The following is a 72,089-nucleotide window of genomic DNA, read 5'->3' on the forward strand; positions in this document are numbered from 1 at the left end:
TGGTTTTTTTTCTAATAGCATACACAGCAATTGGGCATCAAGGGAAATAACTCTGTACTTCTCCTTGCATAGCACACAGCTTTCTAGTAGGGGGTATCAATGACCTTTTTGGGGAATCAATTTTCACATTATTTCTTTTCCTGCCTAGAGATTAGGCAGATTATTTCTTTTCCTGCTTGTTTACGGGGGTGGGGATGGAGAAACATTGTGTAATGTTACACACAAGTGGGTGCATATGCTATATATTGACTCTGGTTCAAGTTATGGGGAGTAGAATAAAGTTTGTTTCACATGTTACAGCAGGGATACGGATTTTGGTCAACACCTTCCCTCATCACTGACTATTGGTCATGGTGGCTGGAGCTGATGGGAGTTGGAGTATTATGTTTTTATATATTGCAGAGGGAACCACCCTGTGGTTGCTATGTAATGAAGGATGGTCTATGAAATTGATTCATATACACCAGGAGGGTCACAGGTTCCCCACCTGTGTGCAAGAGAAAAAGGACCTCATATGTCGTCTTCTATGGTGGCTGATGCCCATTGGGACTGGAAGAGCAGCAAGCAGAGAAGGGCAACAGGAGGTGGAGCCAGAGCCAATGACAAGCAGAGCTGGTACCAATGGTACCAACTCAATAAACAGCGACAATTTGTCGTTGGCAAAGGACAGCTGGACCTCATTACCTTCAGTAGAGTAGGGCCTCATCAAACCTAAATCTGGCCCTGAGGGGAACTGGAGAATCCAGAATTTGAAGCAATATACATTCAGTAACTCTCTGAATATACTCCCCCCCCCCCAAGTCTTTATTTCTCCTAAGCAGATTCTGCAAGGAAAGAGAGCCAAAGATTATGTGAATATTCAGATGAAAAATCCAGGTCCTGGGTGAAATGACTATATTTGGCAGAGCCAGGCACACCATGAGCCGAGCAGGGGAACAGATAAGGAAGCGCCATAGCCCTTGGATGCTTTGCATCAAAATGGTCATAGGTTCAATACCTTATGTCTCCTGGTTGATCTTCGTGAAAATTTCTGCCCAGTATCCAATGGACGTGGATAAAGAAAGCAACTGACATCTGAATTGTGCAGCTCAGACAGTACAGCATGAGACGCTTAATCTCAGGCTGTGGGTTCAAGCCCCACATTGAACAAAAAGATTCCTAGATGACCCCCCCATGGTACATTCCAACCCTTTGATTCTATGAGCGAGGCTTTTTAAAGGGTTGGTCCTTGCAGAGGTGCGGGTGCCATTTGGGTTCTGAATTGGGCTGCAAAACGTCTTCGGATACACTGATATATGGTTGAATTAATAAGACTTGTGAAATGTTACTTTTTTTGCCTCAGAACTAAAGGTGTCAAGGTGGCCACACATCTGGATCCAGACTCAAGTGCTGTGAATATAAAAGTCTCTTAGAGATCATGGCACCACAAAAGCCCTCTTCAGATGTTAGGAACTGTATGCTGTTTGAGGTGTGGGGTCATGCACATCAAACAGGGTTCCTAACTGAGGAGAGGTTTGTAAGTGCGTTCAGACAAACATGCTTTAAAGGCACCCCTCAGACCTCACCACTTAATGTGGCAATGGTGTGGCTGAGGCTCCCCCCCCCCACAACACCATGTTTCTAGAGCATTTACACATTTATAATGCCTGGAGAAAGTAACAGATGCAACAAATAACGGGTGTCTTTTTAAAAAAAGCATTTCAGGTAGGGATTACGGCTGAAAGGGCACACAGAGTCCAGTTATTTGCAACAGAGTTTGAAAAAGTAATAGACTCATGCATAATGGGAAGCAGTAATCAGGAAATGTACAAATTCTGCTTCACCCTATTATAGTGGCAAGTGACTCAGAAGTGATTGCACCCTTGAATTAAATTTCCAATCTCAATTATTTCTATAATTCAGCAATATTGGGCTAGAAAAATCCAATCTGTGACTCAGCGAAGGGCTGCTCATTAGAAAATCAGCTCCACAATTAATGCACGACTCCTTGTTTGAAAATATTAGAATATATTAGATATAGCATCACCCACAAATGGAGCAGAGAATTGGAGGAATAAAAAAGGTTTGAATATATTGAGGACGTGTGTGTGTGTGTGTGTGTGTGTGTGTGTGTTGTGGGAAGGGAAGTTACTGATATTCTCATCTGATAAAGTTTATTTTGGAACTGAACATTGATGCTCCTTTGTTTGCCTTACATAGCTTGCCTCAAGCTATGAGCCAGTGTGGTGTAGTGGTTAAGAGCGGTAGACTCGTAATCTGGGGAACCGGGTTCGCGTCTCCGCTCCTCCACATGCAGCTGCTGGGTGACCTTGGGCTAGTCACACTTCTTTGAAGTCTCTCAGCCCCACTCACCTCACAGAGTGTTTGTTGTGGGGGAGGAAGGGAAAGGAAAATGTTAGCTGCTTTGAGACTCCTTAGGGGAGTGATAAAGCAGGATATCAAATCCAAACGCTTCTTCTTCTTCTTCAATAGGAAGAATAAGATTCAGTGGGCTTGATCCCATGTACAATTTTCACTGAATGGGTTGGGTTCATATTAAGGCCCAACAACTGGTTGCCACTTTGTTATCAGTAAAATACCTTCTGTCCATCCCTACTAGCCAATTTGGTTAAGTCCTTTGGAGTGGATTGGAACTGTTCTGTAAATCCTCTTGGTGTGTTTCTTTCCTACTTTTCAGTTGCAACTGGAATCGGGAATAAAGAGGTGAGACACAAGTGATGCATTGAACTATGGCCACATTTCGTTAAGAACACTTGCAAGAAAATGAGAAGTCTGGGAAGCTAACTTAAACCTCAGCACTGTGAGAGCTGAACCCTGCCTGTTGCAATGAGCATGACAAAGCATAGCCCCAAAGCCTGGGTCCCACCTTGTGGTGAGTACGGAGACATGCCTATCCCATAACTCTTGAGCCGGTGAAGCTGCAGAGCCTCAAGAACATTTTATAGTCAAGTTAAAGGGCCCACAGCCCAGAGCAACTGGAAACCGGCTTCACCTTCAGATGTGCCTAAGGGGGTGCTCACCTGTACCCTTATGCAACATTTTTTTCTTAACATTCCTGCCAAACAATGTGATTTAACAGCACTCATCCCTATACCCCTATTGCCCCCTAGTACAGTGTAGGTAAAACAACAACCATAGGAGCCAACTCCTCGGGGCTGAGGTCCCTTTGCCCCCTAATAAAATATTTGTTGGGGCTGCCCCACAAAGTTGAAAGGCATTGCCATTCAAATGGTGTGCATGCTCTGCTTCTTCTAATTGCCCCCCCATACATTATTCAAGTTGGCACTCCTGACAACAACGAATGTCCAGCTTAGCTACTTTGTGGGCAGGCAAAAATGTACTACTTAGTTCTGAGGAGGAGGGTCGGCTGGACAGGTGTAAAACAATGGTCAAAGAGGCCTCTAGGGGCACTGCCAAGGCTTGTTTGGGGTATGTTAATATATTGAGGCCGTTTTTCAGCCTTTTAATTAGAGGCACGGAGTTCTACTTAACAGTTTCTGGGTGTATCCATGATGACAGTAAATTTTGGGGGAAGAAAAGCACCATTCAGAACATATTAGGGAAGAATAATTGTGGTGATATGATACAGCAGTAAATAAAGGAATTCTGCTGGTTTTCAATATTTTTGCCAACTCTCTTTTGGTAAGGGTACTTTAGATATTATTTTGTTCAAAACCGAGATGAGTCACCCCTGCTGTCCACAAGTTGGCATTCAGATGAAGAAACCTAATGCGAGAGGCAGGAGGCCGTGGGTCACTGCACACACCAACTTCTGAGATCTTAGAGACACATTTTCCAGAGTCTGAGATCAGAGATGTTGCTGCAGGCCAATAACTATAAATGCCTGCCTTGTGCATTACCTTTGTTCATTTAAGCAGACAGTCAAGGGCTACTGGACAATTCATGTGAATAAAATACATAACATGTGAACTGCCTCTAAGGAGAAAAATATCACGTAGAAAGGGGCAAGGGGAATCAAAATGAAACCAATGAGCCTTTCAGTTTTGTGCATAGCACATGACTGACCTCCAGTGGTGAAGATGTTGTACTGATATTTATACTCCACAGAGCTGGTGAAGACAATGCGGGTAAAAAAATCACTTGAGGAGATAATGGTTTGGTTTAAGACAAGTACTCAAACCTGGCAACTCGGCCAAAAGAAAATCAAAGGCTAACAACACATCAAATATGTAGTATATATATATACATACAATGCAGATATGTAGTAACAGACATAGCTACTCTGTAAAATCACCTGTACAACTTTGGGGCTTTGTACCACAATCCTGTGCCTTGGCTTACTTTTTACTGCATCTGACAAGTGAACCTGTGGGGTAAAGCTGATCACCACTGCCCCACAACTGATGCAGCCCCTGTCCTTTCCCCACCTCTCAGTTACAACTACATACACTCCAACATTTACCTGATGAAAACAGGGACATCCTATTCCATACCCTCCAATATTTCTCTGATTAAAATAGGGGATGTCCTATGGAAAAGCAGGACATTCCAGGATCAAATCAGAAACTGGGATGGCTTCTGTAAATCCGAGACTGTCCCTGGAAAATAAGGATAATTGGAGGGCCTGCAGTTGGTGCAAGTTTATGTGGGCCTCCCATACACTTGTGGGTCAAAATGGCTCATAGCATACTGTGCAGGCAGGAGGGGACAGGTAGTTAAACAGGAGAACAAGCTGGTTTCTCAAGTCCTTCCAGCTAGATTCATTGTCAAGGTTTCATACAGGCAAGGATTATGTGTTCATGGAAGGAAGAATCTTGCTACTTGGGCAGTGAATAGGCCTGGCAACTATTGTACCATGTCATAAAACCATAACAAGGTCAGACTGGAAGATGCAATTGTCTTAAGGTGCCCCCCCATGTTGTTGAACTACAGCGTCCATCCTCCATTGCTATTTGCAGTGTTGACTGGGCTGATGAGAGAGTTCACCTGCACCTAGAGGCAAAAGAAACAACGCAGCAGCCGTGTAATTTAAAAGAATGAAGGGTCTGAGAGCTCATTCATAACAATAAAAATGGAAGGGTAGAACAGCAGCTACAGTATGAACTTGAAATGGATGGCATTTATCTTCTGAAATTCTTGACTTTCAGGAATGCTCAGAAGGAGGGGAAAGCAGGTTAAAAAGAAAACAGAAAGAAAGACTATTGATTGAGAGAGCATGATGCAGACATGCAAGTGGAGCTGAATTGCTTTTCTTTTTTGCCAAAGCAACTTAACATAGGCCAAGGCCCTCATTTTCTATTGACTGGAATAGTGTTTTACAAGTGCCCCTTCTGTCTGGGAGAGATATGAAATTTATCTGTAATTAACCTAATTTGGAGTTCAGCATGGGGAGAGATAATGAGCTGGAAATAACAAAAGGATACAAAGGAGGGGAGTTGCTAAGAAACGGATCCACTTGCCACAGCCGGGACAATCAGAGGAAGCAGTCTCCTTCCAAGCTAAATGGCTGAGTGACAGGACTCACATTGTAGTTGACCAGCATGGAAATGGCCTGGACCTGCCAGAGATGATTAGCTCTGATTGGTAAAGGAGAGAGGAGTAGGAAGAGAGGGAGGGGAGGGGAGGGGGAGGAGGGACGCTATGGAGAAGTCAAGGCAAAAATGGACAAGTCTACTTCCAAAAAAGGAATAGCTGAAATGGGAGAATACAGCTGATAGCTATGGAGGCTTAAGGAACCTGAAACCTCCAGATGGACTCCAACTCCCATCAACCCTAGCCAACATGGCTAATGTTCAAGGATGATGTGACCCTGGTAGAGACACATACCCGAATGGCATGTTCTCTCCCTCCTGGTTGATCGTTCGGGAGCTTCAAAAGCTTTCTTCAGCCTGAACGTCACAGAGACCAATGCCAACAGACACCTGCACACTTAGGGATTTGCAGAGTCTTCACAGCTTGCGTAACAGACCTCAGCAACTCAGCATTTGGGCTAATCTACTTTATTTACATATAAACACACACAGAGCACTGCAACATGGCTCCCCCCCTCTCTCTAGCATCAGACAGCAAAGAGAACAAAGGACAATAGTCCCACTTCATGGAACACAGTAACACAAACAGCCTGTGTCCGTCACTTTCCACTCTGTGGAATCAAAACATACACCATCATGTGATAGACAACAATCCCATGACTGCAATCATGGAGCAGGAATTCTAACGTCGACAACCATTCCTGTGAATTGAAGAAAGACTGTCCCACCCACTTGCCACACATTTGCAAGTGTAGATGGAGTCTTCCTGAGTCAATCCTCCCTCAAGCCACATGACTCTGGGTGAGTGAGTCATGGCAGCCCAAAAAGAGTTGCACATTCCTGAGTCCCACAGCTCTGAGTGACAAGCCTTGGGACACCCCCCCATGCCCTTAAAGGTGCTTCAGAGTGTACCTGTCTCTTTGTGTTACTTTTCCCACATAGCCCTTTCATTGTGACCGATTGACATGCTAAAAATGATTTAACACCCACTCCACAAAGCACTAAATGCTATGCCCCACCAGATGAACAGCGTAGAGCTTGATAATAAAACAAAACAAATTTTCTCATCTTGAGCTAATTTGATTAAAAGGAAGAAATCCTACTCAGCCCATATGGGACCAGCTAATCCTGCATCATAACCTTAGGCTGGGTGACTGAGGGAGTGGCGAAAGCTAGAGGCAGATTGGACTTAAATAGTCTGCCTTGGCTCTCTAAAAAGGTAAAGGTAAAGGACCCCTAGATGGTTGAGTCCAGTCCAAGGTGACTATGGGGTTACGGCACTCATCTCGCTTCAGGCCAAGTGAGCCGGCCTTTGTCCACATACAGCTTTCTGGGTCATGTGGCCAGCATGACTAAACCGCTTCTGGTGCAACAGAACACCGTGACAGAAACCAGAGCGCACGGAAGCACCGTTTACCTTCCCACTGCAGTGGTACCTGTTTATCTACTTGCGCTGGCGTGCTTTCAAACTGCTAGGTTGGAAGGAGCTGGGACAGAGCAACAGGAGCTCACTCCATCATGGGGATTCAAACCACTGACCTTCTGATCGGCAAGCCCAAGAGGCTCAGTAGTTTCGACCACAGCGCCACCTGCACGGCTCTCTACCTTCAGGCAGCATTGGGGTGCAGGATGCAATTCACACATTACTCCTGACATGTGCCTCATCCCCATCTAGGCTGGCTGCTGTTCAACCCTGGCGTAAACCTATTGGGGCTGGGGGGAAGGAGTGGGTTTGGACTGACTTTCAGATGATGCCTGCACAGGGCTGTGACTACTACCTCGTCTGCAACAAGCCTGCTACTGACTGCTTGTCTAGCGGACCACAGAAGACTGTTTTCATATGTACACACTATGTCTTTAAAGCACATTGTTTCCCTCTGAGAATTTTGGGGACTGCAGTTTACACTTCACAGATTTCAATTACCAGCAATGCTTAACATACTACAGTGCCCACCATTTTTTGAGGGAAAGAATGTGCTTTGAATGCGCTTTGAAAGTACGCTGTGTACACAGCCTTGCCAATGCCATGGCAGGAGAAGCGGTACCTCAGCTTTCCCACTGGTTGCTTCTTAGGGGTTCAGTTCTGCTGCAAGAGCATCTGCTGCACAACATTGCAATGGAATATAAATGCAGACTAGCCAGCTGCCCCCATTGGATGGGCTATAAGAACCCAAGTGAAAACTTTGTATCTGTCTCATTTGCAATATTCTTTGCATAGGAAGCTCCAGCTGGAGGTGATTCTTTCATGCATTTATCAGTGAGCAGCTTTCCTTTTCACCCTGAAAAACAGTACACAAATGATCCAAGGAACTTACAAAACCTGTTTAAAATAAAATGAGTCAACAGTCATGAAAATTTAAGCAAATACATAAGTGATGATTATCACTGAGTTGTGTGAATTGTTGAAACTGCCTAGCAAACAGTGGCATGGCACTTTCCCTACCAGTCAGACCTCTTTAAAGGGGACTTGAGTATTTTTCCCTGCTATTTCTTGCTGATACAATGGAAAAGGTTATCCAGGTAATTGAAAACGGGACTTGAATACAAATGAAGTTTCTCTTATCGTTTGCCAAACCTAGTTGCTTGAAGTTGAAGGCAAGAGAGTAAAGTATTGTGAGGCTTGGACAGAATCCCCTATATTTTATGCCATTCATCAGATGCAGGAATAAACCTGAGAAAATCAAACAGACTTAAGGATAGACATTTTAAAGCTGTGGTCCCCAACATGGTACCCGTGGGCAATACCCTTGTTGCCCACCAGAGGCCCACCACTCTTTCCAGTTGTTATTTTTAAGTGAGGGTTGCTGGGGGTGGTGGTTATTGGCTGTGAGGGATTGCCTGTTTTGGGGTGGGGATGTTTCTTACATTTTTGTGTTTTATTTGTTATTTGGGGCTGTAGGGGTTTGGGGGTGGGGCACTGAGCATTGGCAATTTTTCTTCTGTGAAATGGTTATTATATGATGCTCCAAACATTTTATTAGATTTCCGAATGTGCCCCTGGGCCTCAAAACAGTGGCACAGCATGGGGGGGGGGCTGGAGGGGCCATGCCCCCAGGCACATTTTTGGGAGGGGGCTTAACCAGGTGCTCCCACAACAGGCTCCCATTGGAGCCTGGTTGCGTGGCTATTCCCTCCCCCCCCCACAGGTGAAATAAATGAAGACAACGGACACAGAGTTTTAGGTTAATGGGCGTAAATGGCCACAACTTTATTGATTACAGGAAAGAAGTGTATTGGCTTTAGGCATTGGCCCCTAACCGACTATCCGGACTAACCGGGAAGGGTTAAACACCAACAGGGGGAGCCACCCGAGATGCATATCCCTAGGCGCTCCCCGAGGGGTTACCGCTCGGGGGCGCGCTTTAGGCCCTAGCCTCCGTAGGTTTCGGACGAGGCGTCGCCCCTCGGAGTCCTTTAACGAACTACCCTTCAAGCATTGGGGGAGGTGATGGCGTTCCTCCCCCCCAACCTCATCTGCATGAAAATACCCCTGCCAATGCCTACCGCCAAAACCGAGGGAGTTGTGACAATTTGCTACGAGGTAGGCGAAAAAACCAAGTGGCTCACAAAACCAGCCAATTAGCCAAATGGAAAAACTCCTACCAGGCACCTTGCGGCGACCAGCTGAAGCCCATAGCAAGGTCAGTGGCAAAACCTAAAGGGCGGGTGGGTGGGAAACCGCGTCGTCTCTAAAGGTAAAAGGGGCGAGCCGAGGGCTGCCCCGACCTTAAGTGGCCTTACGAAGGCCCGCCCCTGCCGCCAGACGATTGGCTGGCGCCACAGGGGATGCTAAATAGGGGAATCCCTGCCTCCCGCGAGGCTGGCGCCAGCCTCGCGGGAGCGAGAGTGGGCGGGGTCGTGATCCCGCAACCCCCCCTCCTCCTGACGATCGGAAGGGGCATTGCGTGGCTATTCCCTCCCCCCCCACAGGTGAAATAAATGAAGACAACGGACACAGAGTTTTAGGCTAATGGGCGTAAATGGCCACAACTTTATTGATTACAGGAAAGAAGGGTATTGGCTTTAGGCATTGGCCCCTAACCGACTATCCGGACTAACCGGGAAGGGTTAAACACCAACAGGGGGAGCCACCCGAGATGCATATCCCTAGGCGCTCCCCGAGGGGTTACCGCTCGGGGGCGCGCTTTAGGCCCTAGCCTCCGTAGGTTTCGGACGAGGCGTCGCCCCTCGGAGTCCTTTAACAAACTACCCTTCAAGCAATGGGGGAGGTGATGGCGTTCCTCCCCCCCAACCTCATCTGCATGACAATACCCCTGCCAATGCCTACCGCCACCGAGCCGCAAGCCGGCTCGCCGCCAATACCCTCAGACCTGTAACCAATCCCTAATGCCTTGAAAAATATCTGCCAACCAAATATCATTGCCAGCATCAGATAGATGCACGCCATCCCAGCGATAAAGGATTTCCTTGTCAAACCGTATGCATGGGTGCTGAATGACGTGACCGCCCAATGCGGCCACTCTACGTGCCACTGTGCGCTCCACAATCCTCCTAGCTTTATTCACCGCCGCGGGTTTCTCTGCGTCCCGCCAACATCGCCTTTCCAGCAAAGATGACCAAATTATTGTAATGTTCTCATGGGATGCCCGCAACAATTCCAAGTCATTGATAATGTTCCACATCAAGTCCACCCCTTTCCTATAAGCCAAGTCGTTCTCGCCCAGCTGAATGACCAGGGCACTGGGTGGGCCCTCGGCATCGATTTTTTTGGATACAGCTGGGAAAAACTCTTCCCAACGCATGCCCCTCCTAGTGATCCAAGACAATTTGACCCTGCTAGGTAGCAGTAGCTCTTTATCCCAGCCCCTTTGTTCTGCGCGCCGTTTTGCCCAATATACGATGCTGTGGCCGATAATCCACAGTCGAACCACATCAGTACCTGAAATGAGAGAATCGGAGAACCAGATCAGAAGGAGTGCCCAGGGGGAAAGCAAAGGGGAATTTAGAAGGGCTTCCGGATGTAACCCCGGTATGCATTAGACTTCCAGCGCCCCATGTCCATAATTCTTTCTGCCGGTAAACCCATATGCGCGGCGGTGGTCGCCGCCCCAATGCGAAAGGAGTGCGTGGCGTACTCTTCTTGGGGAAGCCCGATGGCGGCTATTGCTTTGCGCATGACCCTCGTGAACTGCTGCTTTGAAAGGGGGGAACCATCGGAATGTAAGAAAAAGGGGCCATTAGATTCTGGTCTTACACACAGGTATTTTCTAGCATCCTTTACAGGGCAGGGGCCCGCCTTTTGAGTCGCCTGCAGGCGAACCAAGGCTCCCTTGCCCAGCTGATCAGTCTTCGAACTACGGATTTTTAACATCACAAGCGCACTGCCCACCGTTACGTCCTCAAACAATAGCCCCCTAGAGGCTGCGCGGTCCTCACAGACCACTTCGCCTATGCGTAGGGCGCCAAAGAATGCGAAAGAAAACGCTGCTGAAAATAATCTGGCTTCATATCTTGACCAACACAGGGCCCTCAGCTTCCTACGGATTTGGGTGAGTGTATCTAAAGTTATTGGCCTTCTCCTGTCCCGGCCGTGAGGCCTGGACCTGCGCCAGCCCTCAAGCATCTTCCGCACCACAAAATGCGAACAGGGATCCACAGAAAATAAAGTTTTAGAAAAGAAGGATATTGCTGCTGAATGAATATTGAGGGTTTTGGGGGCCCGGCCAAGATCTCTAAGGTGGACCAAATACTCTATGACTTCAGACTTGGACGGTGGCCTGCCTGGCTTGAACCGCTCCTTTTTGATGCGGAAGGATGTGAAGTCTAGCCATGCCTTATTATACGATCTCAGGGTAGAAGGCGCTAGCGCAGACAATACTCCCTTTATTGCTTCTCGTTGCCAATATTCCAGAGGTGCTCCGGGAATGGTTGCGGCTGCTGCTGCGCATCCGGCGCCAATGAGCGAAAGCGTTCCATCTGGAAACGAGATAGAGCATCCGCGATGTTATTATCAATACCAGGGACAAACTTGGCTGAAGCGTGAAGGTTCAACCGCAGGCAGGAAAGGACAAAGTACCGTAAAAGGGACGCTACCCTGGGCGAACGTGACGATTGTTTATTCAACACTGACACAACCGCTAGATTGTCCGTCCAGAAACAGACCCTATGGTTTTTGAACTGGTCTTCCCATAAGTGGATTGCAACTACGATGGGAAAAAATTCTAAGAATGTCAAGTCACGTAGTATTGGTTTACCTTGCCAGGAGGGAGGCCAGTGCTGGGCACACCACTGGCCCCCGAAATAGACCCCAAAACCTAAGGACCCAGCCGCGTCCGAATGTACTTGGAAATCAGACTGCAGCGCCAAACTATCCTGCCACAGCGATATGCCGTTGAAACCATCCAGGAATTGCAACCAAACAAGGAGGTCCGCCTTTACTGCCTTGGAAAGGCGTGCCCTATGATGGGGTGACCGTAAGCCCGTGGACAGCTTTGCTAGGCGGCCGCAGAAGGGACGGCCGGGGGAAACCACACGGCAGGCGAAATTGAGGTGCCCCAGGAGGGATTGAATTTGCCTCAAGGTGACCTTCTTTAAAGGCAGCATTTGGCCGATCAGCTCCCTTAGGGCAACTGATTTGTCGGCTGGTAAGCGCGAGGTTTGGGCTACGGTGTCCAGTTTAATACCCAGGTAGGTCATAGTAGTGACCGGACCCTCAGTCTTCTCGCTTGCCAGAGGGACCCCCAGATCCCTAGCTAAGGACTCGAAAGCCCGGAGGAGGGACCTGCACTCCCCAGCGTCACTTGCCACCAAAATAAAATCATCGAGATAATGACCCACCCCTAGAGTGCCAGTTCTAAACTTTAGGGCCCATTCCAAGAATGTGCTGAAGGTCTCGAACGCAGCACAGGCAATGGAACAACCCATGGGCATTGCTTTGTCAATGAAGTAAGCTCCCTGGAATTTGAAACCCAACCAGCGGTAGTCTTCCGGATGAACCGGGAGTAGGCGAAATGCTGACTCAATGTCGCATTTTGCCATAAAGGCGCCCCTGCCAAAGCTTCGCACCAACCGCACAGCTTGATCAAAAGATGAATACTTCACCGTGCACATCTCTTGGGGAATGGCATCATTAACCGAGGTTCCCTTAGGATAGGACAGGTTGTGTATCATTCTAAATTCACCGGGGGCCTTCTTTGGGACAATACCGAGCGGGGAGATATGAAGCCCTTCGATAGGTGGAGTTGCAAATGGGCCGGCCACCCTGCCGGCTGTAACCTCCTTCTGTATTTTCTTAAACGCGATGTCGGGCCTTTCTAAGACTGATTTCTGGTTAGGGGGGCAAGTGGAATTGGGTGTGAAGGCTACCGGAATTCTAAAACCCTCAGAAAACCCCTCATCCAGTAGGTGGGCTGCACGCCTATTTGGATAGAACTTTAACAGTGCTCTCAAGGGTTCCAATTTTATCGGAGAGCACGCGAGGCTTAGGGAGATGTTAGTAACGAGCCCCAGGTGGCCCTTGGGCGGGGGCTGCAGGTCCCGCGGGGCCACCCCTGTTTCCCCGGGAGAGGTGGCCCCTGCCTCCACGAAAGGGCTGCTGCCTACCTTTGAAGCAGTTGATTGCCGGGTGGCTGCCTAAGCACCTATCGCATTCGTGCAGGTACTTACAAGTTACGCGCTGACAGGTACCCTTGTTGAAGTCCCAGCACTGTCTACGGCGTTGGGTCTCCACCTTACCAGATTTTGGCTGTTGAGCGGTTTTCTTCTCGATATTGGGCCCCACATGGTCAAACCAGCAATTGTTGTCCTTTTGGTCCCAGCGCGTTGAAGACAGCAGCGAGGCATTCCTCCGAAAGTCTTCATCATACGCCAAAGCAGCTTCATCTCCTGCCTGCTCCCGTGCCCTCCTGACGTGTGCCCGGTAGGACACGAGGTGCGCGCCCCTCTTGGGATAGCAACTTGACACTACTGCCATAAAGACTTGATAGCCATTAAGCCAATTCTCAAACGTTCGCTCTACCCGGGGTGCCCTGTACCTCCTTTTCCCATAGTACTTCGTTTTTTCCCCTTTCCCTTTGACCTGCGCTGGGGGCAGCAAGGAGAACATATCTACATAATTGCCATTCAATATCTTGTTCCTTTTCCTCTTAGAGAGGTGGTTCCCCAGAATAAAATCAGTGGCAGCGTTGGTTGAGACTTTTACGTCTGGAACCAGAGCCCCATCCTTCCAATCAAGCGTGCCATTAAATGTCTTCCTGTGTGAGTTGGCCCTCCGCTCATGTACCCACTGGGGTGCTCCTGTGTCCTCCCCCTCCCCCCAATATGTCTCCATTGGGGCGTCACTATCCCCATCTGATGAAGAGGTACCTGTTTCATCCTCGGAGTCCGAAGTGTCTCTCTTCTTGCTTTTCTGGGACCGGTGCTTCTTCTTCGCCTTCCGTTTTCCGCCCCGTGACGCGTCGTCACTGGGGGCCAGGTCGCTGGCTGCGGCCACCTGCTGAGGGGGCAGCTCCTCCTCGGAAGATGACTCCTCCGAGGTGCTTGGTTGCCTAGGGTTGTCCTGGAAAACACTGGGAACATCAATCACCCCTTGGCGCGGGGCTGATGTAGCGGCCACCGCCGGCCTGGCCTTCTGCGCACTCGCCCTAGGTTTTTTAGCTGGTGCCTTGCCTTTCAGCGGACCTGACTTAGATTTCTGAGTTCGAGGAGCTTGTGAGCGTGTCCGTGGCCTGCTGGGGGCCTGCTCAACCACATTAGCTGCACTAGTGGAGGGACCATCCTGACCCTGCTGACTGGGGGGGGGTGTCTGGTATGCAATCTTGTGGAACCTCGACGATGTTCGGAGAGGGAGTGATAGGTGTCCTGCACTGCGCGTAGAATGATTGCAGCGCGGAAAAGAGCTGGGCCAGGGCCTGAGGGTTACATGGGCCTGTTGGTATCAGGGCGTTACCACACTGAGATTGTTGGGGATTGCTGTTGCTCTCCATGTCCCAGCCGAAAGCAGCGTTTCGGGGAGGGGGACGCAAGTCAAGTTTTTTTTATTATTTATTTATGCAAATCTAGTCTTTATTTTATTTATTGTTTATGTATTGTTACTTATTTCTATCTATCTTCTATTAATTTTTTTTAAATTTATTTATTTATTTATTTATTTATTTATTTATAATTACTTGTTTATATGTATTTATGCGACTGGGGCTATATCACTATCTATCTATACTGCTATAGTTGCCTGGAGACCTGGGAAAGACTCAAGTAAAATTAAGCTGGCAGAAAAGCCATTAAGTATGCCTGTGGGAAACAATAGCCCTAATTACTGGTCGTTAGCCTTAAGTTGTCCTGCTGGTCGGCAAGATAATAGGGTTTCTATGGCAACAAACGAGCCAGCCAGCAGCAATAGCTAACCTTTAATGCCACAACACAGGCGTTCCTATGGCAACGCTAAATGAATCTCCAGGCAGAGCTGGCCTGGGGAAGCAACGAGACACACTGGAATTGCAGTCACAGGGGGCCAGCTAGCCCTTGCCAACCAAGCAAGATATTCTTTATTTATATATTAGCAACCAGTAAAATTGACAACCCCTTTGGGAATAGCCTTATAAACCACCAACTGTCCTGTAAATGCCCCGTGTAAGGCTAGCAAATTTTAAATCAGTTCAAATTAATTTAGCGCCAAACAACCACGTAATTATAAAATGCAGGGAAAGCGGACGGAAAACCGGCTAGGTTATAGCCTGTTAAACCTAAAATATAATTCAGTACCAGCTAGATCAATATGACTGCAAATGCTTTCCCCAAACCAGGCTAGGTATCAGATCTAGTTTAATATGGAACTCTGCGGGCCAAAGGCAAAACCCCCCCTTTTTGCGCGCCTAAGTTGCTGCTGCTGCTGCTATGCTGCTGTGTTGCCGCGAGGCCGCTTGCTCGGCCTTGTGTATAGAGAAGCCGGACAGGCTAGCCTGCCTATGGCAAAATGGCGGCCGTCACTAGGCCACGTGGGCGAAGGCAAATTAAATTAAATTAAAGAGGGACTTCTCAGCCAGGTAAGAAGGGAAGCGCTAAGCCTCTATGCGCTCCCAACTAGTGATGCCTCTACTAAAATGGCCGCCGCTAACGCCACGTGGTTCAATCAAAATGGCGACCGTTGACTAGGCAACCAGGACGCAGTAATCTGCAACAGTCGCTGCAAATGCCCCCTGTGTACCTCACAGGTACCGAATGCCACTGTAGCTAATCTCCACGGGGGAGCACCAAAACAAGCAGCCGACAAAAACGGGGGGGGGGGGGGCTAAACAATCCCAACCACCCGCGAAAGGACACGCCGGCCCTGAGGCTTCGCGGCCGCTACCCCTCGCCGCGCCCCCCCACTAGCCTCCCGCTCCCCCTTGTAACCTTCAGTGAGCGCTGCAGCTGCTCACTATGGCGATCCGACCCGGAAGGGACGCGCAAGGCGACGCGGCACCAACGATGTGCCGATGGCTCGTGGGGGAGAAGCGTCGGTGGCGCGGCTTGTAATCCTTGAGCGCGGCGGCTGCTCGCGCTCGGGAGACCGGCAGGGAGGAGATGCAGGCAGTGGCGCATCGGCGGCGCGGCTCGTAATCCTCGAGCGGCTTGGGATGAGGCGCAGAGGAGAGCGACCGAACCAAACCGCGTCGTCTCTAAAGGTAAAAGGGGCGAGCCGAGGGCTGCCCCGACCTTAAGTGGCCTTACGAAGGCCCGCCCCTGCCGCCAGCCGATTGGCTGGCGCCACAGGGGATGCTAAATAGGGGAATCCCTGCCTCCCGTGAGGCTGGCACCAGCCTCGCGGGAGCGAGAGTGGGCGGGGTCGTGATCCCGCAACCCCCCCTCCTCCTGACGATCGGAAGGGGCACTCCAGCGTTCAAGGCAGCTTTCTCGCACCCAGTCACAGCTTGTCTCCTGGGTCAGGTCTGACTCAAGGGAGCAGTGGAGGAGAGTTGGTAGCTGCTTTGCCACCTACACGAGTGAATTACCTCCTAATTCCTGCACGCTAGCACCCCACACTCCATCTTTCCTTTTAGTCCAGTCCACTTTGGATAGCCCAGTTTCATGAGCTCCTGAAGTAAGGACTTGTTCACACAAAGGGTAGCCAGATGTTTCTCTTGGCCCTTTAGGTGAAGGGTTATCACAGGACAATCATGTATTGGGAGTCCTCTGTTGGCTGCCTGGTCCAAATCCTAAGAAGACACCTAAGAAGAGAAAGCAAGGGGGCCTTGAGGTTGCCCATCAACTGTGATAACCTGGACAACGCACACAGGTCATCTGGTAATAGCCTTCCCTACTGTGAGAAGATCATTTCTAACACTTTTCACCATTGGTAGAAAGTTAACTTCAAGTAATTGTGTCCATGATTTTGTGATGTTGATTCCCAAATATTTATTATATTGTGGACAGTGTTTGTATTTTTGCTTGTACTTCTGAGGGGACATTCAGAAGTTGTCTGGATTTTGTTTTATTGATGGTCAACCCAGCTATTTTCCCACATGGTGGCTTCCGACCGCAACGTCTCCAGATCCGAGACCATCAGGGCAATGTCATCAGCTAAGAGGTTCAATGGTATTCTTTGTCCATTTCTTAATATTCCTTTTATTTTCTGATTAGGCTGAACAGCATTACCCAATGGTTCCATTGATAGTACAAATAACGATGATAAGATGTGATCCTTGTTTGATGCCTCTTTGTATGTTCATATATTCTAAGTCTTGTCCATTCACCCAGACCACTTTGCTATTGATATACACACACACACACACACACACACACACACAGTCATACCTCGGGTTACAGCCACTTCAGGTTGCGTTTTTTCGGGTTACAGGCTGCCGAAACACGGAAGTACCAGAACAGGTTACTTCTGGATTTCAGCGGTCGTGCATGCACAGAAGCCCTAAATCATGCTTTGCGTATGCACAGAAGCGCCGAATCGCAACCTGTGCGTGCGCAGACGCATGTTGCAAACGCTGCGGGTTGTGAACGTGCATCCCGCATGGATCACGTTTGCAATCTGAGCATCCACTGTATATTTAAAAAATAGTATAAAGTCATTTCCAAAGTTCATTTTAGATAATAATTGGAATAAATATTCCCGGTTGTCTTTCCTGGAGCAGGAGCACATACGTACATTTTCCCATTCTCTGTTATAAAGAATGGCAGCATGTTGAGACACAGCCTACGGCCTTTCAGCATTATGTCTGCGGCTCTGGAAATTTCCATGGTACATGTAAGCTTACTGGAAAGTGAGTCACTGATATTAGAAGGGCCATTAACTTTTTGCTCTGATTTAGCTCACCAAATTCTCCAAAGAGATTTTGCCTTCCACTTTAACCTGCTTAAGGGAAAGCCAGAGTGCAATTGCTACCTACTGTAAGTGATTGCACAGTTCGTGGCTGTGAAGCTACTCACCGCTCTGTTCAAAGAAAGTTTCATTCCAGTGCTGTAGACAGAATCCTTTTGGTCACCACAGGGATCCATAGTGGAGAACAGTACAGGTTTGCTTTTGGGTTTGTTTTTTTTTAAAAAAAACTTTACAACAATGGATCTCGTTAAAGGTCAATGCAGTAGTATACCACATCATAGGAAATCTGCCTTAAGAGTGTCACACCCAAAATTCTGTCTTAAATAGGAGCACTAACTAATGCAAAACACAGACACACAACACACAACTTTAGAATGTTAAGCCCGTCTCCCTATTTATGAACCCAAGACAATATTTGATTGGTTGGTTGTTTACTTAATTTCTATACTGCTCAATATATTGAAAATATTTCTAAGCAGTGTACTGAAAACTGAAGCAACAACAGACAACTTAAACAAAATATTGCAAAAACACAGTTGCATATAAAAATCTTACAATACAAAGCTACTAATATATATAAACCAATATCAATTCATTTTCCTTCTGACACATCCTCCCATTCAGCCTATGGGTTCTCACCTAAGAGTCCAGACAAGGACTGCCACTAGTTTTACTCTGTAAGTTAGGTAAGTAAGTCATGGGCATGTTTGATGTCCAGCCTGGTGCACTTCTGTGAGGTTGGAATTCCACAATTCAAGGATTGCCATTCCTTGCACTTCTGAGGGTAGTGGAACTACCAAGAGAGTCCCCACTGCAGATTTTAGCACCTAAGGTTGGTAGAGATAGAGGTTATCTTTCAGCTATTTGGGGCCTAAGAATATCAGGAACATATTGGGATGCGTTCATACATCTGGTTTCCATTGACTTTCCAATGAAAAAAATCACATGAGAGTTTTGGATATAGGCAGTGCTTTTTTTCTTTAAAAAAATGTTTAGGGGTACTCTCATTTTGACTCAAGAAAATCACCATTTTATAGTTCAGATTGGGGGAAATAAATATAGTAAATGGACAAAAATACAAAGATTCACAAAATGTTTAGGGGTATGCGTGCCCCCAGAAAAAAAATACTGGATGTAGGAAAGCAGAAATATTACTCCAGAACAGCCAGAGTCAGCATCTTCAGCCTCAAGCATCTAGACTCTCCCAGTCATGGCATGACTGTGCCATTTTGCCCAAGCAGTCGAGGTTCAGAGAGGCCATCCCAGCTGGCTGAAGTAACCTGGTAGCCATTCCTCCCCTAGAGAAAAAAAGACAGACCTCTGGATCTATCATTTCCTCTGGTGGTGAGGCAAAAAAGGCAGAGAAGCAGTCGGTTGCATTAAGAAATCCAAGCAGTGAGAAATGGGTACCAATTGGAATCAGCAGAGTAGCCAGCTGCAGCTTACCAGTTTTCCCTCCTGATTATAATAGTAGAATTCACAGCTTGCACAATTTGAGCTTTCTTTCTTTCTTTCTTTCTTTCTTTCTTTCTTTCTTTCTTTCTTCTTTTTTTGGCAAATACCCTCAGCTGATCTAGGATGAATGTGATGATCAGAATTGTCATAGGTGACATACCAAAATTGTGTTATATTTTTAAATTGAGCCATTCTGGATGGGCAGTTTTGAAAATTACAGATGGTATGTGTTTCCGAAGCATTTTTCAAATAGGACGGTGAGCAGAGAAGCAAGGAAGCCACTTACTGAGAGGTACAAGGGAGCTTGTTTGGTAAAGGGAAAATAGCTTTTGACAAATTCAGTGAGTAATCTCGTTGCTAGTTCTGTAGGATATTATCTTGAATTCCTTATGGCTCAAAACATGCCAAATTTAAGAAGAATGGGCTAAAGAATTGCCTTTAACATTACCATAAAGCAGGAGCTGCTCCATGTTATTGGTGAATCTCTTTTATCCTTAGTTTCAGTAATATGGATTTTTATCCTTGCAGCTTTTATTGTTTGTGAGCTGCTTTGGATGGGTTTCATGTGGGAAAATGGCAAATCATTGGTCACTCGCAAAGTCGAGTGTCTGTAGAAATCCAAACTTTTGTTGATCTGAAAAGATTCCACCAAACCTGATACAAAGAGTGTGTTTCACAAAGAGTATGGCTGGGTTTACAAAGAAACAATGTGTTCAGGCAGTTGATTTCAGTCTCAGAAAGACACCATTTTCCTTTCTCCATCTTTGATTACTCTAGGGCCAAGCTAGACATGACATTAATGATCTGAGCATGGGGAACTGAGAAACATCTGGACCGGGGTATGTGGGGAAATGAACCTCCCTCCCTTCACTGTGGCCCCAACCAAAACTGTCCCCCTGAAGCTGCTATTTACATTGATAGGGAAACCTCTGTTGCCCTGTTTATACCAATAGCAGCTGGAGAAGGCAGTTCTGTTTGTTGCACTGAAACCAATGAATTTTTGTGGCATTTTGCTAAGTTCTGAATAATGTAGACATTTTGGCTGCATACACATGCACCATTCTAACTCAGGGTAGATGCAGGCAAAAGATCATAAGCAGGCGATAGCAGCAGCAAGTGGTGGGCAGAGGCATACTGGCAGCCCCTAGCAGGCAGCAGCAGGAGCAGGAAGATAGATACCAGCAGGTGCCAGGAGCATGCAAATAGGTGGGCAGCATAGGCAGAATGCTGCCAGTAGCAGTAATTGATGTGCACAAACTTTCTTAAATCTTTTGACACAAGGCCCTGCGATATTGTGGGAAGCATGGTGCCAGAAGCAGCAATACTTGGGTTGTGGTGGGGTGGGTACTTTTGACTCTAGGCCCCATCAGATGGGGGCAGTGTCATTTTGGCCAGATGCACAGAATGTACTCAGAAGTACATCCCATTGAGTTTAGCAGGAAAGTATTCAGTGGTGGTGCTTGTCCACATACTTTAAAAGTACTTAATTTATGTTGTTCTGCCAGAGAAACCATTGCCTCCCTACTGCTTAGTATGGCTTTGATATGCTTTGACGAGCAAGCAGCTGGTGTTTCAAATAATTAGAAGTCCATTAGTTGTAACAAAGGAAATACAACAGGAATTCGGAAGACGGGTAAGGTTGTCAAAACAAATAAATTTATTACATACCAATATAATTTACAATCAGATGTTAATGATATGTTTACATGGAAAACTCACACTATTATTTATGTATGCTAGTTATTTTGTATGTTTAATCAAAGTATGCAACATAGGGTGAAACTTTTTGGGATTTTTTTTTTTTAATCAGTTACTTCTATTTCTTTGGTCCCCACCCACAAGACATTCAGTTTAGAGATGACAAATAAAGTTGGATGGAAGAATTGCAGCAAGCAGCAGGGATGGCAAAGGAGTGAGTCATTGGCAGTGGAGCTACATTATGGGAATGGCACATAATAACATAATAGTAATGTTTCAGAAAGTAGACCGGGGGTATCCTTTATTTTTCAATTAAGTGGTAAATAAGCTGAGAACCTGTCTATTCTGTTTACTGTACCTGATGTCCACACATTAAGCTGAGCACATAAGAGCTTCAGAGATCCTACTGTTCTGACCTAGACATCATGCTTATCTTACAGCAGGGCTCTTCTGGCTTTCCTACTGATTCCGCTGACTCTTGATGTCACTCAACTCTAATGGTGAAGGCACACATCTAATCATATTTGCAACCACATTTGTTTTGCCGCTGCTTTTCTCCACTAATTTATTGTAGTACAGAGAGTGTGGGGGAGAAAGAGGATGTCAAGGGATATATACACAGTATTTTTTTCTGAGGGGGATTTTTTTTCTTTTTCTTGTTTATTTGCTTTCCATTCCATTTTATGCATCAAGGCTGCCTTGCAAATTTGCCACTTTTTTGAAATGGCAAGACCAACAGTACTGCAAAACTCTGCCCTTTATAAGGTACCAGCACCAAGAAAACGATGGGAAATGAGTGCTCTTGAAAGTCTCCCTTTATTTTTTTACTAAATTTCTATCCTGCCTTTCATCCCAAAGGAGCCCATGGCAGCAATCAACAAGCGATAAAACAACTAAAACATCTTTAAAAGAATTTCAACACAGATGCAGACTGGGAAATATATCTTTAAAAAAAAGGCTTGTTGAAGAAGGTATTCAGTACCTGTTCTGCTGGGAGCCGTCCAGAGTGGCTGGGGTATTATTATTATTATTATTATTATTAATAATAATAATAATAGGTACCCAAAAGATTACAGAGACAGCCCCAGTATAATATTTAATGTGAAGGAAGTCCAAATAAGAGGTGCCACAACCTGGATCCAACCCATTGTGTATGGAAAAGACAAACTGTATTGTTTATAACTCTTGGTGCACTGATTTCATATTCTGAGCCTGATTTTGTGCATTTCGTTTTCCCCTTTTTCTTTTTAAGAAAAAGTCTTCATGGCAGATTCTTGTGACCACTTGAGTTTTATATATATATTATTGTTGACAAAGAATTGCTCCTGAACATTGCACCTTTTATCTAAAATTTCAAGAGCTGAACTGAAATGGCTTCGAAGAGATTTTTCTGAGAAAACTATTAGGGAGCCCAGCAATTGCACCACACTGATCTCCCCACTCTCTTGCCCCTCTTCCTCTCAATAACAGGCAGCAATGCACACCGTTGGGAAGCCAGATTAGCAGTGCAGCCCCCCACCTGTGCTACCCTGCCGGCTGCTACTGAGTCCCCTAAGCTAGTTTTTGAGCTTGGCTCAGGAGAAATCCATCAGCTCCTCTATGCTGAATCACTTTCTTCCACTATGACACTATAGAGCCAAGCCATTCTCTTTCTTTCCCAGTAGAGCATTCCCAACCATGGTGTGCCTAGGTTCGCCAGAGGTTTGCTATGAAAGGTGCTGTCAGATCAAATAGAGACTGAACTGTCAAGGGGGCTGCTAGGGGCGCATTGGAAGATGGCCGACAATACCATCTCTCCGTCTCACACGAGGTAATTAAGAGGCTAATATGGGAGTATGTAGCCTCCCTTGTTTCCCCAGGGAATGGGGGAAACACTGCCTTCGCCTGCGGTTGCCATAAATCACCCCTGAGTTTGAAAGAAGAAGGGGGTGAAAGCACTAGGCGCACAGCACTCGTGTGGGATGGCTCTCCCGACGCCGTCTCTGATCGCGCAACCTGGTTGCAGGAGCTCAAAATAACAGTTAGAGAGAGCAGCAAGAAGAGTGAAGAACGGGAGTTAAGACTGCTAATTGAAGTGACCTCTGTGAAGTTGAGCAGGATTGACGATCAAGAGGGGGAGGAGGCCTCGGCTTTGTTATTATATCGGACTCTTGGCAGAACGCCCTGAGAAGATCGAGAAGGGAGTGACAGGCCTGCGAAGATTAATGAGCAGACGTTAAGATTGTTTTTATGGAAATGGTGAAATGTGTCTGCTGTTTGAATATGACTCTTGGATGAATGGAAAAATCCACACAGGATTATAAAAATGCATGTTTTCAACTCGCTTGTGGAGACTATCAGAGGTCACAAAGTAAAGAAAGGAAAAATATACGAAAATAACAAGAAGAGATGAGGAAAACAACAAAGAAGGAATGGATAGAATTGTGAACATTATTTGGACAGAATTGTGAACATCAAAGCAGCAGCAATAAGATGACTGGATCCCTTTTGGAGCTCGAAACATGGGTGCCCCCAACAAAAATTTAAAATTTGGCTGTGTAATTTGGAATTAATGTGATTTGATTGGCTTGTTATTTTTTTTATTTTTTTTTAAGAGACTGAACTGTCAAACTGCTATAGGTTTCCTGACATTTCCACCTACCCGTTGTTTTCATGCTCCTGTGCAGGCCAGACAGTTCAAAAACCACAGTGGCTTATGATCAATCACACAGAAAAAAAAGCAGCATTTTACATTGTTGAACTCTGGCAGGAGAGGGAGGGGGAAATATTTTAGGCACTGAAAGATCTGTGATGCTGTCAACTCCTGAAAGCAGCTGACTTTTGATGAAACACTAAGGTGGGGTCTGATGCCTGGATGGGTGCCATTTCGTTTGCCAGCTGGCTTCTTTGCCTGCCATGGACTACTACACTGAGTAATCTCCAAAAGAAGGAGCCTATCAGAACTATGCTCAGAGGTCTATCACAGATGTCTCGGGTTCCCATTGCAGACTGTGTTGTTCTGAAGCAGTTGGCTGGTTCAGACTTTGAGCCCAGTTGATGCTACTGGCTGTGTGAATTGTGTGTCACTTTCAAACCGGTGGGTGGGTTCCACGATTGCATTCTGTGGGGCTCTGCAACTTGTTGTGTACTCCTGCCATCCCTCAGATTTCTTTGCTATGAATCTGTCAGTTTCACTCCTCTCTGTTTCTCATTTTTCCGAACTTAGCTTCAATTCTCCACATTTCTTTAGGGATTCGCATTAAAAAAAAAAAACTCCAGGAAAATTAGGCAGAATTTTAAAACATTCCCATTCACCAAGGCATTTGGTGGGTGAAAAACATTGTTTCGGGCAATTTTGAAATTAATAGTTGAGAGGATACTTGGTTTCTTATTTATTTATTTATTTGAAAATAAAATTATATTTTAAAACAATCTTCTTGTGGCTTGTTGTTCTTGGCTTCTTTGGAAGGGAGGGATAAAAATTATAGGGGAGATGGAAAATAGAACTGGGGCACCTAACCCTGCTCCCTCCTTTTTAATCCTGTGGTGTTAACCTTTAGAATGTACTTTGTATAGTTAAGCATTTAGCTCTATCCTCAGTACATTGTATGTTATTTTATTGCTATGGCTAGTGACTGATGCAAATAAAGATTCTATCTATCCTGTGATCCTAGCATAGCTAAAGCACCAGTGGGTATCCATTGTGATGAAGGCTGGACTGCTGTTTGGTGAAATTTTATGCATGCAATCAGTCATACATTATTTTTAAATATTCCACTAGATATGTACCAAAGAGCTGTAGAAGTTTGGAACTCATAGCAACTGCTCTTCTCCTGCTACTGAGAAAATAATGAGCATCATTTTTTTCCAGTGAAACCCAAAGCGTAGCCCTTAGTGGTAAACTGTATCCATTTGACTGCTTAGGATGGAAGGGTCCATTCATGAGTTATCATTCAAAATGTTGCCAGTGCTCCCAGTCACTGGGATAGTGTAATTTTAAGAAGCCTTGGTGTCTGCAACTCCAAATCACCTATCAGATTGCGAGTTAGCAAAATATGTAAAGGTATAAAAAGGTCACATAGTAATTCGCAATGAAATTGTGGTTTTAAAAAAGAGAATGTTAATGATTAAAGGAAGGAATAGGTTAAAATGGATATAAATGTAAATAACTGAACTTATATGTTTCTCCACTTGGGGGTAGTAAAGGATTTGCCAGTGTCTGCAGGGAGAAGTAAAGTGTCCAGTGATTATTAGGATCCATGTTTATCTCAAGAGGTATTTTAATAGTGCACTGTTATTTTGTGTGAATTGGAAGTAGAGTGTCACATTTGTTTGAACTTGTGGCAGTTTAGCTGAACTGGTGAAGCATCATTTCTGAATACATAAGTTTAATCTTTTCTCTGATAAACACTGAGCTATGTATTAGTAAGATAGATGCCTATGTGTAGATACTATGGAAATCTCAACATTCAGATATATGTATATGTATGGGTTAATATGTGGCAATTTGACCATTTCAAGAGTATACTTCAATTCCATTTGATTTTCCTTGTGAAACTCAGAATAACCTAGAAATTATGGGATGCATATGATAGAGGGATCACTGTAATTTGAACAAGATGTGCTTCCTTCTCTGAGCAGTAGAGAAGAAAGAGAAGGAACACAACCTCTGAGCTTTGTTTTGATGCATCCAATTTATCTACATGTACCAGGACTCTGTTCAGTGAGAAAAACACCTTACACATGACTAGTGAGAAGATCTTCCATTCCTTACCACATGTTGGAGTTTGACACGTCACAGATTTGCCTGTTTATCTGTACATTGCATACATAAAGGCCACACTTGTATCTGGACTGGTACTATGCTATCCGAACCACAAGAACGAACAATACCAAAGCACTAATTATGCTCATTCCACAACAGATAAAATAGGTGAATATACAATACCAGAATTTGTAGAGCCAGTGATAGTCTCATCTCTCTATTGACACGGTAGACCCAAATCTAAAAGTGTGCAAACTTGTTATGTACCTTGGAGAAAATCCCAATGACTACAGTGGGAAAACATGCTTCATATTGCATTGTAAGTCTGGGAATCTGTGCTCTGTATTCACATGACTTCTCTCTGCTCTGCCTGACTGAAAAAATTAGTATTAATGGGAATGCATTTGACTGTAGAAAATATGCAAATCAGAACAAATTATTTCTGTCCATCTAATGCTTCTTTTTCCATGGGTAGTTGTAGCATGTTGTTTATTCATTTAGGCAAACTAAACCTGAGTTTTAACTAATCCAGATACCTGAAGGAGCACCCCTTCCCACCTCAGTCTGAATTTGCCTTTAGATCTTCAGCTGAGGCTCTTCCCCAGGCACCTCCTATACTGCATATACTATCCTACTCCAAAGGAGAGAGGGCTCTTTTAGCTCTGGTGTCTCAGTTATGGAGATTTCTAAAGAGCTTTATTAAAGAGATTTTTTCCAGTCAGGGGCTTAGGAAGGTGGTGGTGGTTCGCCCCGGGTGCCATCCGTGAGAGGGGTGACAAAAAGGCACACTGTGGGGGGCTTGCCCCACCGCCCCCGTGCTCTGCGGATCACTCTGCTGCCAATTGCCCTGTGTGGTAGATCGCCCCACCCAGCGGATCGTGGTGGATTGCCCTGCCCGACCAATCACCCTGCTGCCACTGCCGACCGCCCCATGAATCACCCTGTGTGGCAGATCCCCCCTCCCCCGCAGCTCGCCCCACCCCCGGGTGCACGGCATGGCCACTGTTCTGGGCACCCATGCAGCTAACTCTGCCACTGTTACCAGTATCTACCCTGCAATCTTTTAGGCATCAGACAGAATTTTTTTTATTTACTTATCATAAATTTTAATTGATCACGTGACCTTATCAGTTGCTTTATTATTGTTAGTTGTATTGGAACATGTTGTATCCCAACCTTGGTTTCCTGAAAGGATGGTGGACAGTTTAGGAATGTTTTAAATTTTTTTTAAAAAAAGAAGGGATAGATTTGAATCACAATAATTACTGAATATGGATAAGGGAATGAGACAGTCATTGTAGTGTAATGAATAAAGTTTCATACAGTGCTCAAAAATGTCCTCTGATCTCTTGAAATTTATATTTTCTTCCATGAAAGAAGCTTCTGTCATTCTGTCCCATTTCAAGGTGCTTTAGAAGGTCTTTAGTTTTTATTTATAACACTGGTGAATGCAGGACTGAGCTTACCTTACTGTTGCAAGCTGGCTGAAGGTGCTGTGCATATATATCTATTTCTATTCAATAGGGACATGGGTAGCACTGTGGTCTACTCTGTGGTCTACCACTGTGGTTGGCGTTTCAAATCCCCGTGACAGGGTAAGCTCCCGTTGCTCTTTTCCAGCTCCTGCCAACCTAGCAGTCTGAAAGCATGCCAGTGCAAGTAGATAAATAGGTACTGCTGCGGCAGGGAGGTAATCAGCGTTTCCGTGCACTCTGGTTTCCGTCACAGTGTCTCATTGCGCCAGTAGCGGTTTAGTCATGCTGGCCACATGACCCAGAAAGCTGTATGTGGACAAACGCCGGCTCCCTTGGCCTGAAGGCGAGATGAGTGCCGCAACCCCATATTTGCCTTTGACTGGACTTAAAAGTCCAGGGGGTCTTTTACCTTTTTTCTATTCAATCTTTCTTCCAGCAGTCTCTAACTTCTCTGGATGCTGGTGCTACTTGATCTTAATAGCTCCATGGCATGAGTTACCTCATGATGCCTTTCCCCTGGGAATTAACTGAAGCACCAGAAGTTGCAGAAGCTGGCTACCGGGTGTCTGAGACTGGTGCTCTTGCTGGTTTTGTTTTTAAAGGAACAGCTTCCTTTTATTTATTCATTCCTTTCTTAAAAAACACACTCACTTTCCGCACTGATTTGTTAAAAGGAAAATAACAGTGAACAACTGTCAAAGACATGGTAGGTGCCTCCTCTAGCTTCTTACACTTACAGGAAAGCCCAGATGAGGCCGTAAGAGGACTTTCTGGAAGTATAGATACCCGGGAAGGCTGTAGAATGAACACCAACAGAAAGACAATTTGTAGGGTGAAAGGGTGCTCCCCAAAGCCCCCGTCTCCTCAAAAGGAAGTGTAATTTCTATTTCTCCTCACATCTCTCATGTGGGCCTCATCCTTCAGCATCCAACAAGGTGCCCTTATGCACGAGCATCTCCTGCACAGCTGGGAAACCATGTGGCTGGGGCCTGATTGTGTAGCCTCTCCCACGGAACGAGCCCTGCTCCTCCTGGTACCGTGCCAATTTCAAAGGAAATAAACATACGCTTGGGTCATTCTTATGATCTTTCAGCTGTGCAAGAGCTGGTCATGGATAAGTAGCTCCCGTGCGGCTGGGAGGACATCCAAAGGTCACATTAGTCACAGACCGCCAGACAGGTGAGAGCTGCAGACAGACGACCTCTGCGGATATGGATGGCTTCTTTCTTCTGCAGACCCTGCAACATTGAGTTCCCCAAGCATGAAGATGCTCCGCTGGGATGGGAGGCGACTGGTAGTGTGTCTGGGGTGCCAGTGTTTGCACTGAGGAAAGATGACACTCAGGAAAGCCATCCTAAAACGCCTGGACAGCAAATTGTAGATTATAGGGTTAACAGCAGAACTCAGATAGAAGAAAATGCCTAGGAGAGGGGAAACAGCAGAAAGAAACAGGGAGACAACTTGTGAGCTATAGTTCCTCTGCTCAGCTTAACTGGCTGACAGGAACAAGGCTAGTCTTATCAGGTGGTGCATTTACAGCCCCTGTTTCTGCCTAATTAAAGGCAATGTTTTTTAGATATATTAGCTGCACTTGTTCTCCAAGACAAAAATTATTGCAGTGCTGTCAAAGAGATTACAGTGCTCCAGTCTGAATACAAAGCAGTTAAGGGAAAGGAGCTGTTATGTTCAAAGCTTGTAAGAAAATGATCTGCTACACCTTGGGACCAACCTAAATTACCACATGACAGCTGATAGCAAACCTGTGTCTTTCAAAGACAGGTCTGCCTAATTATATATAAATTAAGGAGTGTGTGTGTGTGATTTAAAGCTGGAGTGGGGAAACTTCGAGAGCCGCATTTCCTTCTGAGCAACCTCCCCCCCCCCCCCTTCTCATATACCAGCAATGACTGGGGCCAGAGGCAAAAGTGCAAGGAGCAATGAATGCTTTGTTACACACAGCACTCTATCCTCCATTCAGACAAGCAAGAAGCACAAACAGGGTTCATCTGTCATAGTTGTGGTGTATCCGGTATTCAGCCATCATAACGGACTTCCACTAAATACTAGAGTTGCTCGGCTGGTGGTTATTGCACCCTATGTATCTGCATTGTGTCTGCAGCAGTAATATAATTAGGTGCTTATAAACCCTTGGACCTACAACAAGAATTTCTATCATCTATCTATCTTGTATCTATCATCTATCTATCATCTATCTATCTATCTATCTATCTATCTATCATCTATCTGTCTATCTGTCTATCTATTTCTTCCTTGTACTTTCTAATGAGATTCCTTGCTTGGCTGAGAAATCAGCAAAGAGAACGTTTTGTTTATTATCCCATCTATATTAGAGATAGTCTAGTAGAAGAAGAAAAAGAAGAGTTTGGATTTGATATCCCCCTTTATCACTACCCGAAAGAGTCTCAAAGCGGCTAACATTCTCCTTTCTCTTCCTTCCCCACAACAAACACTCTGTGAGGTGAGTGAGGCTGAGAGACTTCAAAGAAATGTGACTAGCCCAAGGTCACCCAGCAGCTGCATGTGGAGGAGCGGAGACGCGAACCCGGTTCACCAGATTACGAGTCTACCGCTCTTAACTGCTACACCACACTGGCTCCTAGTAGCAATAATAATGGGTTTTGCTTATTTTTATGAGTAAAAATGCTGAGTGTGGGTCACGATGGCCTTAAGAAGTCATGCTTTTCTTAAAGATACAGGTCCAAGCAACTAGCATTGTGGCACCTTTGCACCTTCTCTGTTTTCTGAACCTTAGCACAGAATTATATTATGGGTCTTTAAGTCACATCTAAGCTATCAAGGATGGAGGGAGAGGGAGAGTATTTGCATTGATTTGCAATATAATGCTTCCCCCACCTACAGGAGCACAGGAGCACAGACTTTGGAGGAAGAAAGGCTGGAACCTTCATCCAGTAGTGGACAGTGGAGTGGTGGCAATCATCGGACCTTCAGCAGAGGTGGGTTTAGGGCAGCATGACCAGTTCTGCAGCACTGAGCATGGAGCCTGAGCAATGGATAGAGCAAAATGGAAGACAAGAGATGGGGCAAGCACAGGGCGCTGCTGAAATTTGAAAGACCAAAGTCTGCCCTGACTTCAGTCACCTGCATCACTGCTGCATACCAGGATAGCCCATTGTAAATGTACCAGAGGAGCCAATTCTGTGCTCCTGTTAGTGCATTTGCACTGCACCAACCCTGCCACCACACCACCTCTCTGCCCTGGTATGCAGCAGCAACACGGGTGACCAGAGGTCAGGTGAGCACCCCACTTCACCCCACTGTCTGCTACTGCCTTTTGCCTGACCCATGGCCCTTTGTAGTGTGGAAGAGAAGAAGAAAACACATTTTCATTCAGCAGTTGCTGTTCACTGGAGAACATTCTTTCCAAGTCTCAGTTTATTGAATTATAGTTTTCATTGGTTTATCAGAGGGTCATTTTATGTCATTCTGACTGAACATAACCATCAGAGTTTTCTTTTAGGAAGCTTTGCTTGTGCTGAACAAACTGTGAGACAAAGAGAAAGTTACCTGACACCACATGGATTAAGTTGAACATATTGGCAAGAGGTTCTGTCCAGTTTACGACAAAGCTGTAGAAGAGTCGGTCTGTGTGGAACGGAGCCCAGCATATGCCGAAAACGATTACTAGGACAACTGTCAGAGAGAGAAGAATGAGGGAAGAGCAAGACATATAGGCTGCTATTTTACTGCATCAAACCAGGTGATTCAAGAAAGCGAATACTTCAGAAAGCTTCCCACTTTAATCAAACAGAAATATATTTTTTTCCATTTGTAACATTCTGTTTTGCTCATACAAGATGAAATTAGCTTACAATAAAAGTTTGATTCTACACTGATAACAGGCTTCGGTATGTCATTGATATATATTTTAAATCAGTGTGTTATTTTACAAGTGGAAATAAATACTTGACTGGTTCTTATTTAACATTCTACTTAGAATAAGTGAACTCTAGACAAGCCATTGCCAGTGCAAATTTGGATGGGGCTGTATAAACTGAAGGTCTGGCACTGCTTCTCATGGGACATTTTATTATTCCATCAGAGGAATGGGCAAATGTGTCAATTTTGGTCTCTCACCGTTCTTTTTCTTCTCTTTTTGGTAATATTAAGTTCAGTTATCCACATCAGCTTGTGATTTAAAAAGAATTCATCATGAAAATTCATCAGCATGTTAGGCAAATTTATCTTAGTATGAACATTTTCCCTAACATAATGCACTTTGGATATTGTTTTCACAAATATATGCCTTTTATGCACACTTTACCATGCTGCGTGCTTTTATGTACATATTACTTAGCCGCAGGATGACAGCATATTGTTTTGGGAAGTGTGAATCACATTTACTGGTAAGTGGAAACTGATTTAAGATTCTTCCCCATCCCTATTTTAGCATCTGCCACATAATGTAACTACGAGATGCAAGACTCTCTCAGGACTCCTGTATCTGTTGGTGAGCTTAGCCTACATGAAGATTTGAAAAAAATCAGTTGTGTGCCTGCATAGACACCAGATCTATCTCACCCACAGGTGCAAGAGTCCTAAAGGAGTCTTGCACCTAATGGTATCAAGACAGACACATGCATAATGCTTTCCAGATGTATTCATTGGTTGTAAGTCACTTTGGGTTGCCTTGGGCAAGATATAGTGACACTATTGTTGCTGTTGCTAAACTAATAATTATTCATGTATGAAAGAGGTTAAAATTGCTTTGTACAGTTCTTTGCTTGGAAGCTTCCAAGTTCTTTTTCAAAATTAATCACAAGCAGAAGTGGAAAGTCCTGGTTCACGGCAACCCAATGTACAACTACTAAGCCAGGGACTGTCAACCTGGTCCCTACTGCCCACTAGTGGGCGTTTCAGGATTCCAGGTGGGCGGTAGGAGGTTCTACGGCACAAGCTGAATCTTCCTTCCATCGAGCACTGGTGGGCGGTAAGGAAATTTTACTATCAAGAAAGATATATTAGTTGGTGGTAGGTATAAAAAGGTTGACTACCCTTGTACTAAACAATGAACCTCATTGAATTTGATGGGACTTACTCCCTGGTTAGTAGTACAGGGTTGCGGGCTTGGTTCCTGAAATACACTGTACATACATACTCTGCATCTCTGATTAAAAGTGCAGGGACGCAGTGCGAATAGGGATTGCCACGTTTGACTGCCATCTGGGAAATGTCCCCGGGAAATAGGGACGTCTGGTAACCTTATCCTAAAATACATTATCATACATTGGCCTGCCTCACATTCATTCATAATGCAAAGCACAAATTTGTTACTTACATAACATCTTAGTGACAGACTTTCTGGATGGTCTTTTAACATTAATTCCCATTTCATCTACTTCCAAAGAACAGTCTCCTCTCAGCTGGTAATTGGAGGAGAAAAAGTCAGGAAACATTGCTGTAGGAATGGATCTAACAACATCAGTGAAAATCAGTCTGTCCTGGAAAAACTGGTGGAAAGTATTGTTAAAGATAAAACAACATATAGAAAAACAAGCATGACCACATTTGGAATACTGTGTAGTGTACAGTTAAGATCGCCTGTAGTGTACAATTAAGGATATTGCAGAGATAATCAGACATTGTTGGACTTCAGTTTCCATTATTCCTGACTATTGGTCATGCTAGCAGGGGCTGATTGAACTTGCAGCAACATCTGGAGGCACTAAGTTAGCAACTCCTAGAAATGTAGAGTTGGAAGGGACCCTAAGCGTCATCTTCTAGCCCAACCCTCTGCAATGCAGGCATCTCAGCTAAATAATGCATGACAGATGGCCATTCAACCTCTGCTTAAAAACCTTCATGGAAGGAGAGTCCACCACATCTCATGGGAGTCTGTTCCACTGTTGAACAGCTCTTACTGTCAGAAAGTTCTTCCGATGGAATCTTGTCCAGTCCACAACAGGCACAAATGTCCAGTTCTGCAACATGTACAGCCAAGAAAATAGGGGTGTTCCGCCCATAGAGGTAAGCAGAGAAAGCAAGCATGCTGAAGGCTCATGGCAACATTAAATTTGAACTCCTTTGCTTGCCAGAACCACTGGTGTTATATATATGGAGTTTAGTTTATTTCTTTGTTTTTAATCCATGGACATCAGCTTGGCACCAGAAATGGGGAGTGGGTGGGTTCTTTGGTAACCCTGTATGTGTATTCATCAGCTCTGGAGATTTCAAAAGAAAGTTATCATGTATTGATGTGCTATACTATTTCTTGCCTAGGATATCGTTGATTTGCAGTGAAATAAGGCTTGTTAAGAAAGCTACCCTTTTAATTACTAAAGTGCTGTCAAAAAGTCTTAGAAAGAAAGAGAACTCTGAACGCCAGGAGAAACAGAGAGAAGCCAAGAAAGCCATTTTCTGGTACTTTGAAAATGACTGTCAGCGAACTGGGATCTTCACCTCCTCCAGCAGTTCATTAGCTCAGAAAGAACCAGAGGTTTATTGTGCCAATTTGTGCTCCACATCACTAGTGTCACACAGAATCTTATTAACAAGATAAAGACAATGAACTCAGGGAAAGGGGCATCGCATGTGTAGAACGTGCAAAAGTATTCAAAAAAACTCAGACCAACAGCTGAAAGCCAAGTTAAGCAAAAACAACACCCCCAAATTGATAAGGAATAGAAGAAGGGAGAGCAATAAGAAGCACCATATCAAATATATTCTAAAACTGCATGTAAGAAGAATGACAATGTTCCATGAACACGAACTTCCTACCAAGGATGTGAGCTCTAATTCCATTGGGGTGTTCCAATCCCACATGTGATCAGAATCATTTGAGAGAGAGGAGGGGTGAGCAGGCTAGCTCTGCCCTGCCCATTACCATCTTCATCACCTTACTGAGTCATAAACAATCATCTTCAGTCAGAAGCCCATTCCTCTCAAGGTTCTAAATCATGCAAGGTTCTAAGTCTACAGGACTGGGGGGGGGGGGAGAGGCTCCCCAATTCAGGAGTTATGCCTCTGGTTCATGAAGGGTGCTGGCAAAAGGGGGCAGAAATAGCAGACTCATCCCTGCAAATTGGATTCCAATGTCTGAATGGAGCTTTAGTTTCAGGAGTTAGCTAAATGCAATAAAATTTACAGAACCGGTAAAACTAATATCCCCTGCTTCCCACAATCCTCTTATTGATGTGGTGGCAAGTAATTTTTGAAAATGAAAATAAAATTCACTTTATACTGCCACAATGGGTTGGGTCCAGACTATGTTACTTGGACTGAGGGTTCTACTGAAGCTATTGTAAAGTTAGTAATGACTAATAGGAACTGAATGCTATTAAATTAGCCTGGATTCAACTCCAGCCAAAGAAAAGCAAAAAATGAAAAGGTTTAGCTCAATTCTGAATTTAATGGCAAGAGATTATGGTTTGAACAAGTTCAGATTGCTGTTTAAATTATTATTTCTTTAGCTGAATGAGATGCATTATAAGAAAGTGTGAAAATCCCTGTCCAAGATCCTGTATGCATTTTATTTTCTGGTGAATGGATTGCAGAGGCATCTGTTCTGTGCTTTTTAAACTTCATTTCTTTCCAATACAGAAAGATGTACTTACACTTAACCTTTTCCATGGTGCTTGAAAAAATGAGTGTATAGCAGGGGATGGTGGAGGACACAAAGGAGATCTGAGTGGGGAAAAACCCATCCTAGAATATCTTGCCTCTATGAAACCTCTGGTGAAAGTGGGGTACAAACATGCATGAGCAAATAGAATTTATTTATTCTTATTGTTCATTTGTTATTTTAATTTCTATCCTGCCTCTCTTATGTATATCACCACCAAAAGCTGCTGAGAACAGCAACACTGCAATACAGAAGTTTGGTTTGATTTTAAATCAGTTTTATATTTCCAATGGGCCTTAAAACCTGGTTCTAAGCATGTTTCTATGCACCATTGATTGTGGGTGTAGCTAGACTCAGTTTAACTAATGAAGGTGGTAATCCAGAACGGGAGAGAGGAAAACAAAAGGAAAATGAACCATCATTTGCCAATGCCTTGCTGGGCTCATGCTACTTTCTGGTACAGTTGTATCATGTGCACCCTGATATTCACCACTTGGAGATTCTAACCGCGCCCCCCCAATGGATCTCAGACATTGGCAAGGGAAGGGTGACTGAGGTTTCTGCCACAGCAGAGAGAAGGCCACATATCTTCTTCCAAGGTCAGACCAAGGTGTCTACCCTCAGAAGTGGTATTCTAAAACATACTTCAGGACACCTTCCCAGGGACCATTGTAGGACCAGTCTTGACCCAACCCTATGACTGGTATAAGATCCATATCAGCACTCCAGGATTGCAATATTCATCACAACTAATTTTATTCTGAATCACGCCCACCATGTAGCTGTGATCTATTACAAAACCAAATCAAATTTAAACATATGCTCAAATCCTACCTAATACCTACGAGAATACTTGAGCAAAAACAAGGTGCAATAGAAAGACATTTATTAGCTATTACTAATGGTTATTAATTACTAATCAGATGGTAAGGCATTCTTATTGAGTTTTGCAATAAGTGTTTTTAATTAATAGCTTGGAAAGCAAAACATTCTGTAGCTTTTAGCAAGAAGGCAGCTGGATCTAATAGGCAGAATACTGTAAAGTAAAGCTGCACTTTCAAAAAATGGCTAAAAAGAAGTGTAGATAAGCCTCTTGTCTGGAAGCACAATATAGGTTTCCCATGATTTCTGTGGGCTCTGTCTTTGTCTCCACCTGCTTTATGCTATAGGATTTATTGCTCATAAAAGCTCTTTTATGAGCTTTTAAGCTATGGTCAATATGAAATCATTTCTGTCATTTATCAACTCATCACGGTCTTCCAGTGTTTAATATACTAAAAATTCATTTCTGTTTGGTAATATATTTTTACTGCTTTAACATGCAAAGCAACTAATGGCTGCTATTTTTGCTACATGAGTCAGCCTTTTCTGCCTGAAAGGTTTTTTTTCACCCCAGCAAAAGCCATGGAGTATTTATTGTGGTAGCATGGCAATAAACTTGAAAAATGCTCCATAGGAAAAATTATCTTTTTGCCTACATATTTATTAAATAAAAACATAGTCCCATATTGCAATTAACCTTCAGGCATTTGCGAATACTATATGACTTTTTTATTATTACTCTGCATTCCTTGCAGCAAAACTCTTGGGATCTATAATATTCACAGTTTAAAACTTCTATCATGCCACTAGCTGAATAAAGTCGCATGAAGCTGGTGGGATTCCAACGATTGTACACTTACACTTAAGGGTGCAATCATAAACATACCTACTGCTATGAACACATTGGGACTTCCATGGAATTGCAGTGTAAATTGACTATTTCTGAGGTCTGAAACAAATTGACTTGGATTTCAGTTTCATGAATTGCATCAGAAATATCTTTGTAGTAACAATGTGTACGATCTCATGGAAATCACTAATGCACTTAGGGATCATCCAGATGACCTATTTACTGGGCAAAGCTTATGTAAGGGTTAGAATAAATCTGGTAGTGATTGGCAGAGCAGAATGGGGTAGGGCAGTGTTGCTCACCTGGTTTCCCAGTGTGGGGGTCACTGTTGGTAACAGAGGGAGAGAGGTCAAGGCTAGGTTAGGAAGCAGGGATGCAATGGAGGTACAGCAGAATAAGTATTGGATTGTCTCTGCCACTGTGCCAGCACCAAACTGACCTCTCTGCTGTTGCACCCCTTCCCATATCCCTATCAGATACCAGTAAAAAGGTAAAGGGACCCCTGACCATTTGGTCCAGTCACGGACGACTCTGGGGTTGTGGCGCTCATCTCGCAGTAGCAACCTCTATTTTGGGAAGCCAGGTGAGCAACGCCACACCACCCTGCTCTGCCCCACCTACTGCTACTGGTTAGATTCTGATTTCTTTGCCAGGAGGATATAAAAAAATGAGCATGCATCCTGATTTGCTTGTAGGGTGTTTATGCATGTTTCTGTTAGTCATTTGTTCAACTCACACTTTTCAATGCATTTTCCTATTTAGCAAATGGCATGATCAATAATGGAATAATCAAGGAAATGGCAACCAGCCCTAATCCTGTTACATAATGTCCTGGGATACCAATGTTGCTGATTAGCAAAAGTTCTAAATGCAGAACTCATGCCTTCTTCCTTCCCTATAAGTTTACTGAGATTGTCAGCATCGCTTTGTTTTTCTGCCAGTGGAGGAAAATAACTCATTTGCAATTAGTTTCTAAATGATTGAGAGCTGTATGTTGAAAGGCTTTCTGTCCTTCTGTCCCCCCCCCCAACCTCCGCTAATTAATGGAAGCATTGTGTGTTGAATGCTAGAGCATGCTGGTGGGGAATGAGTGATTACTAGGGATAGACAAATCTGTCAATTTTGGTTTCTCTCAGTTTTTCATTTTTCAAATCTTAAGTTCAGTTCTCCACATTGACACATCAGTGTGAGGTTGGGTATTTTTAAGTCCTCATGAAAATCAGTCGACATTTTATTGCCAGTTTCTCTGAATATACACAATTTTGCATGGTTTTTTTTGCCTAATATGCACATTTTTGCAAATTTCCCCACATAGAAAGTATTTTTTGTGCATTATATTCACTAATAAATGCATTTTTATGGACACTTTACCTCAGCACAGTGTTTCTCAAACTTTGGTCTCCACCTGTTGTTGGTCTACATCTCTGACCACTGGTCCTGCTAGCTAAGGATGCCTTAGTATATGCATTTTCGTACACATTATTTTGTGTACAATCGTGATTCTATGATTCAGTGGAGTTCCCATGACTGCTATTTAAAGAACAAAAATCAGGCTGACACATAGCATCTCATTTAGCTTGGCTCTCTCCAAATCACCAAAGGGGAAAACCCCCAGCCCTAACTTCTGGTGGACATGGGTGAAGAAAGTTGTGTAAGGTTACTTCACTTTTTTCCAACCTGGAATACAAATTGCTGCGCCTACCACAAATATTCCCTGTTTTTTCCTGGGCATAACTGTAAAATCAGGTAGCTTGGGTCAGAATCTTCCATAACTCAACTAGAACATGACTATTACAGAAGGGGCTATGTCAACAAGGGGAAATCTGTCACTTTCAGTTTCTTGTTTTCCCATTCTTCAATTCAGTTCTCCACATTCCCATGTCACTTTGCATTTTTGCTTTAACCAAATATCCTCATGTGAATTCGCACACAGATCTGTGTGCCGCCTTTCCACAGTTCAAACCATCCTCAAGGTGGCTTGCAACATGAAAAAACAATCACAAAATTACAAACGTAACAAAAGTAGTCATAAACAATAAACAAAACACCAAAAACATACAACGAAACTGAACAATTTCCATATAAATCACAAGATCCAAAAATAAAGATACAAGAAAACCAACAGCAACAACCCTCCCCTCAGTAACCCCCCCAAACAATACCTCAACCCAAGAGTCTATTCAGCAGCCTCAGATCTTACAGCCTCCCCTAATATGCACATTTCAGCACAGCAGTTTTCTGTAACATAATGCATTTTTGCATGCTATTTAGAATCATAGAATTACAGAATTAGAAGGGGTCTGGAGCACCATTCACTAATATATGCATTTTTGTGCACATTGCTTGCCTGGAGAATCTGCATTGCAAAATTAAGAGAGGTGCATTTTTTTCCTGCTTCACTTCATGTATTGTTTCAGAAAGTGTGAATCAGATAAGTTCACCTTAAATGCAAACTGAACTGAACTTCTACCCCATCCCTACTCTCAATCTAGCTTTTAAAGCTTTCAGGGTTCTTGCAGGTTAAAGAAATCCTACTTTCCCACTAAGGTTTCAGGATCTCGTGTCTTCTTTGCATTCAAATCCTCACAATTAGAGAGAAAGAGAGAAGCTTGTGAAACAGAATATAATGGACACAAATATGGTGCTAGGGTGTGTGTGTGTGTGTGTGTGTGTGTGTGAGAGAGAGAGAGAGAGAGAGAGAGAGAGAAACGTCGCACTCTGTGTGATTATCTTAGTCCACAATCAAAGTGTTATCTTCTCTTTCTGAATGAAATGGCATATTTTCCTGTTCCACACAGAACAGGTCAGGATGAAAGCCTGTGCAGGATGAATTTGATACTGGACATGCAAGGAAAACAATACTTTCATACATAATAGGATTGATCCCTACTTATGTGTACCTTAATCTTACAGAACCAGCATCAACACAAAAGGTGACGTTTAGATCAATGATTCCACTGCTGTTGCCTTTTGTGAATGAAGCCAGAAGAATATATCATAATGGAAGAGCATACGCCATAAAGAATAAAGCATCTGTATATAAAAGGCTGAAATGGTAAGCAAAATCCTTTTCAAATCGTCTGAAAAGCTCCTAACTGTGGATTTGGTGTAAGGTTTGACCTAGTGGGTTTTTCCTGTAACACAAGAAGTGACTTCATTTCAAATGGATTATTATCTGAAAAGTGTCTGATGCTGTTGTAAAACACCAAGCCAGCCTTATGGTGGGTTTTGATTAAACAATTTCTGTAGGATCCCTTTGAAATAATAACTTCCTGCCTGTATGAGGGCAGAGGGAATCATTTTGTGGCAATAATCAAACAGTAAAGAAGGAGAGTGATTGATAATGCAAACTTAGCAGAACCATTGTGGTTTGTTTATTCAGCTCAGGTATTTCTTTTTCTAGCATCCATGCCAGTTGTTTTATTATTAGTCTTTAGATGATCTTCTTTCTACCTTCTTGAAAAGTGCACATGTGAAAGTGTACAGTGATGTGGTATGCTTGTGTGATCTTATTCCTAGGCAATATTGAGTTCAGTGGGACTTATTTCTGAATAAGCCTGTTTAAGATTAGGCTACAAGAAAAAGATGAAAAGTACTGAATATTCTTAGACTGAGTGCACTTTTATTCTTAATCAGCATGCACTGGCTAAATGTTGATTAAAAAAGCAAACTTACACGTGGATCCTTTTGCAAATGTGAAAAAGGGTGAGGATGAAATAGGAGTTGCAAGAGTGCTGGAAGAAGATATGTGTGTGATTTTTAAAAGTCATAAATAGGTTGGGTAAATGGGTTTCCATTAATTATTGGGCAATGAATGGTTATGGGAAGTGAATGTCCGAAGCATTACTTCCACATGGCAGAATCTAAACTTCTGTTGCATTGCCAGAAAGATAATGGTAAGCCAGTAGAGGCTCAATTTTAAACAATTTAAAGTACAGGAGGAGATGATTTAAGATGAGATGGATCATTAAAGAAAGTTACACAAAAAGAGAGTGCAGGACTCACTTTCATCCCCATCAGGCAGTAGAGCACACTGATGACACTCATTGGCAGCACGTAAAAGAGGAAGGAGCTTAACTGGATGATACAGTTGTAGATCCACATGGGCTGAACCACAGCACACGTTGCTGAGCCAGGGACTTCTGTGTGATTTGGGAAATACTGCAGTACGATGCCATGGGTGCTGGTGTTGGGAAGAGAGAAGAGGACAGACAGGAGCCACAGGGCAATGATGATCCTCAAAGCGCGTCGCCTGGTGCTCTTCAGCTTGGCTCGGAAGGGGTGCATGATGGCCACATACCGCTCTATGCTGACTGTGGTGACGTTCAGGATGGAGGCGAAGCACACCGTCTCAAAGAGAGCCGTCTTGAAATAGCACCCAGCCAATCCAAACAAGAAGGGGTAGTTGCTCCACATTTCGTAGACTTCCAAGGGCATCCCGCAGAGCAGGACCAGCAGGTCGGAAATGGCAAGGCTGAAGAGATAGTAGTTAGTGGGCGTTTTCATGTTGCGGTGCCTGAGAATCACCAGGCACACTAAAAGGTTGCCCGACACTCCAACTAGGAAAATCGAAGCATATATCCAAGTCATAGGCAGGAACAAATGGCTCCGTCTGGGTCCATATAAAAAGGTAAGGTAGTCCTCAGTGCTGTTTAGGTATCTTCTAATCAGTGGCTCCACTTCATCCTCTGTTTGGTAGACACCTGAAGATATGTTTGTGATCCAATCCATTGCGGGTATAGTGGATGAAGAATCTCTTTCCCGGCTCCAGTCTGACCTAGATTGTCCAAGATTTTCTTGTTTCAGATGGCTCACTTTTCCAAGTAAAAATGGGACAGAACAGAACAGAGAGATAGAGCAATAGAGAGAAAGAGAGAAATTATGGGGTGAAAGTGCTGGGGGTAGGAGGGAGACAGAGAGAGAGAGAGAGAGAGAGAGAGAGAGAGAGAGAGAGAGAGATGTCCTTTCAGACTCAAAAGCATAAAGGCACTGAGAGAAAAGAAGTGTGTGTGTGTATATATGTATATACAGATATGTGTATATGTCTGCCTTGGCTATTTTAACTGTTCACTTGTGAAGAGTCCCTTCGATAGCAAGCTCCTCCCTTCTCCCAGATACTCATTGGCTGGCTACGTGAATCAAATGACATGTTGATCGAGCTGGTCTTTGCTTTCCTGACAGTTACAGTCACTGAGCTGGGAGTAAAGGTGGAGGGAAAGAAGATAAGAAGACTAGAGCATTGAATCTGAAAGCTTTGGTGTAAGGCCACCTATAAAATTCTTCACCTTGTTAGAGGCTAAGTGTCCCTGTGGGAGGGGGTGCAGGCTGTGTGCTGCAATCAGAAGTTCTGTTAAAGTGAATTATTTTGGCTGGAAGTTGGCGTGGTGGTGTTAAAACACTGCAGTTTATAGGTTTATTCCCTTTATAGATTTGAGTGTTCCACGTTAAGCAAAGTGGAATAAACCATGACAATAGGTTGGCTTTTCATTGTAGAGATCTATTCAGAGAGCAGTCCTCTGGATCAGTCAGTTTCAACGGTATTAACATAACACCAGTGCACGCCTGGAGGTGGAAATTCACCACATGAGAGCACTATATCAGTGCAGATCTGGGGAAGTAGAAACCCTGGAATGTATTTTAAGGCAATCAGCAAAATGCCAAGAATTGCATGCTGCATATAATGCGGTGTCAATTTTTTATAACAGCAACAACATTATCCTTGAGGATAGTTCTGAGACCTGGTGATCCAGAGTGTGGGATCTCACACCTTCAGTTCATCTCTGACCAAAGGGAATAAATGTTGCTCATTAAAAAAAATATTCCAATTCTAAGCAAAGCAAACAAAAACACCCCACCAATTAGCAAGGTAGATTAGAAAGTTGCTTTCCAAAGTGATTGGCATGCAGAACATTTTGTGGGGAGTATTTCAAATTGGTTTAGGACTGTCATTTTTTTGTCAAGTGGTTTGAGTAATGGAAATGAGCATTAAGATAGGCATGCATCAGAATAACTCCAAGCAGTTTCATATGATTAGTCCTGTTTTGTTTAACAATAATCCATGGTTTTCTGTTGTGTGTCAAGGCCCCCCAAGCCACCCCCAGGAGAATAAAGGCACAAGGACACATAATTTTAGGTTAAATGTTAATGGGCAAAATTTAGGCCACAGCTTTATTGGTTACAGAATGTGAGCGGTATTGGCTTAGGCACTGGCATCAACAGACTATATCTGATTCCTGCCCACCTTGCAGGAAGTCTGGTAAGGGTAAACCTCCAGTAGGGGGAGCCCCGACGATGTGGATCAGCTAGAGCCCCCCTGGGTTCCTGCTGGGGTCGTGGCATGGCCCTAGCTGCTCCCCGGACTTCAGACGAAAACCACACCCCCATATTCCTTTAACGGAATACCCTAGAGCATGGAGGGGCAGGTGGTGGCCGCACCTCCCATCCCCCCCACACCACTATTCCAATGCCTAACCGCCAAACCTTACAAAGTTGTGATGATTGCTATGAGGTAGGCGGAAACCAAGTGGTGCGAGGCTGCCTCAGAATCGTGCCAAGGCTTAAATCGTCCCCGGCCATGGCACCAAGCAACCTGATTGGCCACCTGGCATCCTGACATGGCCGGTGTCTCCCCCAGCGTGACGCGGAAACCGTCCCACCCCAACACTGTGGGGAGTGGCTAGGTGGCCGGACCACAACCCAGCCCCACCAGGAAGTGGACCCAATCTATATGCATGCTAATTCCCATAGGCTTGTGTGCTTCCCTCACCTTGTTCACTGTGCCGAAAAAGAGATCAAAGATTCTGCTTTTCCTGCTAAATAAACTTCGTTTCTCTCCAAGATAGAAACTCTGTGAACTGTAGTTTGTTTAAACCATGATTAGTGAGAACATGCTTTGGTGTCGTAAGTTGGCTTGTTCTGATTGTGCTCTGGGCTGCTGGAAAAAAAGGATGCTGTATCAAATAGTCTGGCAGTGTAGTTTATAGCAATCAGTGAGAGCAAGGACTTAACATTTTTAAAAATGAAAACTTTGTGGCTCATACAGTTTCTCAGCTATCGGCAATAATTTCCCCAAGAATAAAAGGCTTGATGTTACACAGCTTTTGCCTATTCACCTACAGTGAATAGTGCTTGATCTGATTAATGCCTGATCTGATAAGCTAAAAACATTTTACATTGAAAGCCAGAGAGCAATTCCTCAAGGAAAAGGAACTTGATTCAGAATGCTTCTGAGAGCATTATGAGCTGGGCAAATTCTTTTTCTGAGCCAGATAATTATGACCTTTAGAGACATCACTACTCCTGGATATCAGCTTAGGTATTCTGTTAAAAATCAGAACGGTCTCTCTCCCCCCGCCCCACTACAGGGGGAGAAATGCATGTGTTTAGCAGAGACAAAAATCTGGGTACACTTTCTGACAGGTTTTGGCAATCAAAAAGAAGCTTGGCATTTATTAGAAGTTCAGACAAATGCTTCTGCATTTGTAATCATTGGATTACAAAAGCAACTGAAAAGTTCAGACCGTGAATATCATAAACGAGATGCAAGGAATCTTGTGCTTCCAAAGTTCTTTCAGTCGCAAGAGACCAACTAAAAACTAATTAAATAAAATATGGTGGGAAGGAAAAATGTGTCACAGAAAATTTAGGCATTTTGATTGGAGCATTTCAGAGAATGGAGAATAGCAAGCATAGCCAAAGTGAATATTGTAACCTGTTTGGGAATGCCTTGTGCGCTTCATTTCATGGAGCTAATATGATTTAAGACCCTAGATTTTTAAAACAGTATTTTTTTAAAAATACAGCTGTAGTGATAAGATAACAGAGTCTTCACGTTTAATGATGATGGAGAAATTAATAATTTCATAAAACTGTATCTCTCAAAAATATTTTGTAACCTGTTAAGCTCAAAGGCTGAGAGAGCAGAAAGTGGGGTGACTGCCCAGAATATTTGTTTTCTTCATTCCCTGCCTGATTTTTTTATTTTATTTTTACATAAATTTGTAAAAGAGAAATGCTGTTCTGTTGGTATTCTTGTTGGAAGGCTGACAGGGAAACTTTTGCTGTTCATTTACTCTATACTGGCTAGGATTAACATTTGACAATAGACAGTGACTAAATTTCTGAAAGAAGGACAATAACATCTGCATTTATTATAAGTGATCGGGACATTAAAATGTTAGCTGTCAAATAATTTGCTCTCACCATTCTTCAGTGAAAACGGGCCCAAATGTAAAAAAAAATCCTTAAAAGGCTATAATGAGCCATTATTGAGCTACCTATTGACTATATTCAAAGAGGAAATGGATGGATAATTCCTCAGTTCATCATTCACCTGGCAATCTGTTTAAGATTCTTTAATTTGTGAAAATGGCTTCCATTATAAGAAGAAGCTTTTATACACCTGTTGGGAAGACAGTTGTTGTAAAATTTGGATATTGTCATTTAATGGGGCTTTTATATAAAAAATATTTTCCTCAGAATTTGGCTCTAACATTTTTTTTCCTGCTTATTACAGATCAGAAACCTGACTGTTCCATGGAAACACCCTCTTATTAGAACTGTGTGATGTTCTTGAATCTTTGAAATGTAATAAATGGGTGAAAAGTGGCAGAAATAGTTAAAACCAGTTATAAATGCAGCAAACATTCTCCAACAGTATTACAGTGTTTTCTGCCCTGAATTGCAGGAAAGCAATGCTTGTGTAGCAACTTGCCCTGGAACAGAAAAATATTAGTTAAAAATCCAATCCAGTACATTTGTATTCCTCCAATATTGCAAGTTGCTGAGCTCATCACTCCTATCTATGCCCACACCCTGACTGGAGAATTGTTTGTCTTTGTTTATCTCCTGTGATATTGTACCATTCTGTGTGACAAAATATGGGGTGGAGGGATTTTCTTGTTTCTGAGGATCTTTCTATGTTTATTGGTTCCTCATTGATGCCCTTTTTCTATATCTAAAATTAATTCTGTCCTTTTGCTTTTAGGAAATCGGAGAGCCAAACATACTGCTGCTCTTGGTTTTCTGACATGGTTCCTGGCTGTTGCGTGAATTTTCTTTTATAACTTCTAACTAAAAAGATGTGTGTTTTTCAGCGATTGCATTTTTATCCTCCAAACGAAAATAATAAAGAAAATGGAACTTGTAGCTTTATTCCTGGTGACATTTATAATATTCCTGATTCTGGTTCATAATCATGCTTGGGTGTCTTATAGGCCACATGAGTATGAAAAGGGGAAATACTGAAATATTGTTATGCATTATGTTTATCATTGATAATAAGTGCTTATCATAAAGTATGAACACCTCAGATTAAGTGTACGTATAGGATCTGATGGTTTTGATGGTATTCCCTTGAGTTGTGTGTTTAAATGATTTTCAGCTAAACATCAGAATGCCAGTACCCTGACTTTATAGTTGAAACAAGAAAGAAAAGTTTCCAAGGCTTTGCACACAGAGCTGATCAAGTGTTGCTGGTAGTTTTCTCTTTTCCCCAGAAAGAATCTGTCCCATTGGCCATTCCAGCCAGCCTGACAGATAGAGTCAAAGTGAAAAGAACCCTTCCAGGTGCTGTTGGCAACCAAAACCAAATTCCAGGCCAAGGAAAGATGTTCCTGGTTCCACACAGCTCACATGCACTGGATGGCAAATCCCACAGAATTAGAGGATTTGATTGCAGAGCTGCGGGAGGGGCATCTCCAGTCTAGGAACCCCCGTTAAACTTCCATCAATGTTACAAAATACAAAATGAAGTGTGAGGCTGCTCAGTGTTGTAACATCAGATCAAACTAGCAGTACATTCCAGTCAGAAACACCCATTTGATTATGATTGTATTATTATTATTATTACAGTGGTACCTTGGTTCTCGAACTGAATCCATTCCGGGAGTCCATTTGACTCCCAAAACCACTTCAAAACCAAGGTGCAGCTTCCGATTAGCTGCAGGAGCTTCCTGCACTCAACCAGAAGCCACAGAAGCCGTGCCAGACGTTCAGCTTCCGAAAAACGTTCACAAACCGGAACACTAACTTCCAGGTTTGCGGCATTCGGGAGCCATTTGTTTGACAACTAAGTTTTTTGGGAACCAAAGTACCACTGTATTATTTGCCATACTTCAGCCAAAGATCACAGGGAATTTTCACAACATACTAATTATTATGTTGGCTGCAAGGAATATATAAACCTGACAATGAGCAGGTGTGAAACAAAATGTCCACAAGGCAAAATAGTCCGTCCCCCCCCGCCATCTCACTTAGGATAAGCTTGGTTTATATAAGTTTGAATCATGAGGGCTGTTATTCCTTCCAATATTTGGAAACAACAACACACCCATAAACACGACATTATTTATTTATTTATTTTTGGTGAGTGGCCATTCCATACCAGGTGCTTTCAGACCATCTGGTGCCATATATCTGCCCATGGCACAGAAGCCAACAGAGAATTTCTAACGGAACTGTCAGATGAGAAAACAAGTGCAGATTAAACAAAGAGAATAAATGCATTTGTCAATGTCAAAGCACATGATTTGAGAAGGAAGCATCCAGGCTCTCATCAACAGCAGCACCTAATCACTGTACAACCTCATCTGGCTACTGCAGTCATTGGAGCATCTTTGTATAAATCATGTATTCCAGATGATACCAGAAGTCGCAGAACTGCATGAAAGCCCAAGCGTCAACACTCCTTTTTGTGAAGTGAGCCTATCTGACTTTCTCTTAACATTGTTAAGAATGTAAGAAGAACCTGCTGGACCAGGCAGCTGAACCATCTGGGCCGGCTCCTCACAGGAGGAGCACTCCCTCCTTCCTGTGGTTCCCAACAACTGGTATTCAGAAGAATAAGGCATCTGACAGCTGCCCATGCATCCAAGCAAAACCAAAATTATGGAATCTTATGCTCTTATGTGTTCTCCCACGTGTACTCCATGGCCCCTTGACGTTTTGACTGTTCTTCACCTCCTGCATTTGCTCAGTTTACCTGCTTGCCTCTAGGCTTCTTTATCTGGCCTTTTCTGCTATCGCTGCACATGCAAATCAATGTGCCCACTATTCTTACCTGTCAACCAGGTACACCAGCAATCCTGTTGATTTTTTCCCCTGTGTGTACAGGTGTTTGGGGAGTGAGCCCAGCAGAATTTACTAGTGTTAACAGTCACCAATTGGATGTCTGTGGGCCAAAGTTGCCCCCCCCCATGCTTGCAGCCGGTCATCCAGTTGTCAGCCTAGAAGCAAAACAAATGTGAAGGAAGCAGCATCTATGGAAACATCTTGACAGCCTATTTTTGAGATGGGGCTGGGCAAAAAACAAACCCACATTTGAACATTTCCCAAAGTGACTAGCTTGGAAACCTCGTTGCTGGCAGAAGCAGTGGTGATGCTTACATTTTGAAACACCCATACCCCACTCCAACACTTTCTCTTACTTCCTTTACTTATTTAGTTGCTTACTATACTTACTGATCTCATTTCAGCTCCAATGGCTATTTGTAGCCTGAACAATGCAAATCTAGAAATATATCTGAAAATGAATAGCCCCACAGTCTAACTTGAGAGTTGGAACAGCAGAATAATTGAAACAAAAAGAAATGTGAGTAAATGCAAAACAGGAGCAACAGAACCAAATCTTGCTTAACCTAACTACTGAAGGCACAGATATATTATTTATTTTCACTCCTCTCTGGGAAGAGAGAAGAGACTGTGTCTGCCAAATGTCCAGAGAGAGGGAGCTCAAAATGACAGGGTCCACCACAACAAAAGTTCTGCCCCTTGAAGCTAGTCTGGCATTCCACACGTGATGGTTCTTGGAACAGGGTTTCATTGGCAGATTGTAATGCTGTGTGGGGTGGGTTTCATATGGAAGGAAGCACTGATACAGACTCAGACTCAGCCATGTTTGAAACAGGATATTCCTAGAACATGTTTGGTGGCTTACATATTTCATAGTTTTCCTGGTTGGTTGGTTTTTTTAAAATTGTTTTCCATATTTATGCAACTCTGCAGTCCTGGTTCTTTTCCTGCTCTTTAGATACGGCACCTATTTTGCGCTATGACCCTTCACCCCGCATGGCAGTCATTTTGTGACTGGTAACCACATCCTTAGAATGCCAAATATGCCCAAGAACCCTCAAGCACATCTAAAGCCCAGGGAAGAATTCGGTTTTGGGGCCATGAAACCATGATTGTGGAAGCTTTTCATGTCTTCATTTCATATTCAAATAAATAGTCATTGTGAAAAGAGAGAATTGAATTATAAATCTGCTGCCCATATGAGAATTGCAAGTATACGATTCCACTACCTGAATTTTTTCCTCTCATTAAAGAGAAATAGCTGGGGAAAGTTGAGCTGCATATCAATCAGATCAAATCTCGGTGTATATGGTGTGTGTGTGTGTTTTAAACATCAGATTAGAAGAAAAGAACCAGGTGAACTTGCTGGAGTTATTTGTTAAACTGGACCCCAAACTTTAAATAGTGCAGAACAGTGTTCTATATTACAAGTGAAATTGTGGGTGGGAGGTGGGTGGGTAATAGAATTTTTCAATTTTACAAATTGGTGGACTTGCTTCTTTGTGTTTCCTCATAGTGTTTAAACATCCAACTGAATATGCCTCTTAACATGCAACTGTGAGAGTAAGGTTAAAAAAAAGGTAAAGGACCCCTGGATGCTTTAAGTCCAGTCAAAGACGACTATGGAGGCTGACGGAGCCAGCATTTGTCCACAGACAACTTTCCAAATCATGTGACCAGCATGACTAAACTGCTTCTGGCACAATAGAACACCGTAACGGAAACCAGAGAGCACGGAAATTCCATTTACCTTCCTGCTGCAGCAGTACCTATTTATCTATTTGCACTAGCATGCTTTCGAACTGCTAGGTTGGCAGGGGCTGGGACAGAGCAACGGGAACTCACCCGTTCTGGGGATTCGAGAGCTGTGCAAGGCCTCTCCCTGATCCAGTTCTGGACCCAATTGGACAGTGGATTCAGCACCAAGACAAATATAACCACACTAGTTATTCAAATTTTAAAGAGGTGCTGGCCCATCATAATATAATTGACTATAAGTCTTAAAAGTATATCTTGTAAAGGTACAAGTATACAGAGAAATCCACTAGCAGTTTACCATTCTAGCTCAACATGCTATACTTTACCATATAGCATGTAACTTTCAGTATCACTGCTGATACCTTGCGCTACACTCCCAGAATACCTCACACTCCTCCTGAATGCAGGCTTGGATTTATACCCACCACTGCACATAGACACATTCCTTAGAAAAACCATGCTCCAGAAATTTATAATTGGACCATTTCTAACCACCCTGTGCAGCTGGATCTTTCTCTAAGCCGAATCCAAGCATGGGGGATGGGTTGCTCAAGACATGGCGGCATAGTGGGATTTCACCAGTTTATCCAGATTACACCAACATTCACCAAACTTGCTGATGCACACACCAAAGTACTAATGAAATTAGACACAGGGTTGTATCTCATGCTGGTCCTGTGGTTGGCTAATGGGGAAGAGGCAGCTGCTTTGATCCCCTGGAATTGCAACACACCTCCTGGAAAGCCTGAACATAATGATGGACTAGCATGCTTTCTTTTCTTTTTCTGAGCAGTGCCTTCTCACCCATTCTTTACGTCCAAGATCATAGGACAAATACACTTGCATTTACACAAGTACTGTAAAGAGCTGTTTTCTCTCACTCCTGAGGTGAAAATTGTGTGTTTTCTGTTGCCGATAAGTGTCCTGGGCAAACAACAGGTTTGCAAATAGTATGGTTGGGCCCGCGTGGGAAGCTGGTAACTTGATGAGAAAAGCTATTGCTCAAGTGTACCAACTTCAGAACAGCAAAACAAATTGGCTTTGTAATAGCAAACAATGTACAGCTCAGCTCAGCTCCTTTTGAATGGGAATGACACCAATTTAACCCGATTGTGCATGCAGTACACCAAAACAAGTCCTGCATGTGTCTACTCAGAAGTAAGTCTTATTGAGTTTAGCAGTGCTTACTTACTCTTGTCTGATGCCTTGCTTAAATAACTGATTGCTTTTTCTCCCAAGGGAAAAAATTTTTTGGGGTTACATCCAACTTGATTTCCAGAGGGATGGTGAGACTAGCCTCATGGCAATTAGAATGTTCCCAAACATATATCAAAGGCAAATGAAGTGAATTAAAATGCCCCATGGATAAGTTAGGAACATAGGAAGCTGCCTTATATTAATTCAGACCACTGGTCCAGCTAGCTCAGTATCACCTACACTGATGGGCAATGACTCTACAGGATTTTATACAGCAATCTCTCCCACCCCTGTCTGGAATTGATGGGGATTGAACCTGGAACTTTTTGTATGCAAGGCAGATGCTACACCACTGCTTTTGTAGAGAACACAACAGCGATGGGGAAACTCAGCACCTAAACATATGTACCAGTGTGCCTTTTGATACATTTGTTCTCATTTTAATTTCTTCTTCTTCTAGATTCCAAGAAGTGCTGTGCCAAATGCCCTTTAAAAAGAGGGGGTGGGAGGAATCAGTAGGAAATATTTATCTGAAATTAAATAAGCAATAAGCAATGATAGTTAATAATGTTCTCATTGCATCCAAAAGCACTGTCACGTCTTCCCTCATCTGACTGCTTCCTTTTAGCAGAAGTTGATGCTGTGGTCATGCAGGAAAACGGAGGGAAATTAACTGACATTATTATCTGATATTTCCCTCCTAAGGTCTGTGAACAATGCTCCTTGTGAGAAGGCCCCTGTATAAGGACAGTTAATTCAGAAACCATTGTCCAAATTAGGCCCTTGTTGAAATGTCCAGATGTTACACAGCCAAGGTCTATTTTTCTTCTTTTAAAAAATTTCTAACTTGACATCCTTGACTGTTCACCTTCCTTTCCAAGAACCCACTTCCATTTAGAAATGAATGTTGCTTGTTACATATGTAAAAGGAGATTAGGTCTTGCATGCTGGTTTTCAATGAGCATGTAACAAAATTGTGGGAGACCTTTATTTAGCACCATTAAAGCACACTGCAGCTTTTCAAATGCTGTCATTTTTGTGCAAGTCACACATTTTCAACAAGATCTTAATGATAAAAAATTATTATTGCAGTAAGACATGAGAGCAGAGCATGTATATCTCAAGTGAAGTGCATAGTGGGGTGAGATTGAAAAATGTGTATGTAACCTTCGTAAAGGAGGACACCATGCAAAGCCCTTGAAATTCTATAAGCAACAATGAAAGTACTTTATCTGCACATGGACTCTTGGAACTCATAATACGATTAGAAGCTCTGCAGAGGCATCTGTTAGTAGCAAATAGGTTATAGACTGAACAACAATATGAATGGATCTCCGAAATCCACTGGAAGGGTACCTCTTAAAGGACCAAATATGTGTGGTATTAAATGCATCTTTGTATTTAATGTGTAGGTTTCAAACAATACAAATAGCACCAGCTGCTGGGGAACAAAAGAAGCTCCCTTATATCAAGTCTGACCACTGATCCATCAAGCTCAGAACTGTCCACAGTGACTTGTAGTTGCTCTCCATGGTTTCAGGCAGGGGGCAGTCCCAGACCTAACTGGGGATGCTAAGGATTAAATCAGAGACTTTCTGCATGTAAAGCAGATGTTTTGCCACTGATCTATCTCTGGTGATGATAATTGTGGACAATGCTTACCATAAAGATGTTACAGGAACTGCCACATTTTTAACATGGGGGGGGGGAATGCAGGTACTGAATACCCTTGAGTAGCCCCAGAAAAAAGCACTGATTGTGGGGATCCCTGTATGGTTCAGCAAGGAAAACAAACATGAAGAATGCATGTAAGCCTTTCGTTCTCTGCTGGGGTCCTGAAGATACTATATACATTGGGAGGAAATTCCCTATTGGTGTCACAGTCCCCACCCCCAATGCAGAGCAAAAACCTGTTGTGAGAAGCCTGCCCTGTTAATATTCTGGCAGCCTCCTGGTTAATATTCTGGACGCAACTGTTTTTGTAATGGTAATAAATCACAATTTTAAAGCACCCTTCACAAAGCAAGTCCACATAGGCCACATTACGGCAGTCTAGTCTGAATGTCACCAGGTCATAAACCTCTGTGACCAGGTCATTTATCTCTAGGAAATGGTGCAGGTAACATGTCAGCCTGAGCTGAAAAAAAGCAGACTGTTGGTCACTGAGTCACTTGAATGGCCAAACATTGTGCTGGATTTGAAAGGGAAAGCATACACACACACACCCCTACCTCTGGGTATAGGGTGGTATATAAAATCAATCAATCAATCAATCAATCAATCAATCAACTCCATCCAAAACAGGATTTACAATACACCTAGTTTCACAAGAACATAAAAAGCCCCGTTGGATTAGGCCAATGGCCCATGTACATACATACATACATACATACATAATTGCATATTTGTATGCTGCCTTTCCACAGTTTAAACCATGCTCAAGGCAGCTTACAATATGAAAAAATACATAACTACAACATAAAAAGTAGTCATAAACAATACATAAAATATTAAACAAATACTCAACCAAACTGAACAATTTCCACATAAATCACAATAAGATCTATACTAAAGATACATAAAACCAACAATAAATACGTCTAAGACACAGAGGTCTGCAGCTTCTGCTCTGCAGCCACACATTGTGAAGTTTTTATTCCCAGGGATAAAAGAGTCTCCATTTTCTCTGCTGGATGAGCCTCTTCCACTCTTCTTGTACCTCTGATGACCTGGGAAGCAGAGGTCAATTTCCTAAGCAGCAAGGTTAAATTGGGTTTTCTTCTCTTTAGTTTTTGATAGATTTTGCAACACAGCAGCCAAACGATAACAATCCCTAGTGTGATGTAGACCCAGATATGTGTGCGTCCTGAACCTGAAACAGGGATATTAAGGAAGAATTGAAGCACACAGGATTCATTTTGCTGATAAAAAAGCTGGTACTCTCCAGAAAGTCCTTCATAAACATTCTTGATAGCGAGGCTGCTGTCAGATACATAGACATGTAGTCCAGCATCCTGTTCTCACAGTGGCCAGCAGTAATAGCCATTGTTAGCCTTAACCTATGTGAAGTTATCCAAGGTGGTCACCATCACTGGCTCTTGTGGGAGAAAATTCCGTAGTTTCACTATATAATATGTGAAAAGTCATGTTGTTGTTGTTTAGTTATTCAGTCATGTCCGACTCTTCATGACCCCATGGACCAGAGCATGCCAGGCACTCCTGTCTTCCACTGCCTCCTGCAGTTTGGTCAAACTCAAGTTGGTAGCTTCGAGAAAAGTCACATTCTGCTTCAAAGAATGTGCACAAGTCCTGGTGTTATGAAGAGAGGGAGAAAAACTCCATGCCATACATGGACTGCAAGAAGAACAAACCTATCCATTCTTAAGGAAATCAGCCCTGAGTGCTCACTGGAAGGACAGATCCTGAAGCTGAGGCTCCAATACTTGGGCCACCTCATGAGAAGAGAAGACTCCCTGGAAAAGACCCTGATGTTGGGAAAGATTGAGGGCACAAGGAGAAGGGGACGACATAGGACGAGATGGTTGGACAGTGTTCTCGAAGCTACCAACATGAGTTTGACCAAACTGCAGGAGGCAGTGGAAAACAGGAGTGCCTGGCGTGCTCTGGTCCACGGGGTCACAAAGAGTCGGACACGATTAAACGACTAAACAACAACAACAATCATGTTGCCTCTTACTCGCTGTAACCTTTTCACGCAGGGGAGTTGCTCCTCTTAATGAATTGGGTGGTCCTTTTCTGAACTTTTTGCTACTCTACAATGTGTGGGAATGTTCAGGGTGGCAGGAGAGGATATATTGTTTATTAATATCCTTCCTAACATGCGCTAGCAAGTTTCTTTACGTAGCAGAGTTGCATTCCCCTTTGTGACGTGCACAGCACATGCATAGCTGGTTGCAGGCTTGTGTAAGCCTCTCACTATTATACAATTCAGTCTGTGTCAGATTGAATTGTATATTCCTGGTAAATTCCCTTTAATCCCTCTTAAAATGAATAAAGAAAGACATGAGAATCTTATTCAGAGTCAATAAAAGAAGTTTACTCACATCAGCTCACAGTTGGATTTCTGAAGGCAGACTTAGTTACACATATGTACATGTGGATCTACCCCATATGGGGGAATAAACCCAGTACTTATGCTAGCTGAGAAACTAGCATAGCATTCCTAGCTAAAAAGCTGGTCAAATGAAGAAGGAAGTCAAAGACAAGGAGAGTGCTGTGTGACCTGTCCTTTTGTTACCTGGACAGGTAAGGTCATGCCCACCTCTAGTCACATGCAAGGAAGGATGCTCCAGCCCAGGAGGAAACAGGGAGTTTCAACTGGCTGGACCAACATCCCCTTGCATGTCCACTCTAGGAAAACAAGGAATGTTGTATTTGACTGCTCCCAGTGGATTACATCCCACGCAAGGTCCTTTCTGAGGTGAGTCAACCAGAACTGTACACAGTTTCAAATGTGATCACATCACAGATTCGCATACCCCTCAATGTTCCAACATTCCACTTAACATTGAACAATGAATGCAAATCTTTGTCTTATTTAGATTTACAACTCACTCTATTTCTAAGGTTCAGAAATGTTTGAAAGAAATCTGTAACAGTTTAGACATGATCAGTTATTACCGTATTTTTCGCCCCATAGGACGCTCCGTCCCATAGGACGCACCTAGTTTTTTGGGGGGGAAATAAAGGGGAAAAAAATTCCTTTATTTCCCCCCCAAAACCAGGTCGGGGAAACCTAACCAGGTCGGGGAACAGCAGGATGGCGGCGCTCCGCCTCCCCGCTGTCCCCCGAGCTTGTGGGACTGGCCGATGTCTGCCCGAAGCGCAGGGCGCTCTGCTTCAGCGCGCCCCGCGCTCTGTGTAGCAGGCTGCTATCCGCAGCCTAGGGAGCCCTGCGGGAACTCCCGCAGGCTCCCCAGGCTTGCTGATAGCTTCCTGAAGCCTGGAGAGCAAGAGGGGTTGGTGCGCACCGACCCCTCTCCCTCTCCAAGCTTCAGCGAAAGCCTGTATTCGCCCCATAGGACGCTCACAGATTTCCCCTTCATTTTTGGAGGGGGAAAAGTGTGTCCTATAGGGCGAAAAATACGGTAATTCTGAAGATTTATGGTGCCATAATTATTTCCAGCTTTTCTGGATGTGAGATTGGAATCAGCTCTTTCACACTGTTGCTGGTATTCCTGTGTCCTGCCTGTCAGATACTTTATTAGCATTCTGTCCAAGGCATGATGAGGATGGAACATGACAGGTGGGTAACGTAAGCAATTCTGCTGCTCCTTGATCCGCAATATCCTTTCCCGGTATCAATATAATTTGTTTTTGCACATCTCAGCATTATTCATAAGCAGTGCTTATGTTCCTGATTTAGATCTAATTTACTCAGGATATCAAGTCACAAGCTCTTGCGTTTGTTATTAGTTTCTTTTCGCACTAACTGCTGCTGGAATGTTCTGGTTTTCAAAATATGCAAGGTCCACACTCGCCCCAAGAGGCTTCCTATATGGAACACAGAAATCATATTGAGTTTCTGAGAAATTCAAGCTCTATTGCTATAGCAAGAGTGTAATAAATTATTCCTGCTCCTGAAGAAAGTGACACATTAAAATGTTTGTAAATATGACAGTGTACGATAAATGTTCCACTTTGAGCATCGATTTGAGGCTTCCCCTTCCTTTTTTGGCAAGTTTAAATTGTTAAGGCATGCCATTTTCTTTAAAAAATATTCATCTACCTCTGTGATGGGCAATAAAACTTCTATACTCATTTAAATATATTTGCATCCACAAATATTTTGCTTTTCTGAAAAGCCCACAAACATTGACAAATGTAGAGAGCAGGGAAACTCTTTTTCAGAAAACAAAAAGTTTCTTCTTATTATTATTTATTATTTTTCATTTCATTTCTATACTGTTTTATATTTATAAGGAAAGAAAATCTCAAAGCAGTTTATAGCCTGCATTAAAACATCAACTAAAACAATCTAGAATAAAACATTACTTAAGAAAGTCAAATATAAAGCAGTAACATAAATAAGAGAAAACTAGAATACAGTGGTACCTCGGGTTAAGTACTTAATTCATTCCGGAGGTCCGTACTTAACCTGAAACTGTTAACCTGAAGCACCACTTTAGCTAATGGGGCCTCCTGCTGCTGCCACACTGCCGGAGCACAATTTCTGTTCTCATCCTGAAGCAAAGTTCTTAACCTGAGGTACTATTTCTGGGTTAGCGGAGTCTGTAACCTGAAGCGTATGTAACCTGAAGCGTATGTAACCCGAGGTACCACTGTATTATCTTATTTCAAAATAAAACATTATAAAGGTCAACTACAGAATGCAAATTTAACACAGCAAAGTTAACCCAAAAATCATCTTAAACATTTTGAAATAAAACATTTCTTAAGGAAGTCAAATATAAAATGCACATTAAAAATAGCATAATTAGCAAGAGAACAAGATAGAACATATCTGCTGCTGTTGCTGCCAATGGTGGTTCAAGGAGGGCGATAGCAATGACAGCTCAGGTCAAAAACAGTGAACCAGTTTTAGAAAAGATGTTAAAATTGGATTTTTAATTTCTATTTCTGTTAAATAATACCAGTCTACACAGTTCTGGGAGGATAGCTTTGGGATGCTGGGCTACTTCAAATGCAATGGGAAACTCTGAATGAACTGCAGCTAGCCATAATCTTGTGTACTCCTCCTAGAGTTGCCATAGTCCCCAAAGTGAAAATCCAGACATAGTGGCCTTTTTTGAATTTTTAAATGATTCTTTTAATAATATTAACACCCCTTGCCATATGTCCTGGTTTTCCTGGACATTTTGCTGATGTGCCCAAAATCCACCTGGACATCATTTTCCTGCCCAATTCCTGGAGGTGTCCAGGAAAACCCGGATATAACGCTAACTCCTCCATTAGGCACATGCTTGGAAGTATCTATCTTTACTTTTAAACAAACTACAGTTTCCAAATGCAGGAAACTGTGGTTTATCTAGTTCAAGGATGGGGAAGCAAGGAGCCATGCAGATGATGTTGAACTACAAGTCCTATCATTACTGATACTGGGGCTGATAGGAGTTGGAGATCAACAACCTTTGGCGAACCGCATAGGAACAAGACAGAATTTGAAACCATGTTCTGAGCCTGAATTGTTTGCACTGATTAGTGCTTAAACAAAGCACTCTCCTCCAAGTTACATAACCTGGAATACAGTAGTACCTTGGTTCTCAAACTCAATCTGTTCTGCAAGTCCGTCCAACTTCCAAAACATTCGAAAACCAACGTGCGGCTTCTGATTGGCTGATTGGCCCCAGAAACAATGCCGACAGCCGAACTGGACATTCAGCGTCTGAAAAACATTCGCAAACCGGAAAACTTACTTCTGAGTTTGTGGCATTCAGGAGCTGATTTGTTCATCAACTAAGCCGTTCAGGAACCAAGGTACCACTGTAGTGGTTTTCTTAAAAGAGAAAGCAGCTGTTTATCAGGGCAAGTGTATGAGCCCAAGGAATATTATCTATCGCCCACTGGCAACTTTACCACATTAAAAACACATCAGGGATTTCTTCTTCCCCCACCACAAGTAAGAGCCTAGATGGATGGGAGCTGTGGTTTTTCATTACATCTAAATGGGCCCTCTGTATTTCTCAGTGATAAATATGCCAATAACCACAGGCAATATACAAAAGTTCATCAGAAAAAAAGCATCACAGATCACTGATAGCACTAAAAACAAATAGCCAAATTTACTGGCATTTGGGTTTTTTAATAGCCATTTTCAGCACTGCATAACCCTTTAACCACATTTCCATTTAAAAAACCTAAAACCCCATACCTTCATTAGAAATTATGTTAGCAAAATGTTTGAGAGTGACCATGCTATTCTTGGCCTTCCATCAACGCACATGTGTCTTTATTTTAGGTGAAATGAAATGCTTGGGGCAGATTTTCTTACTACCTATTTAGAGTTGCTTTATGATTATGATATAGTGTTTCACAGCACTGCTTTTCACAGCTTGTGGACCAGTGCAGATTAAGATTCACTGTATCAAAATGGATCTAGGATGCGTAATATTTTCCCCGCTCTAAGGCAGAATTTATACATTTCTGTAATATTTATTCATTTTTATGCTAGGGACAGAAATGGATAGAGGTGGATAATGTAATGGTCACTGTATAAGAAGTCACCTTATAGTGTTTAGGGATCTAGCAGGGCTGCAGCAGCCTATACATCAGGGGAATGCTTGCCTTGAATACAAAAGAAAATAACAAATGCAGAGAAGGGGCAAGGGGAAGAGGAGGCATAGAAGGAATCTAGAAAATGCTGGAGAAATCCGTTCTCTTAAAGCAATCTGGGTGTCAAAAAAGACAGTGGAAAAGCTTGGGTCGGAAAGACCAAAAATGGGCTCTGATAGACACAGGACTTTCTAAAGAAAAGGAGCCTCTAAAATAGAAGATTATGGAAAATGAAGATAGATGGAATAGGCTCTGAATGACAATAGACACAGGCACTGAATCAAATTCGGTAAAACAATATAGATTTTCCACCTAAGCCACATTGGGCTGCTTCAGGGGTTTCCTAAACATATCAGACCAAATGACCAGGAGTCCAGGTTGTTCTATGTGGGAACTAGAGGTGGTTTATTCCCAATAAATGCAAATAACAACCTGATTAAATTACTGATGAACCACGTTGGTTGGAAGGAGGCCTTTGATCTCACTGGGACTAATTACTGACCAGCTGGAGTTCTATGCTTGAATTAGCAATGACAAATGGTGTGGGTGGTTAATTAGGCGCCCAGAGCTTGTGGTCTTCTCAGTCTCCTACATACTGCTGTTGAGGGTAGTATGAGCCAATGTGTATGTTTGCAAGAACCCATGCTGACTGCACACAGAAAAAAGCTGAAGGAGTCTGGTAGTTTCAGAGTATGTACAGAATAGTGGCAAAACTAAGCTGCTTAGTAATAGTGCATGATCAGCATGTTTAGGATCAAAAACTGGCAGATGCAACAATGAATAAGATGGTCATCCCCACCAGTCTTACATCTCTGCTGATCTTCATACAGCTGCACCAATGGAACTGGGCTAGCAAAGCTGCATGCCACCGCTCACCGTGTGTGTGTGTGTGTGTGTGTGTGTGTGTGACAGTTGCAGCCCTTTTGTGTTCCACCTTCATCCCCAGCAACCAGGCTGCTCTCGCTCACCAGCTGTTCCTGGGGGAATTCCCTTGAGCCGCCAGTATTGGGGGCGGTCTTCCCACTAAAGAGGGCAAATTTGAATGGGCCAATTGTAGGCCATGCTTGGAGGGTGGTGTCTTACTGGTTGGCTGGGCATTGGCTGTTTAAGCATAATGGTGATTAGTAGCTACATTGCAATAACACAGAGAGTTCAAGTGTGATGTGCTCTACTCTGTGAAGTAGTTGGTGGAATGGCGGATCATATTAAATCTGTGTAAGACTCCAGGCTTCTGGAAGTAATACTAAGCAAATTTACTAGGCCGCAAGCACCATTGAAATTGGTAGGGCTTGCTTTGGAGTAAACATGGTTAGGGGTACACTGCAGAAACACTAAATGAATAGAACTGGGGGGAAACAACAGTTGCATAGAAAAAGCATTCAAAAATTTGATGTACAATAAAGACTACAAAGAAGAGAGTCATATTTATGTATTGCAGAGGAGTTGCAGAAAAAGTAAATGTGAGACAATGATGACAAAGAATTACAGAATAAACAAAAAGCACCTAGCAACAAAGAAAACAACAGAAGCCTTGAAGAGAGTGGAAGGAGTATTTTTTAAAAACCTATAATGAAAAGAGGGGTCAATGCTCAAAAGGTAAAATGAAAAAGAAAATTAAAGTAAGTTTGAGACTGGGAACACAGACTGTTAAGGAAGAAGCAAGATTAGTGCATATTTACTTTAAATGTGAAACTGAAATAAGCTTTTTTGTCATAAAATAGAACATTGCTTCTGTTTAATCTTGGGTTTCATATTTTATGTCAGCTTTGGCTGAATAATAAGGGATGCATCACTCTGTTCACATTATCAGGGCATCCAAAATATATATTTTTTTGTCATTTTTGTTCCCTTTTCCTTTTCCTTTTGGACTTGCATTACACTGAGATCCCAATATTTTTTATTCACAGTTATCAGACATTTCCATGGATTCAATTCAGGGCTAAAAGGCTATTTCCACCAGTAGCGTATATCTTCTGATTTAAACAAGGAGCACTGACAATGTGGACATTAACATGCTGTCAAGGATGCCAGTGTGGACTGTAAATTTAGGAGAAACATAGGGAGGATTGGCTCCTCTCGGGCCTGTGTTCACGAATGCAATGATAACTTCCAGTGGTGCATATCATGTTTCAAAGAGGTTGTAAATTTATATGTGCAGCTTCACATTTTTGCTTCCTTGGGTTACAAAAATCGATAAGGAAGTGAGGAATTTCACGAATCTAACACTTCCACACCGTTTTTATATGGTCTAATTCAGCTTTGTTGACTGTATTGCAGATATGTCTTGTCAGTTAGTGGAGCTGCATACCCTCCAACATTCCTTAGATAAAAATAGGGATATTTCTCACTCCCCCCCCCCAACTGGCCCTCCTTGACTGCCCCCCATTCCCTGCCCCCCCCTGCAGAGCATTTCCTATCAGAAGAAGAGCAAGTGTCACCACCAATGGGACACAGCACACATGCCTTCCACTGCCCTGAGAAAACCCCTTTATCCCTATTTTTTTTATTTTTTTATTCTTTAGTAGATTTACAAAATGAAAGACATACACCAATAAATAAATTTTATAAAGGGGCAAGATTAGATGCCAATGCACAAAGCACCAGGGGGCGGAGAGCAGGAGGGGGCAGGGCTGGCACGCGTCCCGGGGACGTGGCACGGTGCCTGGGGGTGTGGCACACCGCCTGCAAGGGCGTGGCGCCCAGCATGGGCAGGAGGACAGCCGTGATGGCACCCCACCATGATAATGCTGCTGGGGCGGTGCGCTCCCCCCACACTCCTCTTCCTCTGCCACTGGACACAGCACACATACCTTCCACTGCCCCTATTTTATTTTATTTATTTTATTCTTTGGTAGATTTACAAAACGCAAAACATGCATCAATAAATAAATTTTAGAAAGGGGCAAGATTAGATGTTGATGCACAAAGCATTTTTTTTTAATTTAAAAATTCAAGATTCCTTGCGCTCTGCTCTGCTCCCTCTTTCTTCCCTCCCAGGGTGGCCCTGCCTTCTGCCTGCCCATTAGAGCCAGTGCATCACACAGGCCTGAGCCTCAGCAGCAGCAGCCTCTCTACCTTCATGTCTGCTCTCCAGCATTCATTATGAGCTACCCAAGAGAGGAGGCTGGCAGGAGCCGTCATGGAGAGGCAATATGACGCTCCTTTGCAGCCGCCACTACCACTGCCATCATCGCTTGGGACAAGTGCCGTCTCATCCTCCTCCCTGAGCTCAGCGCTGCTGCTGCTGCTGCTGCTGCTGCTGCTGCTGAGGACAATAGGGACATTCTAGGCTCAAATCAGAAGCGGGGTGGCTTTCATAATTCTGGGACCGTCCCTGGGGAATTTGGACTACAGTGGTACCTCTGGATGCGAACGGGATCCGTTCCGGAGCCCCGTTCACATCCAGAAGCAAACACAACCCGCGTCTGGACATCTGCGCCTGTGCAGGTCGCGATTTGACGCTTCTGTGCATGCACGTGATGTCATTTTGACCGTCTGCGCATGCGCAAGCGGCAAAACCCGGAAGTAATGCACTCAGTTATTTCCAGGTCGCCGCAGCACGCAACCCCTAAATACTTATCCCGAAGCTGCTTCAACCCGAGGCATGACTGTACTTACAGGGTACGAAACCATAGTTGTTGAACAGAATCGGGTTGACTTACTATGTACCTAGGTACTTCTGCAGAAGCAAATTGTCATGAATGAGCCAGCCACCAGGGAAGGTTTGCAGCCAGCCTCCGGTGAAGGTTTACAACCAGATCCCAGTGAAGGGTTGCAACAAGCTGAAGAAAGCTGCCAGGAACAGAGATGGTTAACTGCCAGGCAGGATGAGCATCAGCCAGTGCCAACTCCCCTGCCCCTTGGAATGCCAGTTGATAATAGAATGGTTGAGGGCAAGCCGGAACCCAGCCAATGCTCTACTGGCGAGAACAGAGAAGGAAACAGTTTGTCAGAATGGGAAGAGATTGGAGCTGAGCCAGTCCCTCCTAAGGGGAGGGCTGTTAGACTGGAAAAAAGGAAAAGGCGCAAAGTGAGAAAGTTCAATATCTTCCGTAACCGGAAGGAAAGCTCAGAAGGGTCATCTTGATTGATGATGTTGGAGGCTGTGTTAGAACCGTCCGGAGCTCTGTTTGTTTTGACAATAAATCATCCTTTTAATTAACTACACTTGCTGTGTGATCAAGCCGGGGACTGGACTCCTGACACAAATATATTCTTTACTGAGGGTCTAGGCCAGAACAACCTTATATTTAGGATACCCTATTGTTTAGATAACGCTGTTCGTGCAAAAAACCCCACAATGGATTAATGTCACTGTGAGCTCCTTGTAGGACAGGTGGAATGAAAATGTAATCAGTCAATCAATCATATTTTAGAGGGACAATAACAATTTGTCACCGGTGCAATCTTTTTTCCCCTTAGAAGGAGAGTATAAAGTGATTGCAGAATAACTGTAAACTATTCTGGTCAAAGACCACCAAAAGGTTGAGAGAGTCACACTTTTCCTAGGCACAGAAAGCCTCCATGATGCATTTCTGCTGAATCTACTAAGGGATTTTGCAGGAAAATATATTTTTTAAACAAATCATTGGTAATAGCAGCTGCAGTTTACCCAGTTGCTTTTCCTCAGATGTGTGCCAACACATGGACAAAGTGGGAAAGTTTGCCATAGACGATGAAGATAGCAATGCAGATAATGTCTTTCCTCTCTCCTCTTACATCTGCCTGGAACTCTGTTCTGAGGAGTACAATTAGAAACAGATCCCATACTGCTTATGCAGCTCTTGCCCTAAACCCTGTGAATAAATGGAAAACCAGCAGAGGGTAAATCTGGTGCTTGAGTTCCTGGAAAGCCAAAAAGGTTCAGCCTCATTACCTTTGTTGTCAACCCACTTAGCTACTGTCTTTAAAAAAATGAAAGGGGAAAGCATGATTTGTTTACAGTTGGTGGGAATCAGAGCAGTGCCAGATTTACATATAAGCTAAACAAGCTATAGCTTAGGGCCCCACTCTCTTGGGGGCCCCCAAAAAATTAATGGAAAATAAAACTGGATGTACATTTTCAAAATATATGATAACAAACAAATAAAATAAAACCGACATACAGCAACAGTGTTTTGTGTATGGACCTATTAGATCCATAAATCACCATATAGCATATGCTCAACACAAAAAACAGCAACAATTTGTTGTTGACAAAGGACAGCTGGGCATATAAAGGGCCCCATTACCTTCAGTAGCTTAGGGCCTCATCAAACCTAAATCTCGCCCTGAATCAGAGGCTGTGGCTTGGCTCCCTACATTTTCTTTTATTATTTGAGCACTAGCTGAATTCTCATGTAAGTGTACATTGTGGATGTTGTCAGAGTGTATTCCATAATCGCCATATTGCTTATCTGTCTATCAAGGTCACTATAACCTCATCAGGCACTGCTACTAGTACTAATAAATTCTGGAACTAGCCAGAAAGCCACGTTTTGATAGTTTTCTGAAAATGTATGGTCCAATACCCTGTTTCAAGGATATCAGCTTTTTAATTCTCCTGGCTGCAACCTTGGCATGCCAAAATCTCAGAATTATGGTCCTTGGGAGGCTACTAAACTATTCTAACAAAACAAGGTTTTGTTCTCTGGAACTTTATTAAAAGGTAAAGGGACCAAGCTACTGCAAAAGATGCCTTGCCCTGGGTGGGTTAAAACAGCACATAGAAGAGCTATGGCAGAAGTTCATTGACCCCATATAAGCAATTGCTGATTCAACCTCCTTTGTTTTGCCAGGGCTTTTAAAAGTACTCATCCATGCCTTTTATCTTCTACAGCACTTGGATTTGCTGCATATAATGTTTAGGTGAAAAAAGCTTGTTTTTCAAGTCACCATTTATTTGCATAATTTTGCAAACTATATAACAGATTAGCTTCAAACCTGTAGTTTCTAATTCTGATCAATGACTCACATACTTTCTGCAATTTATCGCACAATCATTGGCATGCATACATATATCAACACACAAACGCACTTATAAAATGGATTCTATTCACTTTCATGTCTCAGAACTATCAGAGCCTGACAAACAGTAAGTTCATTTCCAATGAACTTACTTTATGACTTCAAACATGATGAATTCTATTCAGAAGCAGGAGCTTTTAATGTTTTATCTTTCATTCACCTGTTTCCCAGCTTCTTGTGCCCTAAACAGAATATGGCACAACTTTGTGAAGCCATTAACTGAAGCAGTTCTTAAATGAATAATGCAAAGAAAGAGGAAACCACCAAGCTCTCATGTTTCTGTGAGATTTGGTTGTTAAATGGAGCTCATTTATGACTTCCTGGTCATAAGAGATATGACCATTGGCTTGGCCATTTTAATTCCAAGTTAAAATGCAAAACTGTGACTGTATACACACTATAACTTTAAAACACATTTGAAGCACATTCTTTCCCTCAAAGAATTCTGGGTACTGTTGTTTACCCCCCATTGGAATTACAATTCCAAGCAACCCTTAACAAACCACAGTGCTGTGTCCATGCATTCTGTGGTCAACTGAACAGGGCTTTTGAGTCCCACTGTTCTATTCAGCAGTTCATGCAAGAGAGGACTTTAAGGCAGATGGCCAGAGCTACACACCACAGAATGGGAAGGAAGGAAGAATTGGGGTTTCTATGGCAGAGCAGGCCAACCCATAAGGCCATTAAGCCCAAAGGATCGGGGACATGAAGCCCAGAGTCAATAATTACCCAAACTGCAACCCTGTTTCTGCAGTTTGTTGATTTTGAGCAATATGTCACAGAGATTTATTCAAGAGATTAGCATGCCAGCCTGAACCGCTGAGAAGGATGAGCTATCATTTGAAATGTCTTGGGAACATCATCATTATACTTTGGGGATTTTTTTAAAAAAGTAGTTGAATACATTTTGAAAAAGCAATATGCAATCTCTTCTAAAGACTCTTTTATGACTAATATTTGCCAAAAGAAGTCATATTTTCCTATGGCATGAGAGTAGATTTTTTAAAAAAATACACCAGTAGAGAAACTACTGACTTTAATATTTGTAATGGCTTCATTTTTTAAAGAAAATGCATTCAAAAACTATGTATCTGAGAGAACAGTGAGGTTATTAGCAGAATGGTTTTTAAAGTAATGTTAAAATGGGGGGTGGGGGTCAGAGATTAGTACTACTAATCTCCATTTCTTGGGCAAGGTTCTGGAGTGAGTGGTCACAGACAAGATCCAAGTGCTCTTGGAAGAAGCTGATTTTCTGGATCCATTTCAGTCGGGGTTTAGGCCTGGTTTTGGCACAGAAACTGTTTTGGTCACTGAGGCACTGTTAGTGGGTGGTTGCTCAGACCAGATGGCTGGGTGGTTGCCTGCTCTTCATGGGGTTACACTTCCTCTGAGGGAGCAGGTTCGTAGCTTGGGGGTTCTCCTGGATCCTTTGCTGTCACTTGAGGCTCAGGTGGCCTCAGTGGCCCTGAGTGCCTTCCATCAGCTTCTGTTGGTGGCCCAGCTACGCCCTTATCTGGACAGGGATAGCCCAACTACTGTTGTCTATGCTCTGGTAACCTCAAAGTTAGATTATACATTATATGCAGGGCTGCCTCTGAAGACGGTTCGGAAACTTCAGCTAGTGCAGAATTCAGTGGCCAGGTTGCTCACCGAAGCAAGACGGTTTGAGCATATGACACTGATCCTGGTAGAACTGGCTACCAATTAGTTTCCAGACCCAGTGTGGGTGTTGACCTATAAAGTCTTAAATGGCTCAGGATGGCAATACCTCAAGGACCGCCTCTTTCCATATGAACCTACCTGGACCCTGAGATCATCTTCTGAGGCCCTTCTTCATGTGCCTCCTCCTCAAGGTGTCAGGAGGGTGGCAACAAGAGAACGAGCCTTCTCTGCAGTGGCTCCCCTTCTGTGGAATGCTCTCCCCAGGGAAGTTCACCTGCCGTCTTCACTATACACCTTTAGGTGCCAGGCAAAAACCTTCCTTTTTAACCAGGCCTTTGGTTAATTTGATTGACATCCCATGCCCTTTTAAAATGTGGTTTTTTTGTGAGGGTTATTGGCATAGCTGTCAGCTTTCCCTTTTTTTGCGGGAAATTCCCTTATTCCAGCACTGTTTCCCGCTGCTATCCCGGATTGTTAGATATCCTGTAGACTGTCCCCAGGACAGGTGAGGCTGCTGATCCCTTATTTTCGAGGCTGCTGATCCCTTATTTTCAAATCTGAAAGTTGACAGCTATGGTTATTGGATTGTTGCTTTTATTTGGATTTTATGTGTGTGATCCTTTATGTGAACCTCCTTGAGACTTTCGGGTACAGGGCGGTATAGAAATAAAATAAAATAAAATAAAATAAAATAAAATAAAATAAAATAAAATAAAATAAAATAAAATAAAATAAAATAAAATAAAATAAAATAAAATAAATAAAGTAGATATGGTATTGATTCCCATTTTCAGATCAGACATTTTCTTGGTGGATTTGTTACAGCATAGCAGAGAAAAATGAATGGAAACCCACCATATGTGCAGCTCCTTTGTCTTGTATTGCACAGATGGATTGTTCTCTAAAAGAAAATTTACTGCTACTACTATGGCCAGAAGGTTGCTGACCTGGCTTCCTGCCACCGTGCACCACTCTTGGTTACCGAGAAAGGGAAGAGCAAGGCCTCAGGAAGCTCAGCATAGTGCAGATGCAGCCTTGCTCCCCCTCTTGGCAACTGCCAATGGCACAAAGCAGTGGGAAGCCAGGTCCCCAACACAGCTCCACCTGCCCTGCCTTGACAGCTACTGCTGACTACTGTCACTCCTAATAATAACCAAGGCACTCCCCACTGGCACCCCACTACTGCTGCTCTCCCCCAAAAGCCTTATCTGCATTGTGAAGTGGTACCTACAAAGCAGCAGGTGAGATCTCAGTAAGATTTTGGGGGGGAACTCACAGGAAACCAGTGCCACTTCATCACGGGTGGCAGAACACCTGCCAAGGTGCCTCCCCCTTGGTTTCTGCCACTTGAGGCATCTGCCTTACTCCACCTCATGGGCAAGCTGGCCCTGCCAATAACAACCATAGTCCAATGCAGAGATAGACTGCAGAGCTTTGGAATCAATGGGCCACCTATCTGACTATGATCTTTCACTTCCATATGCAAACAGTGATGCTGCTTCAACTGCTTCCCACATGAGGCCCTATGATCAGTTGGACGGCATTCACCTCTGTGGCTATGAGCAATTGCAAGTGTTTCAGTGAAGTGCTCCCCAGTTTTATAGGTATTGGGGCAATGGGGCATGTGCTTCTCTGGCCAATGGTGTGCCTGGGGTTTGGCAGGGCTCAGATGCCCAGGGGTTTGATCCAGACTCGTTCTTCCCTGGATGAAAAGGCCCCTTCTGTTTTCAGAAGCAACCAAGATCCAACAGAGGTCCCAGCCCCTGCATCCTTCCTAATATTTTAATCTGCATTCTTTCCTCTGTGACATTCCGCTGCTTCTTTCTCTGCTTCAAAAACGTTTCTTCTTCACACGGGAGAAACTTAAAAGACAAGAGAAGCACTCCAAAAAATACAATCAAGATTCTTCATAGCTGAATGGGAAGCAGGTTTTTGTGTGTGAGAGAGAGTAGGAGGTCATTTGCAATCTATGTGCAGACCTTGAGAAAAACAGTGTGTACTCGAATATACACAATTTCCCCCCAGTTCTGCTTCTGCTTAAATATCAGGATCTCATGGTCACTTGAGAAAAGGCGTAGGAGTTGGAAGGAAGAAAATGCTTCTCCAAAACACCAAAGCCCACAGTTAGATTGGTTCAAGGATCCAGGGACTCCAGAAATTGTCTTGCACCTTCCTTCCTTCACTGTATCTCAAACCATATATTTAAAACTGTACTGAAAATCCACTTTGAAACAATGCTGCGAGCTAGAGTGTTAAAAATAGACCACTTTGGAACACAACATACCTCGAGCAACGGTGATGAGTGGCCTTCAACTGACAGGCAGACAATTGCCTCTTTAAAACTTCAGCAAATGTCACCATATAATGTTCTTACACCTAGAAACCATTTCACCTTAACGTCTTCCTCCATGAAACAATGACAAACACTTGTCTTTCTTCTTTCTTTCTTTTTTTTACTGTGGCTAAGATGTCAAGTACCCGAAAGAAAGCCTAGCCCCTTCTGACAAGTGAGATGTCCACCAGGATCTTTCCAATATATCTTTTGAAGGTATTTGCTTATTCAATAAAATACCCATACAGGTGGACTGGCCTTGTTGTTGTTGTTTAGTCGTTTAGTCGTGTCCGACTCTTCGTGACCCCATGAACCAGAGCACGCCAGGCACTCCTGTCTCCCCTTCATGGATCATTGCCTTGCCGTGGTGACGGGGCTTGAATAACTCAGAGAAGCTATGAACTATGCCAAGCAGGGCACCCAAGATGAACAGGTCATAGTGGAGAGTTTTGACCAAACGTGATCCACCTGGAGGAGGAACCGGCAAGCCACTCCAGTATCCATGCCAAGAAAACTCCATGGACAAAGACAACAGGACTGGCCTTAGCTGTATGAAATTCCCTTGCACTTGGTAGATTCTTTGATAGACAACAAAAGCAGGGACAGTAAATCTGGCTCTGATGTGAATGCGGCGGCAATCTCAAGGGTCACTACTGTACAGTCTTTGTCACTTCATTACACCCTTGTTTTCTCCTCATCTGTTACAATTTCTACATTGGACTAAAGAGCCTCCTTTTTTAGATCACAAAGCAAGTTTTCACCACCATAAAAAAGTTTCTTGGCAGGCAGTACTAGTGCTAGGCTTCTTCTTTGGCAATCAATCATAGTCAAGTAAGATTGTCTTTCATGAGCACGATCTTAACATTGAGTCCGTAAGTGACCGTGGAGGCCAATTCTGAATCCACACATCCTTCCACAGTGGGGACATAGGTTTCCGGGCAGGAGTTGATCAGGGTGAGGGTTTGCAAACATGCCTTCCTCTTAGTTTGTAACTCCTTTTTGCCCTGAGTTCGTGCTTCTTCAAAGTCTACGAAACTTTTGGTAAAGGCTGTTCTCCAATTGGAGTGCTTGCAGGCCAGTGTTTCCCAGTTATTAGTGATAATGCTACACTTTTTAAGATTTGCCTTGAGATAATCTTTAAACCTCTTTTGTTGTCCACCAGTATTTCACTTTCCATTCTTAAGTTGGGAACAGAGTAGTTACCATATGTCGTATAGCAAGATAATGGATAATGCCGTATATCAAGATAATGGATAAAGTTCCATTATCTTGATATACGACATACGGTATGTACATCTATGGTATAATTGCTTATATTTTTCTTACTTGTTAAAATATGTTGAAATGCAATATTATATTCCTTTATATTCTTTAGAACATGTACTACTGATGAAGCTCAGGAGGGCGAAACAAGGCATTATTCCGGAAATCCTTGTCAAGATTCTGTGGAACTGTAGTAAGCTCCCATTTGCATTTTATGAATAAACAAAGACACTCGTGGAACAGATACTAGCAGATATTTGGACTCTATGAATGAACTGATCTATTGGGACTTCCGTTTATATTGTTGTATTTTATGTGTTGATTATGTGCAAGAGAAATATTGGATACTGTGATAAAAATACAGAAGAGAATTGTTTATGTGAATGCACAACTGGTTATGTTTTGTGTGTTTTTGAATGTATTTTACGTAACACTAGGTTTGATGTTGTTTTGCAAGTTCTTCCAGTACATGGGCATTGCAAATTTCGGAGATACCATTGACTGAATATTTCAAGGAATTAGAGATGGCGTTTATAAGTGGTCCATGTTTCACAAGTGTACAGTAAGGTTGGTCATACAATAGCTTTGTAAACAAGCATTTTGGTTTCCCTGTAAACGTCCAGGTCCTCAAACACTCTGCACTTCAATCGGAATAAAGCTGTGCTCACAGAGCTCAGGTGATGCTTGATTTCGGCATCAGTGTTGGCCCTTGTGGAAAGATAACTGCCCAGGTAGGAAAAGTGATTGACATTTTCCAATGTTACACCATTAAGTTGGATTTGTGGTGATGCAGAGGGGTTATTTTGTGCTTGTTGGTGCAGCACTTTGGTTTTTTGGATACTAAGTGATAGTTCCAGGCTATTTTGTGCCCTAGGCAAGGCTAACTACAATTTTCAAAACTTGAAACTGCTAAATATATTTCAATTGTACCTTAGGGGTAACTGTACATTTCAGTTTTTCTCATCCCCCATCTTAAGCTCAATTTCTTACATTTCCTAAGCAGTTTGTCAGCATTTTAATGCACATTTATCCCATTTTTGTAAACAACTTTTCCTAAAAGAATCCATACATCATGGCAGATGTATCTTGCTACCTGTAGAACACTCAGCATGACCCTTTGGATGGGTGCAACCGTGTGATCACTTTATGCACATTAAGGTGAGATTGCAGTTCACACCCCAGCTGTGGGGTCAAGGTAGGTCAAGTGTAGAATGAACCTATTTATTTAACATTTTGAAACATAAGAAGCAGCCTTCACATGGCAATTAACTAACAGTATAGGAGGGGGAAGCAATTGAAATAATAAATTTTCTCAGTGCCAATAAATAAAATCTGTGGGGGGGTTTTAACCTTGTCTGCAAGGCCAAGCAGTTTGTTTTCCAAGGAACACATTTCACAAAAATGTGAACCTTGGAAAACAAACTGCTTGGCCTTGCAGACAAGGTTAAAACCCCCCCACAGATTTTATTTATTGGCACTGAGAAAATTTATTATTTCAATTGCTTCCCCCTCCTATACTGTGCACCACTCTTGGTTACCGAGAAAGGGAAGAGCAAGGCCTCAGGAAGCTCAGCATAGTGCAGATGCAGCCTTGCTCCCCCTCTTGGCAACTGCCAATGGCACAAAGCAGTGGGAAGCCAGGTCCCCAACACAGCTCCACCTGCCCTGCCTTGACAGCTACTGCTGACTACTGTCACTCCTAATAATAACCAAGGCACTCCCCACTGGCACCCCACTACTGCTGCTCTCCCCCAAAAGCCTTATCTGCATTGTGAAGTGGTACCTACAAAGCAGCAGGTGAGATCTCAGTAAGATTTTGGGGGGGAACTCACAGGAAACCAGTGCCACTTCATCACGGGTGGCAGAACACCTGCCAAGGTGCCTCCCCCTTGGTTTCTGCCACTTGAGGCATCTGCCTTACTCCACCTCATGGGCAAGCTGGCCCTGCCAATAACAACCATAGTCCAATGCAGAGATAGACTGCAGAGCTTTGGAATCAATGGGCCACCTATCTGACTATGATCTTTCACTTCCATATGCAAACAGTGATGCTGCTTCAACTGCTTCCCACATGAGGCCCTATGATCAGTTGGACGGCATTCACCTCTGTGGCTATGAGCAATTGCAAGTGTTTCAGTGAA

General features: G+C 43.4%; 1 protein-coding gene across 1 annotated transcript; it reads right to left on the reverse strand.

Annotated features, from left to right (window-relative positions):
* Window positions 1-26,813: 26,813 nt before the first annotated feature.
* Window positions 26,814-41,299, reverse strand: NMUR2 (neuromedin U receptor 2). The gene is made up of 4 exons (XM_080988717.1): window positions 40,413-41,299; window positions 32,453-32,537; window positions 30,682-30,807; window positions 26,814-28,556 (listed from the first exon to the last, which is right to left on the reverse strand). Exons 1-4 carry the CDS (start codon window positions 41,136-41,138, stop codon window positions 28,297-28,299), a joined length of 1,197 nt encoding a protein of 398 aa, XP_080844843.1. The 5' UTR covers window positions 41,139-41,299; the 3' UTR covers window positions 26,814-28,296.
* Between the last annotated feature and the right edge of the window lie 30,790 nt (window positions 41,300-72,089).

Source organism: Podarcis pityusensis (genome assembly GCF_964106645.2).
Source record: "Podarcis pityusensis genome assembly, chromosome: 2".
NCBI classification, from domain to species: domain Eukaryota; kingdom Metazoa; phylum Chordata; class Lepidosauria; order Squamata; family Lacertidae; genus Podarcis; species Podarcis pityusensis.

Coding starts and splice junctions, on each gene's coding strand:
- NMUR2 (XM_080988717.1), bottom strand. CDS start 41,138: ATGGATTGGATCACAAACATATCTTCAGGTGTCTACCAAACAGAGGAT. Junction 32,538..40,412: donor ACTGCCTGATGGGGATGAAA/GTGAGTCCTGCA, acceptor TCCAATTACCAG/CTGAGAGGAGACTGTTCTTT. Junction 30,808..32,452: donor GTCTGTCACTAAGATGTTAT/GTAAGTAACAAA, acceptor TCTCTCTGACAG/TTGTCCTAGTAATCGTTTTC.